The sequence below is a fragment of the Plecotus auritus genome, assembly GCF_963455305.1.
Source record: "Plecotus auritus genome assembly, chromosome: X".
In the NCBI taxonomy this organism is placed as follows: domain Eukaryota; kingdom Metazoa; phylum Chordata; class Mammalia; order Chiroptera; family Vespertilionidae; genus Plecotus; species Plecotus auritus.
The window spans coordinates 97916673-97988761 of NC_137784.1; the positions used below are offsets into that span (position 1 = coordinate 97916673).

General features: G+C 43.6%; 1 protein-coding gene across 2 annotated transcripts; it reads left to right on the plus strand.

The window, feature by feature from the left end:
• The first annotated feature begins 5843 nt into the window (after positions 1-5843).
• Positions 5844-42707, plus strand: LONRF3 (LON peptidase N-terminal domain and ring finger 3). Of its 2 annotated transcripts, XM_080652566.1 has the most exons (13): positions 5844-5883; positions 6096-6166; positions 6759-7551; positions 10471-10589; positions 11364-11486; positions 19064-19325; positions 20122-20212; positions 30273-30387; positions 32819-32940; positions 35056-35214; positions 35890-36052; positions 37154-37303; positions 40346-42701. In XM_080652566.1, exons 3-13 carry the CDS (start codon positions 6768-6770, stop codon positions 40499-40501), a joined length of 2244 nt encoding a protein of 747 aa, XP_080508692.1. In that variant the 5' UTR covers positions 5844-5883; positions 6096-6166; positions 6759-6767; the 3' UTR covers positions 40502-42701. The 2 variants fall into 2 exon arrangements, with proteins under 2 accessions (XP_080508692.1, XP_080508691.1); XM_080652565.1 differs by lacking the exons at positions 5844-5883; positions 6096-6166 and having other exon boundaries at positions 6565-7551; positions 40346-42707.
• Positions 42708-72089: the final 29382 nt, after the last annotated feature.

Sequence of the window (72089 nt, forward strand, 5' to 3'; positions counted from 1 at the left end):
CATAAGATGGGAAACCATAAAAACATTAGAGGAATCCACAGGCAGCAAAATCTCAGACATATGCCAAAGCAATGTCTTCACTGATACAGCTACTAGGGCAATGGAAAGTAAGGAGAAAATAAACAAATGGGTCTACATCAAAATAAAAAGCTTCTGCACTGCAAAAGAAACCATCAACAAAACAACAAGAAACCCCACTGTATGGGAGAGCATTATTTGCCAATGTTATCTCTAATAAGGGTTTAATCTCCAACATTTACAGGGAACTCATACAAGTTAACAAAATGAAGATAAACAATCAAAAATGGGCAAAGGACCTAAATAGACACTTTTCAAAAGAGGACATACAGAAGGCCAAGAGACATATGAAAACATGCTCAAAGTCACTAATCATCTGAGAGATGCAAATAAAAACAAAAATGAGGTACCATCTCACACCTGTCAGAATGGCTATTATCAACAAATCAACAAATGACAAGTGCTGGCAAGGATGTGGAGAAAAAGGAACCCTCGTGCACTGCTGGTGGGAATGCAGACTGGTGAAGCCACTGTGGAAAACAGTATGGCATTTCCTCAAAAAACTAAAAGTGGAACTTCCATTTGACCCAGTGATCCCACTTCTAGGAATATTTCCCATGAAATCAGAAACACCAATCAGAAAGGATATATGCACCCTTATGTTCATATCAGCACAATTCACCATAGCTAAGATTTAGATTTTAGAAACAGCCTAAGTGCCCATCAGCAGATGAGTGGATTAGATAACTGTGGTACATCTACACAATGGAATACTACGCTGATTTAGCCAATCATGAAAGACTATAAGCCTGAGCTCCAATGTGTTTCTCTCACATTGATGATGTTTCTCTCTGTCTTTCCCTCTTTTTACACTGTAAAAAAAGGAGTTCTTACCATTTGCAACAGCATGAATGGAAATGGAGAGCATTATGCTAAGTGAAATAAGCCAGTCAGAGAAAGATAAATATCACATGATCTCACTCATTTATGGAATATAATGAACAAGATAAACTGGTGAACAAAAACAGATCCAGAGACAGAGATGCATTGATCAGACTGTCAAACCTCAGAGGGAAGGTAGGGGAGTGTGGGGGTAAGGGGGAGAGATCAACCAAAGGACTTGTATGCATGCATATAAGCCTAACCAATGAACACAGACAACAGGGGGGTGAGGGCATGAGTGGGGGGGTGGGGGGTAATGGGGCGATAAAGACACATATGTAATACCTTAATCAATAAAGAGAGAAAAAAATAAAATAAAAAGAAATAAGGCGAGCCCCCCAAATCAGGGGTCTTGGTAGAACACAAAACATACTTGGGAGCCAGGCAGCAAGGCAAATATCTTTACTCTTGCAGGAGGGTGCACAGTACGTGGTCTGCACTGAGCGGGCAGTCTGCTCGGCTTTTTAATCCTGATGCACGTGACCTGTCCCTTACTTTTTTAAAAAATATATACATATTTTAAAATATATTTTTATTGATTTCAGAGAGGAAGAGAGAGAAACATCAATGATGAGAGAGAATCATGAATTGGCTGCTTCCTGCATGCCCTCCACTGGGTGGGGATCCAGTGCACAACCTGGTCATGTGTCCTGACCGAGAATCAGACTGGGACCCTTCAGTCCCCAGGCCGACGCTCTATCCACTGAGCCAAACCGGCCAGGGCTGTCCCTTACTCTTGATTGGAGCTCAGGCTTATAGTCTTTCATGATTGGCTAAATCAAAGTAAGGGGTTGACCTTCGCCATTTCAAGATGGGGGCCCCCAGGGCAGCTGCAAGTCATACAGGCCTAAATGGTGGCTGCCAATTCACGTGAGCCAATATGGTGGCTGCCAAATTACGCAGTCCAAAATGGAGGCTGTCTAAACTGTTCTTTGACAGAAAAGATTACTTGTTTATTCTCAGAGAACGATGACATACCCGTCTCTTATTAGCCCCACAAATGCCAGCTCTATCATTCCATAATATATGTTTAATGAATATTTGTTGACTTGCAAATATTGTGATTAGGAAATCTGGAATAATTTCTTATTCATTATGGGATGTGTTCTGTGTCCTTTGGAAGCTTTCTTATCACATGGAAAGAACTTTAAAGAAAGAGACAGGAACCTTAGCTTTCAATCCTGGCTGTGTCACAAACTCCCCTTGTGACCTGCAGCAAATCACTTGCCTTCTCTCTCTCTCACTTTTTAACATTTAATCACATTTATTTATTTATTTATGTTTGTTTTTGTTACTCCTCACCTGAGGATATTTTTCCATTGATTTTTAGGGAGAGTGGAAGAGAGAGGGAAAGACAGAGAGAAACAACATCAATGTGAGAGAAACACATCGATTGGTTACTTCCTGCACATGCCCTGACCAGGGCTTGGGCCAGGGAGGAGCCTGCGACTGAAGTACATGCCCTTGACCGGAATCAAATCTGGGACCCTTTGGTCCGCAGGCTGCTGCTCTATCCACTGAGCCAAACCAGCTAGGGCAACTTGCCTTCTCTTGCTGTCAGTTCCCTCATTTGTGAAACCAGGGTTGATCTGTAAAGTTTCTTTTAGCTCTGGGTTTGGGCTACTCTAGATAGCAAGGGGCAGCCTTTTTTATGTCATGGCTATTAATGTCCACAGTGAATTTTTCCCCCTGTAAGGACTGCCTAATTGATGGCTCACCCCCAGTATATAAAATTAGAAACACAAGGGAAAATAAGTGCTTTGGCCAAGATCCATGCCTAGCATGTGTGCATGTGTAGGGGTGGGGGTTTTTGCTCACTCCTCACTCCAGGCCCCTGGATTTGACTAGATTTTTCCATCCCAGAGCTGTTTAGCAGCAATTCCCAAGCATAGGACTGTCAACCCTTTAATTATATGCATGCCCACTGTCTCCTCCGTGAGTGACACAGGACAAAGGTATGACATTCCAGCTGGTTTACTCTTGTCCCTCTGCACACTCCCATCCACTGCCATGTTCATTACAGTCAGTTCAAGTACTGTCTTCTGAGAAGGAGATGAAAGACATAAGACACTAGTCCTTGCCCTCATGGAACTTCTAGTCTACCTGGTAAGTGGGGACGTAAATGTGTGGGGAAAGAATGTGCTACCATATGTAAGGGAGAACCTGGGAGTCAAGTGCTGCTTTGATACATCTCCAATACCTAGAACAGTACCTGACGCACAGAAGATGCTCTACATACATAAAAATAGGTGCTAATTGCCATGGTTTTCAAACCTTTTAGTTTAAAGAAGGGAAAGCCTTTCTTCAATGAAACAGGTGGATATAAGGTTGCCCTGGTAAGAGGAGCTAGGTTCGAACGCTGCTTGCTCGGGTCTCCTCTGGGCACCAGAGATGTTCCTCAGAGCCTAGTCACTTACTGCAGTCAATTAGAAAGGAGTTGAAGATCAACTTGCTGTTTTTCCTGGTTAACCCTAGGAAAATAAATGGAGGTTTGAAGAACCAGGCCCTCCAAAAGAAATATTTGCCATCTGACAAAGCGTTGTCAATCTCTCCTCTCCCCTCCTTCTAGGGAGTTCCAATTTGTAAGGGCAGAGGGGAGAAAGTTTTGACTAGGAAACTTCTAAGTTAGTCTACAAGTGTATATCAATGTAATGTTTACTTTAAATAAAGAAGGAAAGAAAACCACAGTGGTAATGTTTTCCAGTATTCAATAGAAAGTCATTTCATGTTGTCTTCCAAGCAGTCCTGATTTGAAAATACAATGTAAAACTCTCATGAAATCTGTTTAGTTAGTAGATGGTGCTGCCTTTTGCACAGCTCACCCTGCATCACACTGGTATCTACTAACATTCCTGACTAAGTCCATGCAGCTGCTAGAGGGGGCTACCTGATGAGAGAATCTCTATGCATGCTTACAGGACTGAGACCCACTTCCCAACTTGGCCCCCTTGCCTTTCTACCCCTCACCAGCAAGGGAGGGAAAACAACCCAGGGATGCATACTTGTCAAGGTGATCCAGGGAGGAAGGTACATCCCAGATATGCATCTGGAAAACAATTTTGGGTAACCAACATCTCTTTTTAAAAATCTGTTAAATGGATAAAGCTCTTGAATTAAGAGGTTTTCATCATTATCCATCTCATGGCCCTTTCATAAAAATCTCTTTACCTGTATCAAAGACTATCCCTCCATACAGGTGCTAGAAGGGGCAGGCATTAGAACGAGTGTGTTCCTCCCAAATTCATACTTTTAAAGCTAACCCCCAGTGTGATAATATATGGAGATGGGACTTTTGGGAGGTGATTAGGTTATGAGGGCTCCCTCACAAATGACATTTGTGTCCTTATAAAAGAGACCCCAGAGAGATCACTTGCCCCTTTCTGTCATGTGAGGTTATAAAAAAAAGAGCCACCTATGAACCAGGAAACAGGTTAAAACCAGACACCGAATCTGCAAGAGCCATGATCTTGGACTCCCCAGCCTCCAGAAATAAATTTCTGTTTTTTACAATCCATCCAGTCTATGGTATTTTGTTATAGCAGCTTGAAAGGACTAACACACCTCATCAACAGCAGGGGAAACTAAAGGGTAAAAGGAGCTCACTTTAGACAGCAAGTCACCAGGAGCCCTAGCTTCTCCCCTACTGCCTGGTATACCCATCTCTTCCACCTCTTGGCCAGTTCTAAGACTTCCTTACCTTCAAAATTTAGCTCAGGCCTGACAGCCATCTATCTATCCACCACTTCCCTTCCAACACGACTGCAGACTTCACCCCCTGTCCAAGCCCTGACTCACAACATGTAGCCTAGTCTTTTGCACTTAAGTGGTTGAGCTTGAATCATTAAATCTGGTCTTAAGACAGGAGCAACTCAAGGTTAGGGCTGAAGGGAACCTTGGAAATTAGGAGAAACTGAGGCTTTCCTAGGGTTCCAAGGTTATGAAAAAAATATGGCTGCCACCCAAGTTTTCCTATGTGTGCCTATGCCTTCCTGGTTACATTTTGAGTTCTTCTATTTATTTTCTTGGTCTCTTTTCCCTTTGCTGCACAGTACCTGCTCTCTGTGACCATGGTGTTGACTCAGGAGGGATTAACGACCTAAACAACAAAGAGCCCAGATAGAGGCTGTGGTCCCCAGCTCTGAACCATGACTTGATCCCAACTAAGACCTTCCCTGATATTGGTTCGGAAGCCCAAATGATGGCTCTCAGAAATTAGGTCACTTGCTCAAGGTCACTTGGCTAAGAAGTGGCCACAGCAGGAGCCAACTGTAGGTCCTTGGGCCCCAGGGGCAGCGCTATGCCCTGGGCGCTGCTCCAGGCACTGTCCAGAGCCCGCAGATCTGGAGGCCGACTGAGCCAGAGGCAAGCCCAGATCCCGCCCCCTCCTCTGCTCAGCGTGACGTTGGTGGAAGTGCGTTATTCCTTTAGGTCTCTAAGCATTGCTCGCATATTTGTGCCTGTGGCTCCCATCTGAAGTGTGAGGGTTGGAAGGAGACAGTGTGGGCGGTTCACACTGGCCTTCTGTACGTAATCCGGGCACGCTTGAGGGTTCCTAGCCACTGTAAGCCAAATCCCCGCAGCTTGTGTGCAACCCTACCGCCTCGCGCACAAGCCCCCACTGTGACACGAGGATGTCTGAACTCAGCGCTCTGGAGTGGTGAAACTGGAGACAGCTTGGCCGGCCGCTGGAGTAAGCCAGGATTAGAAGACTTTCTCCGGAGTAGTGCTCTCGGGTCCTTCTCTGCCCGCCGTGCTCTCACGCCCCCTAGAGTACCCACTGACCCCCGCAGGCGGAGTCCTCGTGGCCGCTCCCATCCAGCGGGTGGCCCCCAGCCGGCCAAGTCCTTCTCCAGATTCCAGCGTTGGGGGAGGAAGAGGTGAAGAGCCTGGGCACGCGGGTCGCCAACCTCCCAGCGAGAGCTGGTGAGCAGATCTTCACGCGTCCCCCACAGCTCGGCTCGAGCCACAGAACTTTTACATCACCCGCGTTCCGTGACGCTTCTAGAACTAGATACCAAACGCCCTCGGATAACTGTATTCACTGCTTTTGTAGGACTCTCCGGAGAAGGGGGGAAGGGGACCGAACAGGGGTGAGGATCTTCCCGGAGACCTTCCTAATCCGCTTCTCTTTTCAGACAGCAGTGGTCAACCCTAGAAGGACGAGACTTGGGCATCCCAAAAGACCTAGCGGACTGTGCTCCTTGAGGTACCGGCCTTCCCTGGGGGTTAGGGAAGGTGGGGAGAGGGACGCGGGGAGGGGGGGTTGTTGAGCAGGGTGGGGAGAGGGCCGCTAACGAATGGATCTGTTTGCTGCCAGGTTTGGAGGTGGGATAGGGTAGTTTGGAGTGAAGAGCCCTAGAGCAAACACTGTGTTTGTTTTTGTTTTCCTCCCCCCCTCGTCCGAAAAGGAACCACATTGCCAGGGGGAAATAAGACTTAGTGTAAACACAAACAACCTCAAAAAGAAGCCAAGAAAAACTAAGCCAAAAAAACCCAAGCGCAACACTCTTACAAAACTGTCTGGTTTTGTAACAATTTCCCTGCCGCCGGCCAATGAGCAGCGTGGCGGCGCGTCACGTGGTGACGTTTTATATAACGCTTTGCTGAGACAAGACAGTTATTAGGCGGCGCGAGGCGGCCGGCATGGAGCTCTTGGAGGCGCGGCAGGGACCGGTGTGCGGCAGCGCGACAGCAGTGGCAGTCCCAATTCCCTCCAGCCACCGCTCCCTGTTCTGGGTCCCTAGCCCCTAGACGCCTCTTCCTGAGTTTGTCCTTCCTTTTTAATGGATTTATTTCAGGCTGAACAGATGCCGAGCTTGCCCGCTGAGCTCGCGGGCAACAACTTGGAGCTGGCGGAGCCGGCAGCATCAGTGACCCGTGTTGATTCGGGCCATCCGGAGGCGGCTACAGAAGGTCTCTCACCTCTACCGACGCGGGAGCCAGAGCAGCTTCCTCCGGCCTCGACGACCGAGTGCAAAGTCCTGCTCACACAGGCAGACGCCCTGGCGTCCGGGGGGCGCCTCCGGGAAGCCCTCCAGGTATACCGACAGCTGTCGGAGCGGCAGCAGCTGGTGGCTGAGCAACTGCAGCAGCTGGTGCGCTGCCTGGCTGAGAACATCCCAACAGGAGAGGAGCTGGCGCCAGTGCCCGCGGTCGGGGGCAGTGCTGCGAGCTGTGTGGTGGGAGCGGAAGAGGCAGGGGTGGCAACCGTCACCGAGGCCACCGAGTTGTGGGATGGCTTCAAGTGCCGGAAGTGTCATGGGTTTCTGTGGGACCCCGTGTCCTTGTCGTGCGGCCACACCTTTTGTAAAGTGTGCCTGGAACGCGGGCGTGCAGCCGACAGGCGCTGTGCTTTGTGCGGGGTCAAGCTCTCCGCGTTGATGGTGGCCACCGGGCGGGCGCGCGGAGCCCGGCGGGCTGGGCAGCAGGCGCCACCGCCGCTGCGGGTCAATGTGGTGCTCAGCGGTCTCCTTGGCAAGTTGTTCCCTGCTCGAGCTCGGGCATCGCAACTCCGGCACGAAGGCAACCGGCTGTACCGCGAGCGCCAGGTGGAGGCGGCACTACTCAAGTACAACGAAGCGGTCAAACTAGGTGAGCCCACCGCGATCTCCTGGCAATGAAGGCACAGGAAGGTGGGGGATGGTCCAGGGCCCAGGAGTGCTCAGGGGACCATGGGATGGACCGGGACTGGAGTGGGGGAGGGGTTTCTGGAGTTCACGCTTGGACTTTTCCTCTGCCCCTACCAATTTCTCTTTCTTTGTGTCTCTGCCTCTCTGTCTCTGTTGCTCTTTGTCTTTTTCTGTGTCTCCTGTTAGCTTGTGTTTCTGCATCTCCGTTTCTGTTTGTGGCACACTGGCTCTGTCTCTCCTTTTGTTTGTCTTTCGCACCTTTGTCACTCCGTTTGTTGCTCAGTGTCACTGACTCTGTTTCTCTTTCTCTCCTTCTCCCTCTGTCTCTGCTCGCCTGGGCTCCCGCTTACACCTGCCTGCACCTTCCCTGCCGGGAGGGAAACTTCGCACCCTTCCCACAGGCTCCGCTGGGTTTCCGCCAGCCCAAGGTGTTCTCTAGGCACCTGCGTCTGCTGTCCCACCAGCCCGGGCCGCCCTTGCGGCCGGGAGGTGTCCCTTCCGGGGCCGCAGCTCTGGGTGGACTGGGTCCGGCGTGGAATTAGGTCAGGAGAGCACTGCTTGCATAAGGGCCGCGAGCAGCCTTGGCTGGGCGGCCCCTCCTTCGCGCGGGCGGGCGGGCGGGATTGTGTAACGGCTGAGGTAACCAAAGTGGGCCACGCTTGCCTCGCAAACCATCCCGCGAGCATGGGGGGGGGGGGGGGGGGGAGAGGGAAGAGCGCTCGTGCCCCGCTGTCCTGTGACTCATTGTCACCGCTTCCTATCACAGGATCCCTGTCTGAAATAGATGTCCCCCTCCCCTTCCAGCCTGCTGCCTGCGTCCTGGCCTGGAAACTGCTCAGGGATCCCAGAGCTGTGGGCTAGCTGAGAAGGGGACATGCCTCTGTCCCGCTTTCTCGTGCTCCCTGGAGACGGATGGGTGGGTTTTGTGGGTTCAAGGACAAGGTGGGCAGCCCCATGCTTGTGGCCCTACTAGGGCTCCAGAGTTCCCGCAGGGAGAGGCTTCCCCAACCCTTTCCTCCCCACATCTGAACCCAGGAAGTGGCCTCTGAGCCACTGGCTGCTGTTGCCCAGTTGGGGCAGGCTGCCAGGAGCTCTGCTGGTGGGACATGGTGTCTGGTGAAGCATGTGGGGAGAAAGGAGGCAGCAGGGCTAGGCAGACAGGACTCTGGGACTCGATGGGTGGAGGAGGGACTGGGCTGGGCTGGAGTCTCCATATGTGGAGCCTAAACCAGAACTGGCAACAGGTACTGGGAGTAGAGGAGGAACTAGGGTGGACTGGGCAAGACTGGCACCTGAGGGAGATGGGGACTCCCTACACACACACACACACACACACACACACACACACACACACACACACACCCTGTGCTCACACAAACACACTGAGCTGCCACTGGGCTGGCATGTGCTGCAGAAAATAAGAGACAGAGAAGACTTTAAACTGGTTGCTGGTGTCTTAAGAGCAAGTAATGGGCACCCACACAAACCCTCAGCACACCCCTGAAGGAAAAACCAACAAAACCTGTTCCTGCAACAGAAGTTGGAGTCTGGTCCCTGGGGAAGAGCAGGGCAATATGCAGGAGACAGGTGGAGGCCACTTAAGCCCAGATCTCCAAGGGAGGTTCCATTCCTTCTAGCCATGCCTGGAGGGCCAGTTTTTTCTGGGGTTTTTCCTTGCACGGTCAGAGCAATCAGGGTGAAAATGTCAAGACCACTTCACCCTTCTAGGAGGAAAGGGGCCTCTCCAACAAAGAGTATCTTTGTACTGAAAGATGGCCACGCTCTCTTCCTCATTGTTCTAAATACTGTACCGCCCTTCAGAAAAAAAGAAACCTGCCCCTCCAGATGCAAAGTTTGGACAGTTAACAAGTCTGACTAGCTATCTGTGTAACTTTCAGAAGATTCCTTCCCTCTCTGGGCTTGATTTTCCTCATCTGAATAATGGGTTGAACCAGATGATTTCTAAAGGCCTGCCCAGCCCTTACATCTAGTGATTCAGAGTGTTGGTGAGAGCCAATCTCAATTTATTCTCAGAAGCCTTGTCCAGGTTCATTCACATTTGGCCATCTACACTGAGTGGCCAGATTATTATGATCTCTGAACGCATAATCTGGCCACTCAGTGTATATCCTATATAATAAAAGGCTAATATGCAAATTGTCCCCTCAACCAGGAGTTCAACCAGCAGGCAGGCTGGCCAACTGTCCATGTCCCTGCCCCCTGGCCAGGCTGGCCGGACCTCACCAATGCACAAATTCATGCACCGGGCCTCTAATATATAGTGGCCAGATTATTATGCATTCAGAAATCATAATAATCTGGCCACTCAGTGTATAATGAGAGGAAAGAGCCTTGCAAATACATTTTCATTTTCTTAGAGAAACTTCATATGTGCTGGGTTTCTAGACATGTTGCTGTTGCTACCAGAAGACTAACTTGAGCTTGTCTTCCTGGTGGCCACGATGGGGGTCACATCTGGCCAGCTCCTGCTCCCCACTTCCTGGCCTGTTTCCTTGTCGGTGATACCTCACTCAGAAGCCAGGCTGTCAGTTGCTAGCCCCATATAGCCCCATGCCAGAGTTTTCTCCATGTCAAAGTCACTGAAGCACCCCTGACACCACAGGCCCTCTAAGGATCTGCTTAATAGAGGGGCAAAAATCCCTTCTTTACAGCTGGGGCATCTCAGACCCATAGTGGCTGCAGGGGAATGTGGTTGGCAGGACAACATTAGGGCTAGAAATTGAGAATGACCCTTTGAGTCTCCAGGGGAAAAGTCCTAGAAAACTTGCCATCTGCTCAAGATCCATCCTCATATAGGATTTACATGTTTCTGCTGGGGGCCATTAATGAGGGTTTGTTTGTTTTTTTCTCATTTTGGCAGCACCAAATGACCATTTACTTTATAGCAACCGGTCACAAATTTATTTCACCTTGGAATCGCATGAGGATGCACTGCATGATGCAGAAATAGCATGTAAGCTCCGCCCAATGGGCTTTAAGGTGAGTGTGGGATGGGAAACATGGGAAGGGGTTATGCTATAAAAGGAAATGGCCAGAAGGGCTGCCGCCCTTGGGTATAGGGGCATTAGAGTTCAAGCAGGCCTGGGAGAAGGCTTTGCAAAGGAGTGGGTCCCTTTTTTTTATATATATATATTTTATTGATTTTTTACAGAGAGGAAGGGAGAGGGATAGAGAGCTAGAAACATTGATGAGAGAGAAACATCGATCAGCTGCCTCCTGCACACCCCCCAGTGGGGATATGCCCACAACCAAGGTACATGCCCTTGACCGGAATCGAACCTGGGACCCTTTAGTCCACAGGCTGACGCTCTATCCACTGAGCCAAACCAGTCAGGGCAGGAGTGGGTCCCTTGACAAAGGGTTACTTAGGGGTCTTTAAGGGAACTGGATTCTTCCCCAATTTGATTCTCCATTGATGACCTGCATAGCAGCCTGGGCTCTGTGACTCCAGAACATAGACTTGAGAGCCTGACTGCCTGAGTTTGTCCCAGCTTCTACTTTTATCATCTGTGTGACCTTGGGCAAATTACTTGGCCTCCCTGTGCCTTATATTCTCATCTATAAAATGGAGATATTCAATGTCGTAGTTGCCTGCACGATAGGGCTGTGCATAAGATAATCCTTGGAAATGCTTCAGGCAGTAGTGAATACCCATGAAGTTAGTGTTACGGAGAATAGTGTCAGGAGGGTGAATAAGAGTGGGTGTCAGGAAGGTGAATAAGAGTGGGATTGAATGCTAACGTTTTCTTTCAGGCACACTTCAGAAAGGCGCAAGCCTTGGCCACCCTAGGCAAGGTGGAGGAAGCACTAAGAGAGTTTCTATACTGCGTTTCACTGGATGGAAAGAACAGGAGAGCAAGATCTGAAGCCCAAAAGGTGAGTTGAGATGACATCAGGTCCAGATGCCCAAGGGGTTCCCACCTCACTGTCTTCTCTAGGGAGGCGAGTGAGGGAACTGTCTTCCAGGGCATTTGGGGTCTTGAGTGCGTGGCTCCCTGGGTTAAGGGGATAAGAGGGAGACACAAGTTCTAATTGATTGCCCCCAAGTCACCGTTCTGTTGGGGTGTACAATCAGATTGATCAGTTGCTACATTTCTGTAGGAGCCTATGAGGAATGTTCTTGCTTCTTTCACTCAGGGTCTGGGTTGTCAATGGGGAAACAAACACAAGACAAAGATAAATGCAAACAAGTTAACATGGGGATGGAGGCTCACTGAGGAGATTCTGGCTGTTGACAAGAGGTCAGGGGTGTGGGGCTGCCTGCAGCTGTAGAACTTTACTTTGACCGAGTCACAGCTTCACCAGCCACATGGGGAAGCCAGCTCCTCATAAAGGATGCTGGCCCCCGTCTCACTTGCCATATGTACAACTCCAACCTTCACCTCCTTTGCTAGAAATAAAACACATTCAATGTCTCACAAATGTAAGTCAGAGACCATTACAATATAATCCAAACAAGCATTCCAATTCTTGAGTCCCAGGAGAATGTGGTTATTTTTAAAAGCTTCATGGAGTACTGAGAGTATTAGCAAAGGCTTAAGCATTCTCATTCCCTGGACTTTGTTGCTTACTCTTCTGCAATGTGCTCTATGTGTGTCTGGCTAATTGGCCTGAAGTTGGACATTCAGTGGTGGCCTCTGCTCTCGCCTTGTGCCCAGCCCGCAGTTCACCACCACAACCCAAGTACTTGTGTTCCATTGTGGTTTGTCAGAGCAGTGATGAAGAAAGTGAGCAAGAGACAGGACTGGTTGCTGAAGGCTCCAGAAATGAATGGATAGAAAAATCAGTGAACTAGGGCAGTGGTCAGCAAACTGTGGCTTGCGAGCCACATGCGGCTCGCGAGCCGAGGTTTGCCACTCTGTTGACTAATGAATTTGCCGACCATTGACCTAGACTCTTGATTCCAATAATTACAGGCTGTTGTTGTTCCTTGTGATTAAGCCCCTATCCCAGTGGTCAGCAAACTCGTTAGTCAACAGAGCGGCAAACCGCGGCTCGCGAGCCGCATGTGGCTCGCAAGCCGCAGTTTGCCGACCACTGACTAGGGGAAGTGGAGCTCTGGAGGTTCTGCCTCTGACAGATTTCTTTTCTGGGGAGTTGCTTTGCCATGGTTTGGGAAGTGGACAAGGTGTTCTTGAGAGAAGCACTGGTGGATCCTCCAATCTTAAGTGTAGTCCATAGTGTGGATAATAATAACAACAACAATAATAGCAGCTAACATTTATTGAGCACATCCTATGCACACCAGGCACTGAACTAGGGCTCTCTGTGGAAGATATAATTTAATCCCCACAACATCTCTATGGGGGTAGGTGCTGTTATTTATCCCCATGTTACAGATGAGATGGATGAGGATGCTGAGGCTTGGTGACTTTCTTTATATATATATATATATTGATTGATTTCAGAGAGTAAAGGAGAGGGAGAGAGAGATAGAAACATCAATGATAAGAGAGAATCATTGATCAGCTGCCTCTTGCACGCCCCCTACTGGGGATCGAGCTGGCAACCCAGGCATGTGGCCTTGACTGGAATTGAACTCGGGACCCTTCAGTCCACAGGCAGACACTCTATCCACTGAGCCAAACCAGCTAGGGCAGGCTTGGTGACTTTTGTGAGGTTGCACAGTTAGTGATTTGTGGAAGATCATTTGAAGCCAACTCTACCTGTTTCCAGAGTCTGCCTTCTAGCCACTTCCTGCTGTCCTGAGGGGACATGCTCAGAGTCTCAGCACTCATTGCTGGGGCTGGGTGGAGAGTAGCAATGGGACCAACCATTTCTGCAGTGGATGTACAAAGCTGGTTAGAAGAACTTTGACTGCCCTAACCGGTTTGGCTCAGTGGATAGAGCGTCAGCCTGCGGACTCAAGGGTCCCAGGTTCGATTCCAGTCAAGGGCATGTACCTTGGTTGCGGGCACATACCCAGTAGGGAGTGTGCAGGAGGCAGCTGATCGATGTTTCTCTCTCATCGATGTTTCTAACTCTCTATCCCTCTCCCTTCTTCTCTGTAAAAAATCAACAAAATAGATTTTTTAAAAAAAAGAAGAACTTTGACTTTGGGGACAGATTGTGCGAAGGCCAACAGAGGCAGGTGTCAGGTCCTAGGATGAGTGGTTTCTTAAAGAGTTTTTTTAAAAGTAGTGATTGATCTGAGAGAGAGAGAGAGAGAGAGAGAGAGAGAGAGAGAGAGGGAGTCATTGATTTGTTTTTCTACTTCTTTATGCATTGGTTGGTTAATTCTTGTATGTTCCCTGACCAGGGATGAAACCTGCAACTTTGGCATATCGGAACAACATTCTAACCAACTGATCTACCAGACCAGGGCCATGAGTGATTTCTTTACTCCCATTTGCACATTTCACAGGTGGCCTGAGAGGGTCTGGTATCATCAGTTAGGTTGACCTCTTTTTCCAGCTGCTTTTAGAGGGTCTGCCTAACTTAATAGGACAAGAAGTTGTGTTAAGATCTGGAGACTCAAAGAGGCATAAGACACAGTCTTGGTCTCAAGGTCCTTACAACCATGCATGTGTTACCCAACGCAATACAAATGACAGACAATAGGAGCCTATGCCCGTAATGAGTGTTCTGGAGTTCTGAAGCTGGGGCAAGAATGTAGGGGCAAATTTCCACTGAGTGTGACAAGAACATGGCAGCCACTTAAGAACACTGAGGGCCTGCAGCAGTGCTTATTTACCGGATTGTTCCATTTTCAGATGTGACAAAGATGGTCCAGGTTCATTTGGCATTAGTTACCTTATACACTCACAGACCTCAGATTCTCCCCCGCCACACTTCTTGACCCATTTGAGCCTTTTGAAGGCTGACACTGAATTGGGTTTGACTTTCATTTATGTGGAATGATTATTCCCACTGAAAGTTGGCCTCACCGTTTGTTTTCTAAAGTCATTGGGAAGGCCTAGAACAAGATCTTAGGTAGTAAAGGGAAGAAGTGAAGAGCTGCTGTTGTTTCTGCCTTGTTTCCTTCCATTTCTCCTTTCTGCCTCCGCACCCTCGCACCACACTCTGCACTTTTACCCTCATATTTTAGTGCTGTATGGCGGCTATTGAAGAACATCATGCTGTTTTGGGGAGAATGTGATGGAGATTGCTTCAGAAATGGGTTGGTCCTGCTGGGTCACTCAGGAGGGCTTCTGAGAGCCAGCTTTGGCTTCTGTGGAGGAGAGGGCTCTGAAAACTGGCATTTATGACCCTAGGCACTGTGAATGCCTTTCCACCTCATTCTTTTCCCAACTTAGATCTGGGAAGTGGGTTCCCCAGAAATAGAAGGAAAACAGGGATGTCTGAGGATGTTGGGCCTGAACCCAAGGCCTCTCCCTGGGCCCTGGGATGGATAAGTGTGCTAATTCAATTCCATCTAGTGTGACGAGTATCTGTTGGGCATCTGTCCTGTGCTCTCCAGAAGCTGGTCGTCTGGTTAGAGAGAAAGACTTAGGTCTACGGTACAATTTGAGGCTAACACAAGACTGTGTCGTGTAAGGTGCTATATTATGGTACAGTGGAGAACATGAAAGGATAAGTGACATCAGGGAGACTGGAGTAGTAGGGGAACGCAGCCCTGGAGCTGAGCCTTGAAGGCCAAGCAGAGTTGGTCATATGAAGAAACATCATGAAGGAACTTGGGGCGAGGGGTGGGGGAGGAACAGCAAGGGAGCGAATCAAACTGGAGAGTTTGGTCAGAGTTCCTGTTAGGCTCTCTTGATTAATTAATACCCTGACTGAGCAAGGGGGTGGAGCATCCTTTAGTCGGTCTCCAAACATTGTAGGGGGCTCTGGGTGGAAACACTTGAATGTGTTTTGGAAGCCAGGTGACCTGTCCTGTGTTACATGTTATATACAATATATACACATGTGTATTCACAATCCCTGCTGGCACATTGAGGCAAGAATGTGGGCAGCCAATGATACAGCCTGCACTAGAACACCCATTGTTGAGTCCAATCCCTTCTGGATCTTCTCACTCAATGGGCTTATGCAGTTGCAAAGGAACCAGCCATACACTGGAACCAGTCTGCCCCAATACTAGTACTTGAAGTTCCTTGACTTCCTCTGGAAAGTGAAGGTCGGAATGGGGGAGGAGAGGCTGGGAAAAGAGGGAGGAAGGTTGGCTTCTGCTTTTTCTAACACTTCAGTACAGAAGGGATAAAGGCCCAGGAATGATGGCTGGGGAAAGAGGGAGCAAAATGGGCAGGCAGAGGAAAGAAATATCAGAACCTAAAAGACAATTGTAGACTTCTGTTATGGACATGGCTCTAGGTCCCCCAGCTGATGTTGTTGTCTCCTGCCTTCACCTTTTTGACTCTTTCCTCCTACCCAGGTTTTTTAATCCTACTGCAGATATTTCTATGGAAAGATAGCACTGCAGTGATAGCCCTTTAAGTTTGACTAGGGTGACAGAGGCATCTGGGATGCCTTTTCAGAATGCAGATTCCTGGACCACACTTCAGATCTGGAGAGCCAGGCATGGGAACTTGGAACCTGGATTTTTAATAAGCTCCTGGGTGATTTGGTGAAGTGAGGCCCCCTTCCCTGGTCTGCCCTGGTCTGTCTGATCCAAGGCTTCATCCCTAGAGTTTTGCCCTGCAACCATTGCCCTCTACCCTTTTCTTCCCCTCTCCCTTCACCTGAGTACCTGTAGAAACTTAAGTAGTGAAGTCTTCTGTTTTATGTCACAGCTTCTCCTTAGTTTCTTTTCACCATCAGTCCCGGGGGAGTCTCAGGAACATTCTCCCGATATCCTGAAGCTGTTGGCACCTCAGCTTAGATTAAAGGAACAAGTAGAGTCAATGGCTACTGAAGGCGACAGCCATAATCTACCAAAGTTGTCACAGGTAAAACTCAATTCACCAAGCTCGTTTGTGACGCTTCGTTTGGCTGTTTTGTGGGCAAACCTGGGGAGTGAGCCCTACCTCTCTTACTTCGGTTCCTGAGAAATAAGAAATCGACTAATTATGTTCTTTGCTGGAAGGTTATTTCTTCTTTTTTAAAAAATATTTTTATTGATTTCAGAGAGGAAGGGAGAGGGAGAGAAACAGAGAAATATCAATGATGAGAGAGAATTACTTATCAGCTGCCTCCTGCACGCCCCGCACTGGGGATTGAGCCTGAAACCTGGGCATGTGCCCTGACCCAGAATGGAACTGTGGCCTCCTGGTTCACAGGTTGATGCTCAACCACTGAGCCACACTGGTTGGGCAGAAGGTTATTTCTTAATGATAAAAACTGGATTTCAGGCATGGTCACAGGGTTTATGATTTGTTACATTCATTTTTCAGTTCTTGGTTAAAACAAGATGAGAGAGATTTGATAGAACTAGAAAGGAATTGGTCAACTTCCACTGGAGCCATTCAATGAGGTGGCTTTATCAGCCTAGGGGTGGAGCCTGGGTTGATAAAGATCCTCCTTTCCTGCTTTTTTTTTGTTCAAGCTGCTGGCCTTTGAGCACCAGCTGAGTTCCTTGTGTAAAGACAACTCCATTTGATCCCCAAGTGGAGGGTAATTTCCTGCACCATGTCTTACACATAAGTAGACTTCCGGTACATATTGGAGGCTAAGAAGAGGGAAGCGATTTGGGAAGGGTTAAGGTCCTTGGAGGAAAGTATATGTGCCTTTCTTTGAAAACAAGGGAATAGAACCACGGAGATATGGGTTCCAGACCCTGGCTTTCCCATTTGAGGGCAAGTGGGCAGCAGCTGGGGTTCAGAAATCCAGCCCTGAAGGCAGAGTTTAGTGATGACTGCCTCAGCCCCTTGGGGCTGCAGTCCCCACTGCATTTGTGCCCTGTGTTCTTACCTGCATGTAAGCCCTGGGATCTCCGTGGCTTCTTAGATTCTCTGGCAGGTGGAAATCTTACATTTCCCCGCTTCTCTCCCTGCTCAGGAGAAGGAATAAAATGCAAGTGTGTCGAAGTAAAGAAAAGGGGGGAGGTGGAGGCAGAACTGAAAGAGCATCTCCTGAAATCAGAGAACCCCTAGTGCATTTCAATAATTGTTTGAGGTCATGATTACATGATTGAGAACACTAACACTGAACTTAAGTGCCTGGAGTGGCTTCTAATTGCTCCTCATTCCAAAACGAAGAAAAAAGAGCACCCCTGGCTTTCCAGTGAGAGCCAACTGTGGAACAGGGATGGGGTTTCCACCCAGACTTTGCTTTGCAAATCAGTGTACTCCTGTGTAGCCAATGCCTGGGGCTCATGGAAAGTTAAGGACACAGAATTAAATAACTCTAAACTCCCCAGGTTGGATACTGAGAAAGCCCACATCCTTTTTCTCTTCATGTCATTGTTTTCTCCCAGCTCTATGGCTCTCATTTTTCATCTGTCTACCAATGTTTTTGCTAGGGATTGGAGGGGAAACAAGAACATGGGCATTTTGACCTGTAGACTATGGGTTTACAATAGAGAGGGATTCTCAAGGTATTGTTGGACTTATCTCTAGGTCCATTTTTGAGTATTCCTCTCCTGGACAAACATTCTTTTCTTTCTTTTTTTTAAGCAAAGGCGTGGGAACTTATTGCATGTGTATCCAAACTCCCGCCTGGGGAGGGTTCCCAAAATGGGTAACCCTGGACAAACATTCTTTAAAAGACTAGAGACACTATTGATCATTTTACCAAATGATTTTGCCTCTTTTTCAACATTCCCCCCAAAGTCTAGTGAAGGGAATAGTTGGACCCTAGTTCAGTGGTCGACAAACCATGGCTCGCGAGCCGTGGTTTGCCACTCTGTTGACTAATGAGTTTGCCAACCACTGTCATATACTACCCTTTACCTCTTTGCACACAATATGCCACAATTGCCTAATCCTCACAGCTTCCAACTACACGGTAACATTTAGTCTAGTCCAGTGGTCGGCAAACTCATTAGTCAACAGAGCAGCAAACTGTGGATCGCGAGTTGCATGTGGCTCACGAGCCGCGATTTGCCGACCACTGCCCTAGTTCATTTGAGCAGCATAACCTATAGCTGGAGCATGAGGTAACTGCAAGTCTGTGACACACTTGTGCCAGAGCCTTCCCAAAAGTCCTTGTGGAGCTTGGCTGTAGAGTGAGAGGAAGCACTGAGTGACAGGATCTACCCTCTCTACATGCCTTGGTTTCCCTAATGTAGTAACTGGGGAATGATCTGGTTAGGAGAGGGGACTGGTGCTACATCTTACATTTCTCCCCTTCACCACTGCCCAAGGAATCTCTCCCCTACATGCCTTTCTGTCCTTGCCTAGGGAAGTCCCCCAACTCTGCCCAAGCTGGGCATGCCTTTGTCACTGATGCTGTGTGGACAGAAGTGGGAAATATGCCTCGTGACTGCCCCTTCTCCATTAAGCCATGTGTCCACTCAGGACTGTGAAGTTCCCTCTCTGTCTCCTGTGGTGGGAATATCAGAGGACAGTATTGATCCCTCGTAGATTCTGACTTTTGGCTCTTTATTCCGCCAGGAAAATGAGGAACTCCCCCATTGTTCTAGACAGGAGGAAGGAGCAGCCAATGGGGACTGCAACATCCAGATGAATCCTGCGGAAGTAAAGGGGCATGGACAGCAAGGAACCACGAAAGACCAGGAAGAAGAGGAGGAGAAGGGGTACCCTGCTTCTCCAGAAGCTGCCTCCAGCCAGACTGGCAAAAGCCAGGAAAAGAAAAGGAAACATTTTCAAGTTGAACCCAAAGACCCAGACGTTCCTACTAAAGTCTATAAGCCAGGTACTGACTCTACCCAGGGCTAAAAGGCCTTGGGGGAGATGCTGGGCTCCCCAGTATAAGAAGGTTACTTACTGTCCATATGAGGGTTCTTTAGGCTCTGGGTGTGTGGCCCAGCTCTGGAACTTGGCTGTGGCACCTCAGGATTGCTGTGAAGTTTCTGTGAGAGCATGCATAGTTTCCAGCGTACTGCCAGTGCTCAAGAATAATTGTAATGGAAAGCCACGCCATAAGGTCAAGCACAGTCTCAAGTAATGATATCAAATGCCCTTGATGGTGTCACTTCCTGCCAGGCCAACCTCTCCCTACCCCCATCCCTATTCCAGGAACAGAAGACCAGAGCTGTGTGATCAGGCCACACTCTGCTCATTCCCAGATGTGTTTCTGTAGGCAGGCATCTGAGAAGCAGCAGCTTCAGCCCAATAGCTTTCCAAGAGAGGTGGGCAGTGCCAAGAGTCACTATCAGCTTTGAAGGCCTGGCTCAGTCCGTGGAGTTGCAGCTGCTGCTCCTGCTGCATAAGGTGCCTGTTGAATTTGAATGAAGTCCACCGGGCTTCTGGATATTCCCTGACTTGCACTTCTCTTTCTGTGGGGCTTCTGGACATCTCGAGAGTCTACTTCAGGGTATCCCATTCTCAGTGGGTCAGGTGGCCAATAAATCAACCCCCCAGAAGAGGTGAGAGTGGCAGACTGAAAAAGTAGTTGTGTTTTTTTTTTGTGTGTGTGTGTTTTTGCCTCACAAGTTCTGTCTGTGAAACAAGGTTGGTCCAGCTCTGACTTACTGTTTTCTAAATCACAGAACCTACTACTGATTTGGGGGACCTGCCTGCTGTCAGTATTCCACTCCCATCTTTTGATGCAACCGACCTTGAATGTGCCCTATGTATGAGGTATGTGATGTGTGTTGTCACTTACTGCCTGAGGGGTCTTCCTTTCCTCTCTGGTGTGTGGATCTTTCTTCTAGTGACCTACTGCTTCATTGATTAGCACATAAAAACATGGTTCTAGTGAAATGGAAATTACCTTGACACAGCCTGTCACACAGGCTAGCTGGTGTCTCCTGTTTACAGATTGCATTCCTTATATTCCTGACTTGGAAATACTTGGACAGTGGGAAGCAAACTATCTACTCAGAGGTCACAAACTGTGGCCCACAGGCTGAATGTCTTGTGTTTGGTCCTCACGGGATTTTTGTTATTTAAATTTGAATGTCTTGAGACAGGACACACACTTTCCAGTTAGTCATGGTCCCTCCCCTGCTCACTGTCTTATATTAGCCTGCATCTCACATTTGCATCACTTTCCTGGCCTTTGTAGGTATCTAGGTTTGAGACTCTGTGACTAATGTCAACTACTGGATCAAGATCTCAAAACTCAAGGGCTAATGTCAGTGCCATAGGTCTAGTCTATGGAAGCAAAGTAGAGGACCTGCCTAGCGTTTGTTTTGTGCCATGAAGAGGATTAGTAGTGGGTCTGTACTACTTGGCCAAGCATCTTTCCTTCACCCAGTGCCTTATTGTCCCTACTTGCTCAAATCTCTGGAGAGGCAGATCATCCACATGCTTCCTCCCAAACCCCACACAAAAAGGGAAGCTGCTAAAATCATAGTCTATGTGGAAAAAAAGACTTTATTTATTTATTTATTTATTTATCCTCACCCCAGGATATTTTTCCATTGATTTTTAGAGAGAGTGGAAGAGAGAGGGAAAGACAGAGAAATATTGTTGTGAGAGAGACATATCGATTGGTTGCCTCCTTCATGAGCCCTGACCAGGGCCTGGGCTGGGGAGGAGCCTGCAACTGAGGTATGTGTCCTTGACCAGAATTGAACCTGGGACCCTTCAGTCTGCAGGCTGATGCTCTATCCATTGAGCAAAACCAGCTGGGGGGAAAATTACTTTTATTCATTTCATTTCACAGCTGTGACTTTGTAGCTAAGAGGAGAAACTCCAAAGTCAGATGGTCTGGATTTGAACCCTTGCTCTGCCACTTGCTGGTTGTTTGACCTGGAGCAAGTGACTTTCTTTGACACTGTTTTCTCATCAGTAAAATAAAGAACAGTAGTCTTTACCCTATGGGGTAGTTACGATTGAGAAAATCTACTTAAAAAAACTTAGAATAGTGCCTGACATATAAGTACCTAATGTTAATTATTTTTTCTCCTAGACCATGAGGAGGGGAGGTTCTTTTTTTTTTTTTTAAGTCCTATCAGTTTAATAACAATAAAAACCCCAAAAATGGAAAACAGGGGGTAGGGAAGAGGACCCTAAGCGAGGGGCATATGGAACCCTGCTCATGGCAGCAGGCCAGGCTGCTGGGTCCCGTGGTATTGCTGTTGCTACAAGGTCAGGGGGCAGCGATTGTCCTGTGGGAGCCACCATTCACCTGGGTTGAGGACCCTTACTTCTTCTGGGGTGTGCTCAGCTTCTGCATGCCTCCAGTCTTGTCCAGCAGGCCAGAGATGAAGGCCTCAGTGGGTTTGTAACAGTCAACCAGCAGCTCCTTGACCCTGGCAGCCTGGGTGTAATCATTCTTCATGTCCTTCGTCCACATAAATCTCCAGTCCCAGGATACCTTCCTGGCAGTCCTAGCGGCGAGTGACCTGTTCCAGGATCCAGTCCTCTAGGTTGAGGCGCTTCCATAACTCCTTGCGGTTGTACTTGATCGTGACCTTCCCTCGACGCCTCACTGGGCCATCATCCTCTGGCTGCTACGGGCCCTCACCTGCAGTACCAGGGGTGCTCTGAAAGTAGATGCAAGGACCCTGGGCCACCACCTCCCAGACTGGGAGCTGGGGTGTCCTGGTCTGCACCCTCCGTGGGGCCACTGTTTGCCCTGGTGGCTGCCTCGGCCACTGTGCATGTCAGGCTTCCCCCCCCCGCCCCCCCACCACCTCTGGGTCGCCTGCTGGGTGGCTGAGGGCCCTTGGCTTGGGTTGGGGGAAGGTGTCTGGAGTCAGCTGCACCATGTGGAGCCCCAGGGCCTAGTTTATCTATGTATCCATTTTAGTAGATCTATGAATTCCCTAGCATTGTATGTAGAAATGTGTGTGTGTGTGTGTGTGTGTGTGTGTGTGTGTTTCCAGGACAAGGTCCACAGCTTTCAGTAGATTCTCAAATGTGTCTTTCTTTCAAAAGATCATTAAAAGGAGGCTAAGATATTTGCACAAAAGTTGTTTAGATGGCTGAGCCAAGAAAAGATATGTCAAGAAAAATCTTTTGGTCCATCACACGGTGGGATCCAGCCAGCAGAGGATTCTCAAAGGTTGTCTTGCCCTTTACAAGCACATATGCTTTCCATGTCAATCCCATGCATTTGTATCAGAATGACTTTTCTTGTCATCTGAATAAAAATGACTAAGGCAGCCATTACCTTTCTTTCTCTCTCTCTTTTTTTTTTTATAATATATTTTATTGATACTTTACAGAGAGGAAGGGAGAGGGATAGAGAGCTAGAAACATCAATGAGAGAGAAACATCAATCAGCTGCCTCCTGCACACCTCCCACTGGGGATGTGCCCGCAACCAAGGTACATGCCCTTGACCGGAATCGAACCCGGGACCCTTCAGTCCGCAGGCCAACGCTCTATCCACTGAGCCAAACCGGTTTCGGCAACCTTTCTTTCTCTTAAAACATGTACCTTTCTTTCTCTGAAAAAAAAATAAAGAGTTGGCAGATTTGCTCATAAGCTCAGGCAGACCTGATAACGAACAGTTCAATAGATGGAACATGAAACACTTGAGGAAAGCCTTCCATACACTGTCAAGAGTTTGTTTGCTTTTACCACCTCCCTCTCCTCCTCAACAAGGTGGCAGGTGGGCCATGCCAGAGCCAAAGGGATAGAGAAACTCTGCTTTCCAGTAGAGAAATGGGCCTCCACAGGTAATAGCACGGCAGCTCTAAGCCTGTGATGTGAGCTGTGGACTTTGACATGTCTAACTTTGAGAGATTTGATTCAGTTTGCTCAGAAAGCCCAGCTCCTTGGTGTACTTATCACTCCTCACATCCAGGGGATGCAAAATCAAACACACAGACTCACCCTGTTTGTGTTTTCCCTGAGGTTGAAGTTCTTTTGTTCCCTTTCCTCTGCTTTCTCCCTTTCATCTTGTTTGTCCCTGATCTCGACAGGGGGCTTCAGAGAAGGGTTAGAAATCTGGTCCAAGAAATAAACACCAAGAGGATAAGACCCCCTTTAGTTTGCTTGCTCTGACTTTAAAAGCTATTATTTCCCTTATCCTGCCCATCTGTTCTAAGTAAGACTTCAAAACAAAAAGCCATCTTTGCCTGGAGTAGCTATTGTATAGGCCGGGAAGTTATAGGGAGACTCGCTGCTTTATGGCAAAAGAAAAGCTGCCAAGTCTAGAGAGCACTTCTGATTTCAAGGCTCGTAAAACTGTAGCCCTGGGTCAGAAGCATGTAGTTCCTCTTCCAACAAGGTTTGTCTCAAAGTCAGAAATCAGATGTTGATAAGGGCTATTTCATATACAAGCTTTAGCTTGAGTTATTGTAGGGTTTTAAAAAATATATATTTTTATTGATTTCAGGGAGGAAGGGAGAAAGAGAGATAGATAGAAATATCAATGATGAGAGAGAATCATGGATTGGCTGTCTCCTGCACTGGGAAATCCCACTGGGGATTTAGCGTGAAACCCAGGCTTATGCCATGATGGGAATCAAACCATGACCTCCTGGTTCATAGGTCAACGCTCAACCACTGAGCAACACAGACTGGGTAAGTTATTGTAGTCTTGAGAAAGTTCCTGGTTTCACTTCTCCTTAGTGTTTTTCTTCTTTTTATTGTTAGGATTATTATTAGGTTCTATTATGACCCTCATGTGTCTTTGGGGTACAGTTATTTTTAAACAATCTGACAGGTCATAAACTAGACATTTGTATATCCTATATGAGTTTCTAGTCTAGAATGAACTCCAGTCCTGCATTGGCAGAAGACAAATTCGAGTGCAAATTTATCTATTCCGATTCTCGGGAGAAAATGAGGAGCAGTTTGTAAATTTCATGGGAAGGGGTGGAAAGAGTGAATGGAACAATAATTGGCAGTTGCATTCATGAGGAACTTTTCAGGCTCCAAGTCTCCCTTGCTGGATTGGGGGAGCTCTGCTGATGGAGGTTTCTTCCTAATTCCAACATCTTAGAACTCTGCCCCTCAATTTTTAGTAACTGAAAATCCTTCCTTGAGATTTGCCTGATATGGATATTCTAGCCTTTGGGGCCACCTCTGGCTGCTGTGCAGAAGCACCTTTGGGGTGACAAGATATTTTGAGATGTGGAGTAAGAATGTTTGATGTTTGATGTTTGAACCAGTTACCTAATGGCCTAGTGACCTCTTTATCAATTGAAACATAAAGCTTTATATTTAACCTAGATTTAACTACTCAACTACCTGGGTGTTAGGGAGCCAGTTTATTCTATTCTGTTCTATTCTATTCTATTCTATTCTATTCTATTCTATTCTATTCTATTCTAATTTTTCTCTCCCTTTCTCTATCTCACCCCTCCTTCTCAGGTTCCCCCTTGCTCTCAATTTGATAGCAGCAAAAGAACACAATACAAGGATGTAACCGGTTGGAAAAGATAGCTATTTTCAGATAAGCCAAACATTTTATCCAGGCTGAAATCTAACTGAAAACATTTATTATTACTATTGCTTAATCTCTCATATGACAATGTAAAATGCTTTCTTGTGAAAAAATCTGGCCCTACTCTGGTTTATAAATGTCTCCCTGAAGTGTTTTCTGAAATCATTATCAAAAGTGGTAAATAGCCCTGGCCTGTGTGGCTCAGATAATTGGCTCATCATCCTGTATACCGAAAGGTCTCGGGTTAGATTTCTGGTCAGGGCACATACCTAGATTGCAGGTTCAATCCCTGGTCCGGGATTGTTCAGGAGGCAACTGATCAATGTTTCACTCTCACACTAATGTTTTTCTCTCTCTCCCTCTTTCCCCCCCCCCCCCCCGTTCTCTCTCTAAAATCAATAAAAGCATGTCCTGGGGTAAGGACTTTTTAAAAAGTGATAAATAAAGGGGAAAGGAATCCAAGTATATCTCTATATCTAGCTCTATCTACCTAGCTAGCTAGCTAGCTAGCATCTACAGTTCTCTTTTTCTCTCTTTCTCTCTCCCACCCCTCCCATGAGGGGAGAGGAGAGGAAGAGAGACAGAGATGGAGAGAGAAGTGTGTGTGTGAATGTGTGCTTCTACAAGTACACGGATGATTTCTGTTCTAGGTATAGAGGTAAACACAGTCGTGGCCATGTCATATAGTGGAAAAAGAAGACGGGCTTGGAAATCAGATGTGACTTCACACCCAAGCCCCAGCTAGCTGTTTGATCATAGATAAGTTGTTTAACCTGTCTGGTTCTTAATTTCTTCAGTAGTAAAATGAAGCTAATCATATTTACCACCTATATTAACATATAAACTTAATTTATGTGGAAAACAGTATTATACACACTAGAATAGTAAGAGAAATATATTCCATCTGTTCCTAATCACGTTACTCAGTTAGCTTTTGTAGAAGAGTCAACCTGAATATTGAAGTGAGTTGAGTTTTGAAAGGTGATATATTCTAATCATTTGAACCTTGAATTATTTCAAATCAATAATTATGCATCATCTGTGGCAGTATTTTTGTTTGTGACCACTCAGATTAGAGGTGTTTTAATCATATCTCTTACAAAGAGTTGCTGTATTCTTTTGTGTCTGTTTTACTCATCTGCTCATTAGATGTCAGTATTAATTGCAATTATTTTTTAAAATATATTTTATTGTTGATAGTATTACAGGTATCTCCCATTGCCCCCCTTATTGCAATTAATTGACCAGCTATATCATTGTTATTTTATGTGGATCACATTGTTAAATGAACTCAAGGCCCACTTTTGAAGTTATTTGTAAAAATAGTTCTGCAGAAGCAGATTCATCCATCATCTTCATCATTAGCATTATTGAATAACTAGAGGCCTGGTGCATGAAAATTCATGCACTGGAGGTGGGGGTCCCTCAGCCAGGCCTGCCCCTCTCACAGTCCGGGAGCCCTCAGGGGTGGGAGGCGATCCAGCCATCAGGGGAAGGCGATGCCCCCATCACACCTCTGCTGCTGCCACTGCTGGCAGTGCAAGCCTGGGCTGGCCCTGGTTACCTGAGCCTTGGGTGGCCCTGGGCAGCTGTGCAGCTGCCATCCGAGGCTTGCCTGTGCTTCGGGCTGGCCTTGGGGAGCTGAGGGGATTGGGGGACCCTGGAGGCAGGTGCGCAGAGTGGCCAGACCCACTTTGGGGCAGGTGCGGCCGTGTGCCTGTCACCCAGGCAGGGCTGAGGGGACTGGGCACCACCATCTTGTGGCTGTGGGAGCCGCCATCTTTGAGGGTGTTGCAGTCAATTAGCATATTCCCTCCTTATTGGCTGTGGGTGACACCATCTTTGTGAGGGCGTGGAGGTCAATTAGCATATTCCCTCTTTATTAGATAGGATATACAAAAAGCATTTGGCTTCATGAGACTCACATTACTGAGGAAATGAGAATTCTGGTTTAGCTGTTCTAGTAGTTAGAATTCAGCATGGTTCCCCAATCAGCCTGCAAATCATACTTTTGAAAAACATTTTAATTGTGAAATGTACACAGTGGAAAAGTACATAAAAATATAAATGTATTCTCTTTTTTTATTGTTTAAAGTATTACACATAGTAGTACATATATCTCCTTTTTCCCCCCCATTGACTTTCCCCCAGCCTCCCCGACCCACTGTCGCATGCCCTCATCCCACCCCCCCAGTGTCTTGTGTCCATTGGTTGTGCTTATATGCATGCATACAAGTCCTTCAGTTGATCTCTTTCCCCCCCTCCCCAACTCTCCCCAGCCTTCCTGCTGTAATTTGACAGTCTGTTCTGTGCTTTACTGCCTCTATCTTTTTGTTCATCAGGTTATAATCTTTATTTTCCATAAATGAGTGAGATCATGTGGTATTTTTCTTTCATTGCCTGGCTTATTTCACTTAACATAATGCTCTCCAGGTTAAATGTATTCTCTTAATAAAATATTGTAAAGATGATACTCATGCAACCCCTCTCAGTTCAGGAAATAAAACAGTGTCAGAACCACAGATGCCACTTCCAAATCACAACTTCATCCTCCTGAAACCACTATCTTAACGTTTATTTCTTCTTTTTAAAAAGAAAATAGTTTTACCACTATGTATACATCTCTAAACAGTGTAATTTAGTTTTGCCTGTTTTTCAAAAAACCTTTATATAAATGGAATTATTCAAAATATATTCTTTTGTTCTGGCTTCTTTACCTCAGTATTAAGAATTATCCATGTTACTGCAGGTAGGTAGAGCTTGTTCATTTTCATTGGTGTACATATAGTGTCCCATTGTATGAATCTCTCACAATTTCTTTAAAAAATTTTAAAGGAAAAAAAGAAAAGAAAAGAAAAATCCCTAGTCAGTTTGGCTCAGTGGAAAGAGTGTTGGCCTGCAGATTGAAGGGTCCTGGGTTTGATTCTGGTTAAGGGCACGTACCTCGGTTGCAGGCTCCGCCCCTGCCTGGGACCTGTTTGGGGTGCATGCAGGAGGCAACCAATTGATGTTTTTCTCTCACACTGATGTTTCTCTGTCTTTCCCTCTCTCTTCCACTTGCTCTAAAAATCAATGGGAAAATATCCTCAGGTGAGTATTTTTTTAAAAATCAAATCTGTGCCCCTCCCCTTGACCTGCTGAATGATAAACTTTACCCTGTGAGGCTTCGGCATGTCTATATTTTTAAAGCTCCACAGGTGACATTGACAATGAGGTCTTGAGACTAATACAGAAGATACAACTCAGCAGAGATTAGTAGGAGTGTGTAATGCAGTGATTCTCAACCCTAGTTGCACATTAAAACCACCTGAGGAGCTTTAAAAAGTCACTCTTGATGCTTGGCCCTTACCCGGCCCTGAACCAACTGATCTGAATCTCTGCAGGTGTGGTGCCAGGCATCTGTAGTTTTTTAAAGTCCCCCAGGTAATGGGTGGTGTGGGGAGGAGCAGGAGGGAGAGTTTAGAAAGGGGCATGAGGAGATATTTGGGGGTAATGGGTATATTCACAATTTGATTGTGGAAATGTTTTCATAGGTGCGTACAGATGTTACAACTTATCAGACTGTACACTTTAAGTGTGTGCAATTTATTGCATGTCAATTATACCTCAATAAAGCTGTTTAAAGAAAAAACTCCCCAGGTGATCCTCATGCACAGCAACGATTGAGAATCACTGTTATAATAGAAAGAGCACACAACTGGAAGTAGAAGTTGGAGAGCCTTTCATCTGCCAACAGTTGACTCTGTACATGTAGATAAGCGACTGAATCCCTCCTAGATCTGTTTCATTCTGGTTTGTGGGTTTAATTTTTTTTCCTCACGTACTTGAAAAATAGTGGTTATATTATATTGAAACCCAAGGTTAGAGATTTTGTTAATTAGAAAGATGTGTCATTATTAAATGCACAATGAAATGTTACTTGAGTGCTTCTGCATAATTGTTAGAAAAGAAGATATTATATAGATAAAATTTGCCTTAACTTTATTTTTTCTTTACATAGGGCTTAACTTTTTAGTGCGTTTGATCTTTTTTAGTGCTGAATTTGTTTATGCTAGTGATAGATTTTTTAAATTGCAGTAATTGGTATCTAACTTAAGAGAAACATGTTCTGTTCTACTTGAATAATCAGTAATTGTTTTAGGGTTGGTAGGTTGTTGATATTTTCTGACCAGGTAGCTGATGCACTTCCCAGCCATGGCCACACGAGGGGGCTGTGCAGCTGGCCGCCTCTTTCTACTGACATACTTGTAAGGTCAAAATAGTTTCTGTTCTTTTTGTCCTCTTGGTGAGTGGGAGCCCCACTTATGAACCATCATTTTCAGCTGCCCCAACCCAGTGGTTCTGCTGCAGGTGAGCCTTTCTTTAAGCAAAGTAAATTCATGAATCTCTCAATGTACAAAATAGCTTATAAAAAGACCACCAGCCCTGGCCGGTGGGCTTAGTTGGTTGAGCATCATCCCGTGCACCCAGAGGTCGCTGCGTTTGATTCTGGTCAGGGCACATGCCCAGGTTTCCGGCTTGATTGATCCCCAGTAGGGGGCGTGCTGAAGGCAACAGATCGGTGGTTCTCCATCACCAATGTTTCTCTCTGCCTCTCCCTTCCTTTCTCTAAAATAAAAAATATATATTTGAAATTTCCTTTTAAAAAAGAGCCCCCAAAACAATTAAAATAGGACTTAATTAAAGTGTATGTGCATGCATATGTATATATGTACATATGCATGTATCTATCAGTAAGCACATTAACAATAATACTCTACCACCCCTAGAAAAATGATTCCATCCATATAAAAAGGCAGTTATATGTTTGTTACAGGTGCAATTTCAAGATTCTTCAGGGAATAGACATTGCTTAGGTGAAAAATAGAATCAAGGTTAGCAAAGAAGCCAAGTCGTTTTTCCATTGTAATGTGATATGAAGTACTTAAATGGGTTAACGTATTAATGTGTGTTTATCTCTGTGTGTGTTTACATACACTCAGATGAATAGGTTGGCTAAATGTCTTAGAATAGAATCCATGCAGACACTTTGGGTATTTATCTCTAGACAGTGAAAAAAATATGGATGCCCCAGAAGAGATTGGCTAGAACTAATGTTACAAAATGATCTAACTATGTCCTAAACTTTAGTAAATGCATTATTTTACAATCCAGCTCAGGAATAAAAAGTAAATGCCTTTTTGAAGTTCAAAAACAGCATGGATTGAAAAAAAACCACACACCTCACCCCAACATACAGAATTTTCCAAATAATACTATAAAAGCTTAACATTCAGTAGCCCTGTCCTTTTTTTTTTTTTTTTTTTTTTTGGTCTGATTGCAGTTTTCTTCCATTTTGATTTCTAAATTTCAGATTATTCTATGAGCCAGTCACAACACCGTGTGGACACACATTTTGTTTAAAATGTCTTGAGAGATGTCTAGACCACAATGCGAAATGCCCACTGTGCAAAGATGGTCTTTCACAGGTAAAACATTATTTCTTTTTGGTCAGATTGGCTTATTTGGAATTGGGTATTTAAGAGAGTGTCCTATTGGATCCCAAGCCACTGCACTGTGCTGGGGCAAAATACTCCCTTAGACCATCTATCTCTTTCTCCTGTCTTATAGCTACTCCTCCCCTCTCCACTATGTCCTTCAGAAAAACGAGGCAACGTCTAGCTTTTTATGAACTGTTGGTAATGAAATAAGTTCATGTTGGAAACAAAAGTATTAAATTGATGATAAACATGGATCCTGTCTAATCCCATCATAGCACCCAATTCACTGTAATGTTGTGTGAATCTTATGTTCTCTCTGGGCTTGAACTTAGATGAGCCCTGATGTCCCTTTATTATCAACATTTATACTGTGTGTGCTTTTAAAATTCTTTATTGTTGAAAATTTTACATATGTCTCCTTTTTCTCCCCATTGACCTCTCCACGCCTGCTCTTGCCCCTCATATACTGTGGTTTGAAGAGATCACTCCTAAGGCTGCAGAAACCTCAGGGACCTTCAATATGGTCCTTGTTCTGCCCCTCAGAAGCCACTCTATTTATTAGCAGATCCTTGGCTACTTGAAAAACTCTGAAGTTTCTAGGTCCTCTAAAATGAATCACACAAATTGCCACCTTGTTTTTCAAGTTGGCCTGATGGGATTTTCTTTAGCAAAAGAACATCCAGGAGTCCATCTTGTTTTCCCTCCCTCAGGAACTTCTATGCCACATTTTACAATCAGCATTAATGTTGCTTGACCCCTGTCATCCCTGAGGAGAGGGTGGAGACACAAGACTACCTCTAGGTGAACATAGGTCCAGAGAAGTCACATGTTGAGCTTTCCCAACACCCCAACTTTTAAATGAAGGGAATAGAGTGAAATAATCATGTGGGACAACACTGAGGGTGTGATTGGGTTGGGGGAAGGGTTAGCATCATCCTTGCCTAGGTAAAGGGGTGAGATTTGCTGGCCTGATTGTATGTGAGAAGCCCATGGTCCTTATACTTAAATAATATGTTTGTGTTACGGTAACACTGCAACACGCAGATAAACAGAAAAAAGAAAAGTCTACCATTATGCTCTTCACCTGGAGAAAACTATTGTTAACGGTTTAGTATATGCCTTTCCTGGTTTTTGTTTGAGCATCAACAGTCACCTCCTTCTTGGTTTGGCTACCTCCTGAGTCATTGCTTTTCCCCAAGACCAGGACTGGGCAAAGCAGGTGGTTCTCCTTCAGTCACACAGTGGCAGTGGCTGATAAGGCATCCTGGAGGCAGATGCTGTGGGGTCCCAGACTTAGGGGCTAGAAGATATTATCATCTATCACTTTGTTTTCACACAGGGTCACACTTACACCATTCCTAGAGACATAAATATCTTATTCAAATCATATTCAGTGCAGAATAGACAAACATAGCCCATACTGGGAAAGGAGAAATTGTCTGAAGGTAGCAATTTTATACTCAGGAACTCCCACTGCTGGGCATGTGTGAGTAGCTTCCATAGTGAGCAATTCTCAGCAGATGTTTTATTGCCAGGTCCAAACAGTTTAATGCCCTGTACTTACAGATGCCTGGATTTGCATGTGATAGGGGTGTTTGGGAGGAGAGTAATAGTGACAATTGAGCCTGAGTTCAGTTCTGAAATCATGGTTTATAACATAACTTCAGTGATAACCAGATGTATATTTTTTAAAAATCACCAGTATTTAGTTGTGTTTTTTTAAGATAGAGAAAAAAAATATTTAGGCTTGAAATATCCAGAAGCCAAGCATTGGGATGGGGTGGGGGTAGGGCAGGGCAGGAAAGGATCAATGATTAAAAATTACTTTTTAGTTCCCTGAACCTTTTGACCATAGACATTCAGCATGTCTCAGATGGAGACTGTTTCTGTGAGCTTGTAAACACAATAATCAGAAAATGGAAAGGGAAGGATTTCTCCCCTCTTTTGACAAGAACATGATCAGTGTTTTGAGAAAGCAGTGAGATTTTTAAAACATAAATGCAGGTCTTTTTCCCTTATTAGAATATTTTTTCTAATTATAAGAATAATCAATTTCACTGAATTTATTAGGATGATATTGGTTAATAAAATTATATAGGTTTCAGGTGTACAATTCTATATCATCTGTATAATTGTATTGTGGGTTCACCACCCAAAGTCAAGTCTCCTTCCATCACCATTTATCCCCCCCTTTACCCTTTTCTACTTCCCCCACCCTTGCTTCCCCTCTGGTAATCACCATACTATTGACTGTTCTAATACCCAGAGAATACATACATTATGATAGTATGAGCTGCTAATGTATGGGCCCAAATTACTCCAATATGTGGGTAATTTGACTGTTCTACTGATTGCATAAGAAGTGCTTTGTGTTTTTCTGATGACTGCATAATATCTAATTGCCTCCTTCCTCATATAGTGCTTGGCATCAAGAAAGTACAGCAAAAACGTCATAATGGAAGAGCTAATAGCCAAATTTCTTCCAGAAGAACTCAGTGAACGAAAGAGGCTTTATGAAGAGGAAATGGAAGAACTTTCTAAGTATGTATATGCATGTTTCTATTTTCAGTTTTACTCATATCAGCTCATAGAGCTGAATGCACATTTCATCCTAACTCCTCATTCAGTGATAACATGTCAGTAGCTTGAAGTTGGCCATGGTGAGAGTATTTGCACCATGGAAATTGGCAAATGCTATAAGTCAGGGATTCCCCCACCCCCAGAAAGTCAGTTGTTCAACATTTACCAGTACACTGGTGAAGAAGCATAAGCCAAACCACTGCCAGGTCAGATCTTGGCACTAGTAACTGGGTGCCACTGGCAGGTGTCAGTTGAAGTAGTTTAAGTGTCCAGAAGACTGTTTTCAAATACATAAGGAGGTGCTATGAGGTTAAGAACTTTGGTGTCAGCCAGACCTGGGCTTATGACCCAGTTTTGCCACAAAGTGAATGTACTTCATGACTCTAGGCAAGTCACTTCACCTCTCTGGGCCTTAGTTTCCTCATCTGTAGTTTGGGGATGATAGTAGTTCTTACCTCATGGACTTGTTATGAAGATCAATTGAATTAGTGGCTAGTAAGTACTTAATAAATGGTAATAGTAAGAGTGCTGTGTCCTCTGCCATGTACAGGTGATGAGAGGTGAAAGGTAGGGATAAGGATGCAAGTAGGGCTCCAGGTTCTCTGCCTGGCTGGAAGAACAGCTCACTTAGCGGACAAAGCAGGAGGCAGTCACTAATTTCTGGCTCTCATACTGCTGCCCTCCTGTCTCAACCCCAATGGAATCCTCACAGCATTCTGGGGATGAGGTTCCGGGTGGCAAAAACTGTTCTGATTTTATGCCTTCCCCGTAGAGAACCATTTCTATACTGCCACCAGCTTGTCTGAATGTCCCTCTCACTTTGAACAACATGTTTTCCTGGGAAGCTAGAAATTAAATCCTTTTTTTTCCTCATTGACTTATATTACATCTACTCAGGGCATCTTTATCTTTATTTCTGATTCTTAAGTTTGTCTTGAATCTCTCTGAGCCCTCCTCTCAAATATTATTTAATGTCTTATTAACAAAAATTGGAATATACTATAGAGAAATAAATTACATTTCTATTTAAAGGCATCCTAAATTTAATCCTTTTGAGATTTGGGCAAATGGTCTTATATCTATTGATAGGTTCAGCTGTTCCTATATTGGATTTATTAGACAAATAAGAGAACAGGGTCTGGGAGGAACTGGCCCAGTTGGTGGTACCCCCTCAGGCTTTGTGTCTGAACCTTCATGGTACTTGTTAAGGGCAAACTCCTGGGTCCTGATTCCATAGCTGGTGCACAAGGGTCTCTGGGGGCGTTCCAGCCTGCTGGTCTTGATATAAGGGACCTCAGTGATCCTGCTGCACAGGTGTATTTGAGCATCACTAGGCTAAATTACTCCCATCTCCCATTGCTCCCTCCTCCTCCCAGCTGGACCTGCCATGCAGACTTCTAGGGGCTTTGCAAATTTGAGGTGCTCATGGTGACTCTCTAGAGAATGTCCCACCATTGCTCTGGAGATCTGGGCCCACTTATACCACCAGTACCCTTCCCCATACTGCCAGCAAGACACCTGGAGAGATTGTTGAGTGGATAGCTTGAAAGAAGAAAAAAATATGAAGTATAACTGTCACCTACCATGTTAATGTACTAGATAGAGAACTTTAGCCAAATTAGATTGTGTAGAATGTTCATTTTTACCTCAGCCCTTAGGCTAACCCCATCATGGGACTCAGTCCACAGCATCAGTTGCATTTCAGTATTTTTTTATCAGCCATAAAAACTTGATGTTTCTGCCTGACCAGCATGTCTCAGTGGTTGAGCTCTGACCTATGAACCAGGAGGACACAGTTCAATTCCCGGTCAGGGCACATGTCTGGGTTGTGGGCTCGATCCCCAGTGGGGGTTGTGTAGGAGGCAGCTGATCATTGGTTGTCTCTCATCATTGATGTTTCTATCTTTCTCTCCCTCTTTCTTCCTCTTTGAAATCAATAAAAATATATATTTTAAAACAACAACAACAAACACTTGATGTTCCTTCCTGTGGAGGAACCACGTGGTGACATGTGACCAGCCTTTCTGTGTTGTGCTCCATTGCATTGAGAATCGTGTCATTTACTCTTCCTTACAGCTTAAATAAGAATGTGCCTATTTTCGTGTGTACTATGGCCTATCCCACCGTTCCTTGTCCCCTACACATATTTGAGCCTTGCTACCGTCTGATGATTCGTAGATGCATTGAGACAGGCACAAGACAGTTCGGCATGTGCCTTGGAGATCCTGTCAAGGGGTAAGTGAGGAGCTATGTGAGTCAAGGAAGGTGGGTGGAGAAAGCTTTTGGTTTTCCTTACGGCTTTCCCAGGAGGTTGGGAGGTACAGCTCAGGAGACTTAGCCAGGTCATGACCATAGGCATTTGTAAAGATCAGGGTCCCTCTAGCTTCTAGTTTAGTATGTGAGAGGCTGCCTATTTAGTATGTGAGAGGATAACTCCTTTGTTAAATGGGTGGCATATACTATAAAACTTATTTTGAGGGTGGGCTCTGGAGTCAAATTGCCTGAGTTCATGTTTTGGCTTCAGCCTTGGAACAAGTTTGACTTTGGGCAAGTTACTTAACCTTTTTTGTGACTCAGTTTACTTATCTGTAAAATGGGTACAATAAGAATGCCTACATCATTGGGTTTGTTGGAATGATTTGTGAGTTAATAATGCACACAAAGCACTGAGCATAGTATCATAGCACATAGAATGTACTCAATAAATATCAGCAGTTATATTAATACATTAAGTTTTTTTTTTTTTTTTTCGTACAGGCACTGCCTGTTGTATAGCTGTGGCTATAGATCCTGGGACAGGTGAATAGGCAGAAGTCCCTTGAGGCACAGCATGGTGTAGAAATGGCTTGGTGAGGCCAGGGAAACAACTCATGAAGATTTCAGTTTCTTGACTTTATTTCCAATAAACAGGTTTGCAGAATATGGATGCATCCTAGAGATCAGAAATGTTCAGTTCTTTGCCGATGGCCGCTCAGTGATTGACAGTGTAGGCAAGAGACGCTTCAGGGTCCTTCGTCAGGGCCAGCGGGATGGCTACAACACAGCCGATATTGAATATATTGAAGACCAAAAGGTAAGGGTGACTAGTGCCAAGAATCCCAAAGCCAGGTTATTCTTGTGGCTTGGCAGATGGAGATGGTTGCAAAAAGATCCCTTAGCATCTTTGGGGGCTTTGGGATTTCTCATCAAATTGGTGCCACAACATTGAATGCTGCCGGATTGTCATTGGGTTGTAGAGTGGCAGTGAGAGCACTTCCCCCTGTCCTGGCTCTCCCTGCTTAGTTGCTGAGTTATATTTGTGGATAAGAAATGCCAAGCCAGACCAACCCTTGGGCCCATTCAGCTAAGAGTTAGGTCTCTGCCAGGGGTACCAAAGGATAGATCTTGAGCAGGGTCTACACATGTGTATTACTTTATTGATTTATTTATATTTTAAAATGCTTTCTTTTGAAATAATTATAGAGATTCACACAGGCATTTGTATTTCAAAATGGGCAACCTGGCTAAGAGCTCTTCCCAATAATACATCATCTGCTAAGGTAGCAAGATGACATGTCCAGTTAATTCTTTGTTTTCTGGACTAATGGGCAGAAGAGGAGATGAACCTGTCTTCATTTATACTTACAGTCAGTACGTAGGACACTATTAATAAGTATTTGATGAATGAAAAAAAATATATTCAACTTGGAAGATAAAGTTATAAAGTGAGACACAGGCACATTCGTTTCTCTCTTACCAGTAAGCAATGAGAAAGCAGATGTAAAAAATGAAAAGGAGAGAGGCATAAGCCAGCATAACCTAGTTTAAGATCAAGCCCCCACTCAGGCCATTTTGCATTTCTGGTTTTCTATATGTGTTGCTGTTTCAGCCAGTTTGCCCAGCCAAATCTTTCTCCTTTCTCCACCCTCAGCAGTATTTACACAGTCCATCATCTGGCTGAGGAGCCTTTCACATTCCACACAAGAGAAAGCTGGGTGGGTGAGCCTTCCCATAGGGCAGTGGTCGGCAAACTGCGGCTCGTGAGCCGCGGTTTGCCACTCTGTTGACTAATGAGTTTGCCGACCACTGCCATAGGTGGACAGGATGGATGCTCAAAAAGAGTCAGGTACCAATAGTGGCTCTAGGAGTGATGGAGAAGGTACAGAATGTTTCACTTCCACTTTGATACTTTCAGGTTCTAGGAGAGGATTGTGCTGAACTCATGGGATTACATAACTGTGTCTATGAACAAGCATCATCATGGTTTCATTCGCTCAAAAATTCTCTTAGGAATCGGATAATCAATCACTTTGGTCCAATGCCAGACAAAGATGCCGATCCTCAGGTATATAAAGTGTCTCTTTGTAATTAGTTGCCCCTAGCAGATGAGAGAGCCTAGGGTTTGTGATTAGATGGCTGTGTGGTCACCTAGCAAATCAAATGCAGGGATCAAGATGGATCTAATCTGGTATTGTGTGGCTGGGCATTAGGCATCAGGGGTAAGACCAAAAGGACCCCAGGTCAGAATTCCAGGAACTAAAGTATAGCAGTAAGAACGTGGATCCAAGACAGGTTTTGACAGATAAGTCAGGTGAGAGATGGGAACACAGACACCATTAACAGGAGAACCTCGAGTGGGAGTCCAGATTCACACCATAGTAATGGGTTCAGGTGACAAGATTCACATAAAGGCCAGGCTTAAGAGAAAGGTGTCCTGAAAGCTGAGATCAAAGGCTGCCACTTCCAGGGAGCTTCATAACTGTCTTTCCCCCCCCCCCAACCCCCACATTGTTTCAGGAGCTAGGAAATAGGGCCAGCTACCTTAACAGATTCCAACTGCAAGTCCACAGAAACTTTTCACTCCTGGGTCTTTCCATGACTAGTCCTGTGGATCTAGACCCTTGTCATTGTCCTCATCAGGGGTGAGCAGGACCTGAGAAAATGGACACAGTAGTTAAATTTACCATTGGCTGAGTTATACTAGAAAGCAGTTCATTGGGTTCTACTGAGTCAGTCTATTTCCTAGGGGGACAGGTCCCTTTGAGAGATCAAGATGCAGGCCAGAAGTTCTCCAGGAAAGTGGAGATGGTTAAAATTCACCAAGCTTTGCTTGCCTGGTATAAATCAGAGGACACTCTCTTTCTAGGACAAGACTGGAACTATCCTAGCCAAATATTTCCCCGCAATCACCTTTCCCACATTCTGAGCTGGCTCTCCTATATCATCACCTCCTCCAGAACTTTCTGGATTCTTTGCTTACACACATTCCTGACTCTCTCAGAATAATAAAATAGAATATGTGTATTCTGACATCCCTGCCAAAAGACTAGTCCTGCTTACCTCTCTAGCTGTGTGAGCTTGGGTAAGTCCCTTCCCCTTTCTCCACTTTTCTCCCATCTTTGAACTGAAGCAGATAGATGAAGAGATCTCTAAATTCTCTTCTTTCTCTTGCATTCTGAGGCTTTAAAAAACCAGCCTGTTCCTACTACTGGGCTGAAATGTCTTGCTCTCTCCAGACCACAAAGGTGGCTCCCTTTCCCCATGAAAAAGCATCATGAATGTTGAAGGGAGAAAGGCCAATTAGTGCTTCCCAATAAATAACCCAGCTCCTGGCTCTGGGACACTGTGACTCAGGACTACAGCAGAGCTCTGAGCAAGCTCATGATAGAACTTAATGTTCCCTTTCACCTTCTGGAAAGCATTCTCCCTGGGTCAGGCAGAAGATAGCGATCAGCAATGACAACAGCATCTTCTACCAGAAAAAAAACAGATGCTACAGGGTGATTCATAAGGGCTCAGTAACAGAAAGCTGAAACTTGGGGTTTCATTTCCTTTTTTATTGGGACTGTTATCGTGTTGCTTTGGCAGCAGCAGCACTAGCAAACAAACAAACAAAAAGCCAAAATTACATCTAGTTTGATCCAGTCAGTGCGGCAGCTCCAGTGGTACCATTAATAAAAATGTTCTAAGCTTCGGGAGAAGGCTTCTTAGAAACAGACACAGATATTAACATCAGCTTAAATATCTTCGTTAATTATCCTGGGAAAGAAAGTTCAGAATATGTCCATCTAATATTCAAAACTGATAATAGGAAGGAGAGTATATTATAGACTGCAGTGAGGGACAAAAATGAATCCAAATGAAGCTGGAGACACAAAGAAGCCAAGAGGGCAGTGAGGTTTGAGGCATAACTAAGTGAACCAATTTGGAGGCAGATAATCCTACATGTAGGTAATTTGACCAGAATGTGGTTCGCTACAGTCCTAAAACCAGCCTTCAGAAAATTGGGGGCAGAAAGCTCATTTTGGGCTTAGTAGGAGATAAGTCACCAATGTCTAAAAAGCATGCCTGGGCAGCTGCTGACAAACAGAATTTTGGTGAAGGGTTTGTGTGGGATGGGAAAGGTCTTTAGTGAAAGGATACATTTCACTAAATGTATCCTGGGCACAGGATACATTTCTTATGGGAATGCGTTTTATTTTTATTATTATTTGTATTATCTTTGTTGTTGAAAGTATTACAGATGTCCCCTTTTTGGAATTTTTGTGAAGTGGGATTGTTGGGCTTTGGGACTGTGCATCATAAGCTTGGTTTCAGGAGAGAAGCTAACTGTAACTGTGGCCCTATATAGTGACATAGCATATGTGGACTATAGTGCCTTTGGCCAGAAGCAGGGAAATGAAGTGAGTTAGGAGATATGCAAAGCCTAAGGGGTCATGGAAATTGAAGGCCCACAAGCTGCATGCATCTGTCTGAAGGATCTTAAATAGAATCTTAGAAGTGGAAGAGACTGAGTAGTGGATATTCCAGCTTGTCAAATTACACTGGCTAGGAAGTATAGTGAATCTGTTAGGATACTGATTTGCTTCCTTTAACAACTACCAAAAATAACTAGCTTAAACAAGATAGCAGGCATATATGTCCGGGAGGCCTAGGGCAGCTCTGTTCTATGAGATCATTCCATCCTTACAGGTTTCATCTTCACAAAGCTCTACCATCCTTTGACTGTTGCCCTCGTCCTCCTGATCACCATGTCCATGTTCTAGCTAGGGGAAAAGGAGAAAAGTGGAAGGTGGAGGGCATGTGCCCCCTTCCCAGGGCATGCATGACCCAGAAGTCACACATATCACTTCCCTTTACAACTAATTTGCCAGAACTTTGTCTGATGGCCTCACCTAGCTGCAAGGGAGGCTGAAAAATGTTGTCTTTTTCTGGGTGGCTATGTACCCAGCTAAGATAAGGGGAAATAGATACAGGGGCAATTATCAGTCTGTGCTACACACAGAAGCAGTTTCACCTGGGATATTTACCTTGCTACTTTGAAAACCTGCACACTGATGTCAATTCCACAGGAATAAGATGAAATCATTTTGTTTCTCTGTTGCAGATTAACCCAAATGGTCCAGCCTGGTGCTGGTGGATATTAGCAGTTCTGCCGCTGGAAAGCCGTGCTCAGCTTCCGTTCCTAGCAATGAGGTCCTTGAAGGATAGACTGAATGGCATTCGGCGCATCCTCGCCTTTATAGCACGAAACCAAAATTAGTGAGAGTGGATTGATGAAGAGGAATTTTCACCCTCTCTACTGCCTAGGGGAGTCATCTTATAAATATATCTAATTGCAATAACATCTTAACTGAAGGAAGTATCAAATAGAGGTATTACCCTGCTGTTGATTACAGAGAGAAATTCAGTTGAAAGACCAAAGAATGTGACTTATTAGAAACTTTCTGTGTTAAGATACTTCTTGACACGCTGCACAACTATACCCACAGCAGAGGTGTTCAAGAGCCCAGAAAAAAATTGCTTTTGACATAAAATTTTCTGAAAGTTTAAAGTGGTTTTGCTTTAATTCTCTTTCTTTCATCAGTGAATGACTGTGTGATTGAAATGTGAAGCAAAGATACTAGTAATGTTGCTGCATTATTTCACTGACTTGAGGTCCTATTCCAAATAGTTCAGGTTTTATAAAGCATTGTAAAAAATAATATTTATACTCCTTTCTGTTTTAATAATTTATTTTTTGCACTACTGTATCCTTTTTTCTACATGTATGTTTGTAACTATTTAAGTGTACATTACTGAATTCACTTGCTTTATTTATTGATATAGTTAACCATGTAACTAGAAGGAAGTAACAATACTAGAAATGTGCCATTTTTGCTTTAACCATTTTTTACTAGGTTTGATCTCAGTTCTTGAACCATTTTTGTATCTATCCAATTGGATGCTTAAAGGAACAGTATAAAATACTTAAGGGATTTGCCATAGATTGTAGAATAAGCCAGGATAAAGTAAAATCATTCATTTTCTATGTGTTATACAGAGCAAGGCTGAAGGAATTATTTTTCTAGAATGAAGCAATGAATCAGAAGAGTGTCCTTTATTGCAGACATTTATCTGGGAGATCTAATTCTGTGTTTCTAATCTCTCCCCAGTTCAGTAAGGAATGGGCTTTTTAGGCAAGATAATAATTAACCCTTCTAAGGGAATGGTTTTCAGTTTGGCATGTCATAGTGAGTCCCAACTAGCCTCCATACCCTGCCTCTTTTCAGGGTTCTGAGGGCCACAGCCTGGCCAGCATGTGTGGAAATACTTGATGAATGACTGTCCATTATGAAAAGTGCAAAGAATCTGGTAGAAAAGGTAAAATGCTTAAAAAAACAACCCAAACTATCATTTTGTTTTTTTAATCTTTTTAAAGGAACCAAAAAGCTAATTCATGATTTTATCTAGCAATTGCTTTTCTCCTAGTTGCATTGGGCCAAAGATTTCAATATAGGGAAGAATGGTGGGTAAGGAGGTAAGAGTGAGCCCTGGTTTAGCTTGCTTTAGAGTTAGTGTGGTTCCTTTAGTGCCAGGCAAACCTGAAAAAATGGCACATGTATGGGAGTGTTATAATGACAAGTGAAAAGATTAGGGCAGGGAAGAAGTGAATCATGCCATCCTCCTCCACCCTATGATTCAGAACTGCAGCAGTGTGTTGTTTACTTAGGCCTGTCCATTCTGTTAAGGTGAGAGGTTAATGCCTCAAGTAATCACTCTGACTTCTTGCATCACCACCTGTGGCCAGAAACAGAAAAGGCAGAATGGGATAATCTGCACTTTCTTAATGGATGCTATGTTGTCAGAGCATCATGTTACCAGGTTTAATGTTTGGAGCCAGACTGGGCTGATGAAGAATGGAAGGACAGGCATGGATACTGCCCAAGCAAAAGCTGCAAGACTTCAGGAGCATTATATTACAGACTACCCTCCAACTTGGTGCACACCACGTGGTTATAACAATTTCCTATTATCTAGTATAAATGTAACCCCCCCCCCCCAAAAAAAGGGTCATAAGCATCTCCACTTGCTATATGTGTTACTTTTGTGATTTAACTTTTTTTTTTCCTGAGCCCCCGTTTTCTCATCTCGCAAATAGTAATGATAAATACCACATATAGGGTTGTTATGAACATCAAATGAGGTAATATATGTAAACCAATTAGCAGGGTGCCTAGCATATAGGAGACACTCAACAAATAATAGATATGATTAGATTATTCATTGTTATGGAATTTCTTCAGGGCCCTATATTTGCATAAAATGCTACCGTTATTCACAATACCCATTTCTAGCCCCTTTAAACTCAGTTGCACCACTAAATATTGGACCATAATCTGATGCTTTACAGATAATTCCTTTTGGAGTCAAGTCTGTTTTGGAAAGTGAGAAGACTAGAAAACAAATAAAGCTCAGGAATAAAGGAGAATTCTGAGTCGGCAAGTTTTTCTTATTTCAATAGAGCTAAAATGTAGTATTGTTTGGAGGTCTAAAATTTCTAATTAAATGGAAGCCTTAAGTTTTAGCTCCATTAGAATAACCAACTCATCACTCCTTGCTCTCCAAAATGTATTGAAAATCTTGCCCATGCCAGGGTGAGTGAATTTTACAATCTATGACTTTTGTGTTTAGGTCATGGTATTTCTTTATGCTGCCCCAACAAAAATGTATTGCGAACCTACTACATACCAGGTACTGAGCCAGGTAATTTCACATACATGAGCCTGTTAAATTATTTTATTTCTCACATCTACCCTGTGAGATCACATCATCTCCATATTGGATGAGAAAGCTGAGGCTCTGCAATGTTAAATACTTTGCCTAAGTAACATACACTGAGTGGCCAGATTATTATGATCTCTGAATGCATAGTAATCTGGCCACTCAGTGTATATCCTATATAATAAAAGGCTAATATGTAAATTGTTACCTCAACCAGATGTTCGACCAACAGGCAGGCTGGCCAACCACCCATGTCCCCTCCCCCTGGCCAGGCTGGCTGGACCCCACCCATGCACAAATTCATGCACTGGGCCTCTAATATATATATACTGAGTGGCCAGATTATTATGTGTTCAGAGATCATAATAATCTGGCCACTCAGTGTAGTCAGCCAGTAAGTAGCCAAGCATGTTATTGAACCCATTACTTGCAGATTTTTAACATTTTAAATAGTTTGTGTTATACATAATTTTATTAAATAGACATGACAATCAACTCAAAAGCACCCCAGAAACTCACAGTGGGAAGTTGCAGGTTAAGTAAAATTAAATTACCCAACATAGCTTTACTTAATCTAGGTAGAAAGGGAAATTTGGATTTTTTAAATAAAATTCCACACCATAGAATGCTTCATGTTAAGTGAGTACTTAACTCCAGCAAATGTAGATCTTGGCAAGGAAAAATTTTACTTTGCTCTCAGTAGCTTAGATACACATTTGGGTGGTTTTACAGCAAGCTTTTGTTTTAGTAGTGGTGGGAAGCAGGATGCAAGGCTCAACCTTGGCTTTCTTTGGGAGGTACTTGAGCAGGGTAATTAGTTAGACGTGACCATTTTCACCTCTTATGAGTTGATTTTGCAGCAAAGCTTAGGAATGAAGATTATACAGAGACATAAAGGTAAATTTAGGCCAGAAGGACAAGACTTCTCCTTGGTAGACAGTGCCATTTATTTGGTTAGGTTTTCCTGTCTATTGGACCCAGTCTTTTTCTAGTAGATTAGTGTGTGTGTGTGTGTGTGTGTACACTAGGTACCAGGCAGATATGCCTTTCTGCTTTGTACTGTATTACTGCTGCTAGCTAACAAACAGCAAAACGTAGAAAATGGAATCTGATAAAATTAATTTTCGGTAGACAACTCAGAAAAAAAGTGATCTCCCCTGGCTTAGGGGGGCAGGGAACTGAGTATTTCAAAAATTTGCCTTTCCTGAAGGCTGACTGCTTGTAGATCTGTGGGGCTAGTCAAATCACTGCACATGTGGCACTTCCAGCTCTGCCTGTGGAGCTTGCATGGGTTCAGATAATCCCCTGTGACTGGCTATTGGAGCAATGGAGATCCTGAGGCTGGCTCACAGCACCCAGAGGTCTCTTAACTATCAACAGGTTGCACACTGTTGATGGGCTGGAATCCACTGGGGACTGTGATTCCCTAAGCCGACTCTATTTTCAAGACAGAGTTTTATTCAGGGACTTATTCCTTGAGTTCCCAACATGCTGACTTTGCATCCATTCTCATTTACCAAGGCAGGATCATAGCAGAGGTATGGGTCATCTAAACATGCAAATGGAAAGCAGCTGAAATAATGGACAAGGACAGATTTTTCAGCCAGTTCTCCAGCTTGTGGATTTTTTCCCCCTGAATTAAAAAATACATATAATAGTAATATGGTTAGAATATTCAATTTTTTTATAGGCAGAATTTTTTTATTGAGGTTTTAATTTATGATCAAAGACAGGTCGGAAAAGCAGCTGGCTGCATGGGCTGCAATTTGTGGCCCTCCCTGAATGCAATAGGAAGAAGGAAAAAGCTGTGTAAAATGTATGTGTTCAATTCCTCCTAGAAAGATAGCTCGCGCCATTCAACTATTTTATAATCTGGGTTATGCACATCCAGAGGTGAAATGAAGACATTTTCACTAACAACTGGGTATTTGCAAATGCACTAAGTTTATCTTGAGAGAGAAGTGCCTGTAATCTCTGTTCCTGGTGTCATTTTGAAGATTTGCTTCATGATTTTGTAGCCTTTTAAAAATTTGTCACAGCAAATATGATAAACAAGTTTACAAAGCAACACTGTAGCTTATACATCATTTAAAAGGTTAACAGGCATCTATTGTCAGTGCAACAACAATAAACAAAATAAAAGGAGAGGAAATAGGTCAACGTGGAATCATATGATTATCTTAGATAAACTAGTTCCATCATTTTATGCAATTCTCAGTAATGCCAGGAGTAAAATATCAAGCAACCCATTGAAACAGTGGTAAAAATGTCTGTTTTTCCAGTTGTTTCTTGAGCAGCCATTTTACTCTCATACTATAATGAATTGAAAGGAGAATTAAGATAATGCTTTTTTTCTGCCATATTGCTATTCAACTACCTCTATATGCTTGATTTCTCTTTAAGATTTTCTTCAAATCTGTACAAAGAAAAGTTTCAGCTCATCTATGTTGTAATAACAATGTAATATAGACAGTCTCTGTAAAAGCTGTTTATTCATTAAAAAATGTTTTCTATTGTCTCACTTTGTATCTAACCTAGCTCCACCTATATGTTAGGGTAAAAGTTACCCAAAATACTTTCATTTTGTTGGAAGCCGAATACAAAGGAAAGCTGTTGAAACATCTATTTTGTTCATGTTCCTGTTGGTTGTAATACTTTTGACCAGAAGCTCTTTCAAGGAAATAGTCCTGCACTCAGATAGCAAGCTCTTTGTGACAGTGAGGAAGGTGTGAACTGATTAATGTGTTCTGAAAACCTGGCTATAGATTAATTGGATTTAAAAATGTACCAGAAAGTCTTTTTGTTAAAAAAAATTATGTTGAAGCATTTTGAAAATAATCTACCCCCAGTTTATTTGTAAATCCATTCATATATTGGGTTTGCTTAAAGCAGAGCACACTACCTACTCTGTTTTCTTTAGCATTATAAAAATGTTCATGAAAGCTAATTACACATTTTTATTTCAGTTAAACAGTTTCTCAACAATAGGCTAAAGCTAAGACCCAAAGTGTGAACCTTTTGACAGGAAAATTGGTAACATTGACTGGGACAGTGAACAATATTGACCAAACTGATTCTAGTAAGAGAGTTTAGCAACAACTCATCTTATTTCCAGGACCCATTTTATCCCATGCCACTGACAACTTTATACAGGTTCTATTTTACCACTGAAGAAACAAATGACATGGGAGTCAGACAATTAAAAAAATGAAATGATAGAAAATTCCACTTGGGCTGGACCTTATTCTTTGTAAAAGGATATTTTGGGTAATTGAGAAAAATCCAAACTCCTCCCCAACTAGGTCCCAGAGGGAATGCTTGGCTCTGTTGGATGTTGCCTTTCTGTGCCCAGTCTGCCACATTCCGGCTCTCATGGGATAGTATACACTCTGGTCAAAGGAGCAATACTCCCTCCAAGGCAGTCCTTCTGCCCAGAATGCTGGCATAACTCTCTCTGGAGAACTGTGTTGGATCATCTAAAAAGGTCTTGTTTGCAGTTGTCCCCTAAGCCTTGAGCAAAGCCAAAGACAACACTGTTTCCTCTTCTTTGGATCCACTCTGGCAAATTTCAGTTGTCTAGGGCCAAAGATGCCTCTCTGGAAGGAACTTCCAGTCTCAAAATGAGATAGGAGCAAGAGAAGGGAAGGGAAAATGCCCTAGGCTCACAGACTTCCAGATACTTAAACTTTCCCTTCTGCTCTTACGTTTGATTTCTTCACTCCCAGGAGGGGCTGAGGTGGGATGGAAAGGGGCTGGTGGCAATACTCCCCAATATTGGCTTCTTCCTGGTCAAGGCAGAAAGTACAGGAGCACTGACTAGATCTCTAAGCCCACTTCCCCCTCCCTTTCCAGTTTTACTGGTTTTACCATTTCAACCAATGTTCGTGCTGACTGGCCATACATGTTTACTGTCCTCTTACACACATGGATTAGCAAATGTTGCATTAGAAAGCCCTGAAAACCTCTTTCCTCCACTTACTCAAGTGATCCCTTCCAAACCTGCCTTCAGAACACTGCCTATCTTCCAGTACGTCGATAGCAACAATTTTTGGATGCTACAAGTGTAACAAAATTAAGTCCCGAAATAACCCACTTACCCTAAATCCAGTTTTGCTCTAAAAATCTTGCTTCTCTTGGATTTTAGAGGCGCATTATGGGAATATTCAACACAGTCATGGGAACAGGGGATATCGCTGCCCCTTTGGTCCATCAGGATGCTATGGCTATTTCTAGCATGCAACTGCATTCTCAGGACCACGTGCTCCTCCTACAAGCCCAAATGAGCACTTTCATCAGAGAACCAGTAGTTAGGTTGGGGGAACATTATATCCACAAATGAAGTTACAACTTTCCATTTTAGACAGTATACAGAAATGAGTTCCAGTTGGAGGGAGAGAAGGAGACAGAGAATGATTGTGGGAATGGATAATCATGATAACCAAAGTGGTACCCTTTTCACCTTCTGGGCAGACCTTCATACATCCTCTTCCCCTACTGACTGGGTTTGATCTTCCATCCCAACTGGGAATGTCACTTATGCTCACACCAAAACTACAGTCATGTCTTCAGGAAATATGTCATGTTCTTACACTCCTATGCAGCCAAAGGCCCAGCTAATATTTGTTGAGTGTTCACTCTGTGCCAGGCTCTTTGCTATGAGTAGATCTCAATTCCCATGTTGTAGGTGAGTAAATTGCAGCACAGGGTGGTTGTGATTTGTATGAGCATGTGGATTAAAACATAGGAAGTCTGATTGCAGAGACTGCACTCTTTTTTTCCTTTTTATTGGATTTATTGGACCCTGGTTAACAAAATTATGCAGGTTTCAAGTGCACAATTCCACAATACATCTCTGTATATTGTGTTCACCACCCCAAGTCAAGTCTCCTTCCATCACCATTTATCCCCCCTATAACCTCCCCCACCTCCCCCATCTCCCTTCCAGCCCACCTTGCCCGCCCGGGGAATCACCACACCGTTGTCCCTGTCCATCAGTTTTTTTCTCTTTTGCTCAATCCCTCCACTTCCCCATCCATCCCTCATCTCCACCCTGACAGCTGTCAGCTTGCCCACCAGTCACCCCACAGATCGGCCCTGATTGCCAGCCAGGCCTAGGGACCCTACCCATGCATGAATTTCATGCACTGGGCATCTAGTATAGTCAATAATATTGTAATACTAGTAACTATATATGGTGTCAGATGGGTACTAGATTTATCACAGTGATCACTTCATAAGTTATATAAATGTTTAATCACTAGGTTGTACACCTAAAACTAATATAATATTGCATATCAACTGTAATCAAAAAATAAAAAGTTACTTAAGAAAAGAAATGGGGAAGGCAGAGGTGGAGTGGAGAAAGAAAATTGCTGACAGGACTGGAATAGAGGCTTGTGATTTATAAGAGCTGAAGGCTTTGGGACAATGGATCCAGATCAATCTTCTCACCCTGATCAACCAAACATAAACCAGGGCCCTGTTGTGCTGGGAGCTGGCTCACACTGGCTCATGAAAGCCAATTGTTAAGATTTCAGAAATTGTACAAGCTGGATGTTAAACACAGCCATTATTTAAAAACTAGAGGCCCGTTGCACGAAGATTCGTGCAATAGGCCTTCCTTCACCTGGCTGCCCCACTGGTTTTCCTCTGGCACCCGGGACCCAGGCCTTTGCACTGGCCACCGCCTTCCGCCTTCACTCCGGCCGGAGTCTTCACAGGCTTCGCTGACTCTGGCCAGAGTCTGCAGGCTTCGCTCCATATGGAGCGCCGCTCCTGTAGCTCCCTCCGCCCCTCCACCCCCCCCTCAAAGCAGGCGTACTGCCCTTCCTGGCCACTCTGCGCCTGGAGTGGCTAGGGGACAGGGCCGCCGCCATCTTTGTCTTGCTAATTTGCATATTCCCTCCTGATTGGCTGGTGGGCGTCATGGAGGTCCAGTCAATTTACATATTTCTCTTTTATTAGTGTAGATAAATGATGTAAACTTACAATTAAATAAATTACATTAAAGACAAAGTAATAAATACTCAAAACTTATCACTTCTTAATTATTGTACTACTTTTTACTCTTACCTATAGTCTTGAAGTTCTTTAGGTCTACTGCATCTGTGTGGTGGGAAATGTTATATAATGCTATGCTACTGAGCATCTCTTTCCAAGTGCACACCACACTAGAAATCAGGGCTTCCCTCCCAGAAAACTGGTTGCTATGTTTTTACCAGCGTTGACTCTGAGTTTTTGTTCTTTCTCAGTCTCTAAACTGACCTCTAATGCCAAGAGTCATTTCCAGGAAAAAGCAATCCTGAAAATGAATTCATATGTACATGTGAAGTGCTAGCAGTCCAGATTTGAGGTTTTGGCACTTAGATAAGTTTTGTTTCAACAGAGATCTTCTGGAGACATCATGATATGATTTAAAAAGGTTTTTTAGTCCAGCCTTTGCAGAGGCTATTGAAATGTACATAATAGACAACTATCTTCTCTGGTTTTGTCATCATTCCACACACACACTCTTCAAACCACAAGACTGAAACTATTCCTCCTGTCTAGGATTTCAGTGGAATTAAGCAATTGAACCTTCATGATTCATTCCACTAAAATCATGACAAAATGGCCTGGCCAGTGTAGCTCAGTGGTTGAATGACCTATGAACCAGGAGGTCACAGTTTGATTCCTGGTCAGGGCACATGCCCAGGTTGTGGGCTCAATCCCCAGTGTGGGGGCGTTGTGAGAGGCAGCCAATAAATGATTCTCTCTCATCGTTGATATTTTTATCTCTCTTCCCTCTCCCTTCCTCTCTGAAATCAATAAAAATATGTTTTAAAAATAAATAAATAAAATCATGACAAAATGGATTTACAGGTCTCCAGCCCAGGAGCTCTCAAATAGAGAGGTCTCCTTTTACCACCACTACACAAAGGTAAATACTACTACTACTACATACAGGAAGCAGCCAATCAGTGATGTTTCTCTCTCATCAGTTTTTCTATCCCTCTCTCTTTCTCCCTTCCTCTCTCTCTAAAAATCAATAAAAACATGTTTTTTTTTTAAAAAGTCGAGTTCTCGGTGAGATCCTGGGGCAGGGAGTGGGGGTGGACTGGAGGGAGTCAATGTGGGGGGGGGAGAAAGGAGGAATCTATGTAATACTTTCAACAATAATTATTTTTTAAAGTGTAGTTCTGACTATCCTTTTATCCTCCATTGGTTTCCACTATTCAAAACTGCTGCTTTGTGAGGAGTAGACATATCTCTTCCAGTTCCTCTCTTCCCTTAGCTGTAGGGCTAAAGAATAGAGCATTCTGTCTATTTTGGCTAAAGAAAAAGAGGCCATAAGATTGAGCCCAGAGATGTATATGTGGGGGCCCATAAACAAAACAACTTCATTTTACTCTTTTCAAACAGAATTTTAGTTGGGTCTCTTCTACTAACAGCCATTTATTAGGGAAAAGTTAATGGCTATTAATTTTCAAAACAGGATTATGAAAATTTTCAGAATGAGAGCTAGATAGATGAACTCTTGGAATAACACTTTTCATTGACCTAAAACTACAGGGCAAAAAGAAAATAAGGTATTTCTGATAGTGAAAACATGACATTGGTATTTAACCTTTTTAGATTAACAGTATAATCTTAAAAGGCTAATGGAACCACATTCTAAATCATTTTCTCCAGAGCTTATCGTGAGGAATATGATTGTCAAATGTTTCTAGATATCTTCACCCATCTGGTCCTTGGGACGTGAGTTGATACTTGTACCAGAACTAGCTACCATTAGATGAGCCAATTTGAAGTACAATATTTTATCTACAAGAATATCAGAGCAGGTGGTTTAAGAACTCCAGATGTTTTAATTTGGGTAAGTGCAGCCACAAAGAATGCTGGGGCTTCAATAGAGGACTGGTAGAGAAGCGGAAGTAGGTGGTATTAGATAACATTTTTTTGGGGGGGGATTAGCCTGGTTTGACCTTAGAAGGGTAGAGGGAATGGAGTAGTAAAACATCCCAAGTCACCAGTACCCAAGGCAGGGTGGCAAACTTGGGGAAATAAACATTTGTCCCTGTTGTGGGCTAAATTGTGTCCCGTGCAAAATTCATGTGTTGAAGCACTAACCACTTCCACCCAGTACATCAGAATGTGACTGTATTAGAAGATACTATAGAGAGTGCCTGGGAAGGCACATGAGCATTTCTTTAATTATTGTCAGCTGAGTCCAGTGATTTTGGCAAAGCCACATCCTGGAAACATACCATGCCAGAAGTAGCTATGTTGTCAGCTTGACCCTTAGCTCAGGTGCCAGGGGTTGGGTTTCATTATTTAAGTTCAGCCAGGTGCAAGGAATGGATGCAATTATCTGGGCTCAGTCAGGAGTGACACCTACATAGGAGCCACAAGAATGAAGAATTACACTTTGATCTTTAACCATGATTTCACATAATTTCCTTTGTCTTAAACTCTAGTAACACTTCCTGGAATCATACTGTCAGACATCCCTCGAGGGGTCCCAGATTGGAGAGGGTGCAGGCTGGGCTGAGGGACACCCCCCCCCACGTGCAGGAATTTCGTGCACCGGGCCTCTAGTACTGTATAAAATAAACGCACTGCACCGCCTCTGGGTCATTGTCTCTCCATCAGAGGGCCAGCTGTCCCACTTGGTCCCAGCTTTCCCTACTGTCTCTGTGTCTTTCTCTTTCATTTTCTCAATCCCCCACCGCCCCTACTCAGGACTCGTGTCTGCTCTCTAGCCGTGCTGGTCACAGTAAAGAGAGAAATACTTATAGATACGGCCTTTAAGGAAGTGATAAGTTTAAATGAGGTCATGAAAGTGAACACCAATCCCATATGACTGGTGTCCTTATAAGAAGGGAAAGAGCCACATGAGGAAATGAGAAAGTGACCCTCTGCAAGGCAAGGAGAGAGACATCAAGAGAAACCAGATCTGCCACACCTTGATCTTGGACTTCTAGCCTCCAGAACTGTGAGAAAATTAATTTCTGCTGTTTAAGCCACCAATCTGTGTTATTTTGTTATTGCAGCTCTAGCAAATGAATACAGTTCTTTTTTGTGTCCTAGACTCTAAATGCCTTTCCAATATTTGTGGAAGTGCCCATTGATGAGTGTTGGTGAGAGGGAGAGGCTGTCTAGCAGCAGCAATGGCTGCATCAAGATAGAGTTCTTAGTTCAATATAGAGAGTGTTAGGAGGTAGGTTGCCATGTCTACTGCCCACTGGTGGCAACTATAGTAGTATCCTGAGTAAGCTAGTAATGCAATGTTATGGTCATTGTTCTGGCTTGCATAGACCTGAGCTAGGCTCCCTAGCTCTTCTAGAGCCTCTGTGAGCTACCAAAAGCCTTCACATACATATATTTTCTCCCTAAATTAGCTAGAGGAGGTTTCTGTGTCTTATAATTAAGACCACCAACTGCTATGATTCAGGTCTACATCGATATCGTGAGAGTAACTCAAATGCAAATGTTACTAGGTGTCAGAAGCATTCAAAATTAGATTGTGAAGGCCTCAGGGTTCTCAGTAGTCAGGCAATTTTGAGCAGTGCTCTAGCCATCAGAGATGCTGGCAAGAGGAACACCTGATCTGAGGTGGGTTTTTTCTTTTTCTTTCTCCTCCTCCTCCTTATTTATTTATTTATTTATTTATTTAGTCGGTCTTCCATTTTTTTCCTCATCATTGGCCAATGCTTTGGCTAAGCCACTGGGCTCCACAGACATTGTTCAGCCTTAAGTGGGGCCTTTGGAAGGAAGTTACCTCTGTAAGCCCTACTCTCTAAGAGTTTGGGCTCTCTTAGGAATTAAAGCTGCCTTAAAATGCATCCCCCTCCACCCTATCCCAGGCCTTAATGACAATACCATATTATTTATGTATAAACTTTGATTCTCTATTACTTGGAAACCAAGGCTCATCCTGGGACACAGTGGCAGCTCTATATCTATAAGGAAGAATATATATATATATATATATATATATATATATATATATATATATATACACACACACACACACACACACTGAGTGGCCAGATTATTATGATCTCTGAACGCATAATAATCTGGCCACTCAGTATATATATATTAGAGGCCCGGTGCATGAATTTGTGCATGGGTGGGTTCCGGCCAGCCTGGCCAGGGGGAGGGGACATAGACAGTTGGCCGGCCTGCCTGCTGATCAAACTCCTGGTCGATGGGACAATTTGAATATTAGCTTTTTATTATATAGGATATACACTGAGTGGCCAGATTATTATGTGTTCAGAGATCATAATAATCTGGCCACTCAATGTATATATTAAGGGCAGCAAATAGTTACTAGTGGGAGGTGGGGATATGGGCCAAAAATAAGGGCCACTGTGTGTGGCCAGGAAGCTATCTTGAAGCTGAGTTAACATAGCAAGCACACTATTTCTATTTAGACGGTATGTGGTAGAAGAGCAGAAATAGCAAACATCTCTAAATATGCCTTTTTTCACTTTTTACTTAATATTTAAAAATATAGGTTGTCCTTATCAAAGAAGGCTTTTATTATTTTTATTTGAGGGTAACTTTGAGAGGCAGTTCCCCCAAACTGTTCCTTGGTGCCACCACTCCTGGGCAGGAGGCATCTAGGGTCACAATCTTTTATCAGAAGGCAGTCGTTCAGCTCCAAGTTCAATTTTTGTTCTTAGGGACTTATGCTGTTCCTCAGCCACCTGCTTGGGGCCTGGCTTCTGGTTGCCCACACATTTAACTCTGCTCACTGTTCTCCCAAGCACAGGATTCAGGGCTTTTGTGGCTTTACCCCTTGGGCCTAGAGCAGTGGTCGGCAAACTCATTAGTCACCAGAGCCAAATATCAACAGTACAACGATTGAAATTTCCTTTGAGAGACAAATTTTTTAAACTTAAACTTCTTCTAACGCCATTTCTTCAAAATAGACTCGCCCAGGCCGTGGTATTTTGTGGAAGAGCCACACTCAAGGGGCCAAAAAGCCGCATGTGGCTCGTGAGCCGCAGTTTGCCAAACAGGGGCCTAGAGCATAGCTCTTAGTTGATCATTTTTTAAAAAATATTTTATTTATTTTTTACAGAAAGGAAGGGAGAGGGATGTAGAGTTAGAAATATCTATGAGAGAGAAACATCGATCAGCTGCCTCCTGCACACTCCCCACTGGGTATGTGCCCACAACCAAGGTACATGCCCTTGATCGGAATCAAACCTGGGACCCTTAAGTCTGCAGGCTGACGCTCTATCCACTGAGCCAAACCAGTTAGGGCTTAGTTGATCATTTTTTAATGTGACCTCAGGCTTGCCAGACTTCTGATACCATCAACTCTTCCTTTGCCATTTCTTATCAACTCTCCAGTTTCCCCTACTCCATTCCAGCCTGTGGAGTCTAGGCATGATAATGAAGCTAGTCCTTTAACAACAGCATACACAACTAAGGGGTAATTCCCTTCTTTTTGGAAACCCAATAGGATTATTTAATTGAAAAGGTCAAAATACCATACAAAACAAAAACAAAAAAACCCAGGAGACAAATGGAATTTGTCTGACGTAGAAGGCTTTCAAGTATTACTCAGCATGAAAGAGCACATTATACTTAAATTATACCCAATCCCTCATTGAATAGTTATTTAACTTTGTTTTAACTTTTTTACTAGGGTAAATAAAATAAAGGTCAGTAAAGTATAGGTTTCTATAGCAACCTGGCAGCCACACCTCTTGTAACCTATGAAATCATTAAAAATCCAAGGTGTAACTAGGTCAGAGAAGAGCCTTATGGGAATTGGCTGACCAATGGTTATATAACTGGAATAAGTGAAGGTTACAGCCCACTCATCCGGAGGAGACAAGTAGGTATTTACAAATGTCTGAATCTGCCTCATACTTCCCTTTGTTAGGAGGGCCTTCAATTGGTGGTGGGAAGAGGGGGTTGAGAGTATATATGTTGTGTATATGTCTTCAGGATAAGGGGGGGTGCTCTAAAGACTGGAAGGACAAAACCCGAGAAAGAAAACCCAAGGCTCAAGTCTGAAAATCCTAGTGCTACTCAGACTGGGTGATCCCTGCTGGTCTGCTACCCTGCCAAGAGTGGGCAGGCCTCTTTTTTGGGGGGGAGGATGGGGCAGATGTGTACAAGTCAGCTATATTTGAGACTAAAGCAATGTGTGGGCAAGAAAACAGGGAGACCAGGATGGGCACACTGGCAAGTACAGAAAAAGACCCAATAAACAAAAACCCTATGCCTGGAAACCTTAGGATTTACCTAGGTTATAAAGGTCTAAACTACCCCATAGATATACACTGAGTGGGCAGATTATTATGATCTCTGAACACATAATAATCTGGCCACTCAGTGTATACCTTATATCAGTGGTCGGCTAACTCATTAGTCAACAGAGCCAAATATCAACAGTACAATGATTGAAATTTCTTTTGAGAGCCAAATTTTTTAAACTTAAACTTCTTCTAACGTCACTTCTTCAAAATAGACTCACCCAGGCCATGGTATTTTGTGGAAGAGCCACACTCAAGGGGCCAAAGAGCCACATGTGGCTCGCAAGCCGCAGCTTGCCAACCACGGCCCTATATAATAAAAGGCTAATATGCAAATTGTCCCCTCGACCAGGAGTTCGACCAGCAGGCAGGCCGGCCAACCGCTCATGTCCCCTCCCCCTGGCCAGGCTGGCCGGACCCCACCAATGCACAAATTCATGCACCGGGCCTCTAATATATATATACTGAGTGGCCAGATTATTATGCGTTCAGAGATCACAATAATCTGGCCACTCAGTGTATAGGTTGCAGTTCCCATTCTCCCTTATCCCACAACTTATAACAACAACCACAAATTTTTATCTATGCCTCCAAGTGTCAGTTAGAAATTTGATGATTAGTACAGAGACTGCTGGAAATTAATACCCACCATTAGTTTCCTTTATCTCAGCACCAACTCTGCAAACCAGATGTAAATAGATTAATCAACATACTTTCATTTAATGTGGGAAATTGCAGAGCATTATATAAGGCAGCTATTTTATTTTGCATCTGCTGATGAGAACGGGGCTTGACATAGAGAAATTTATTTCCAGTCTGGGTAATACAATGAAGGAAAGAGAGAGACAGATGCATTCTATTTTCTCAGCATCCTGTGGGAGGAAAGCCTATCACCTGGTCAAAATCGGCCCCATCAGAGGGGCCAGAGTCCTCATTCTCAGCAACCACACAAATGCTGGGATGCTGTCCAATTCCTTGACCCTGGAAATTGATTCTTTGTCAATCTCTCTTGTATCTCAGAACCCATTTCTGTCCTCCCCATCCGCCCAATAACACGCTCAGGCACCTATTTATTGTCTTTGATCACATTTACCTGAGAGAAGGCAGGAGTGGAAGACTGAAGAATGCTTAACTTTGAGGGAGTGGTGGTGAGAGAGGTCAGTTTAGGATAACAACCAGAGCTATAGCACTCATACGCTGGCTCTAATACAAATCCAGGGTCATTTCCAACTTGCTGAGTGACCTTCAGTCTTCTATGAGTCACAGCTGCAGCTGAGTCATAGACAGAAAGAGGGAGACTTGTGTTTTCTGCTTATAGGCCTTCTTCCTTATCCCCCTCCCCATATTCTTCCTAGATACTTAAAGAAGGGGCTGTGACTTCTATTATCATTATGATGAATGTCATGTCTTTGGAGTCACATAAATCTGTCATTTACCTCCTGTAGATTACTTCCTCTGTCTGAGGCTTAATTTCCTTATCTACAATGTGGGGAGAAAATAATACTTCATAGGACTAGTATGAAGTATAAATGTGATAAATTATGTAAAGAATTTTTTAAAACTTCTGTTTCTTTTGACTTTTTTTAAAAAAATATTTTTATTGATATCAGAGAGGAAGGGAGGAGAGAGAGATAGAAACATCAGTAATGAGAGAGAATAATTGATTGGCTGCCTCCTGCACGCCCTCTACTGGGGATGGAACCTGCAACCCGGGCATGTGCCCCTGACCAGAATCGAACCTGGGACCCTTCAGTTGGCAGACCAATGCTTTATCCACTGAGCCAAACTGGCTAGGGCTGTAAAGAATTTTTCATTGTCCTCGTTACATACTAAATATTCAATGAGTATGAATCACTATTAAGTCACTCCCCCACATTACTTTGGAAATATTTTTGGAAATTCATCTATTATGAGATTGGTTAGTGAGAATCATTTCTTTAGAACCTCATCACCCTCAAGGAGTAAGCAATGATCCAATCTAATTTCTCCAGCAAACGGCACATATCTCACGAAGCTATGCATGGAAAAGCACATGGGCTTCTCTGTGAGCCTCCTTTGTACACCATAAGGTGTGGATTATGTATTAACTACCTTTTGCTTGTTAGACTTCTGCTAGGGGCATAGGTATCCCGGGTTTCTCCATGTTTATGCTAATGAATGGTTTGTCCAATCCATAGAGAAAAATGATGCTGTTCCTAAGTGTAGGTAGAATCTGTCCTTTGGCTACCTGTGTGCCCCCTGGGTTCCCTGCACATTTCATATTCATCGTAGGTCCCGCATGGGTACCCTGACATCATACTCAACCAATGGAACTGACCAGCTCTCAAATCAAAGGCTATTTTGCTAGTTTCTTTCTCAAGAAACAACATATTAATCAATCAACATGTTTCCTACCAAAGTTATTTATTTCTTATTTTTTATTTCCTCTAGAGAAAGGTAAGTCTGAAAGAGAGCTTTTATGAAGTGCTGCTAAGTCTTTTCCACAACAGGTTCAGAGAGTCAATTTCATGACTACGTGCTTTTAATACCCTCCAAAATCAAGAAGGACCACCTTGCCACATAGCCTCTCAATCCCAGAATGTAGTCATAAAAAAAATGGACAGGCTGCCCAGCCGGTGTGGCTCAGTGGTTGTGTAAACCTATGAACCAAGAAGTCACGGTTTGATTCCTGGTCAAGGCACATGCCCAGGTTTTGGGCTTGATCCCCAGTGGGGGGCGTGCAGGAGCAGATGATCAATGATTCTCTCTCATCATTGATGTTTCTATCTCTCCTTCTCACTTCCTCTCTCAGAAATAAATAAAAAATATATTTTAAAAAAAAAAAGAAGAGAAAAGGAAAGAAACAGGGTTCAAGGCTCCAGAGGCAGATTTTCTTTTTTTTTTCCCCCAGGAACAAAACTTTGGTAATGGTTCATACACACAAAACAGGCAAGATCAGTGCCAATGTTTTAATTGTTCCAGATGTAGTCATTAAAGAACTATTGTGTGAGCACTTCTGAAGCATCCCCATGTGTTCCGAATGCAAAAAGTAGAAGCACATAAATGTTGAACATAAGGCGTAGGCTCAACAGCCTCATTCTTCATACTAATGATGCACTCATGGGCTGTGCCAGTCTTCTCCAGCTCGTTATTGCAGGGCTCCTGCTGTAATCTACTCTTCACAACAGACTACAGCCATGGGTAGAAAAATGCTACAGTACCGATGAGGGGTCTGTACAAGTTTTCCTCTGATAACTGCATGGATACTTTTTAAATCCAGTTACTTACACATCCTTTAGTCCAGTAATTTACACTATATCTTTGGGATAGTAGTAGGCAGATTGTGGACTTTTCTGTAATAGAGGAGTTATAAAATTGTTGTGGAATGATATTTAAAATTGAACAGACCCTTAAAAACCATCTAGTCCAATGCCCTCATTTTTTAAAAAGTGAATAAACTAAGGTCCAGAGAGATTTTTCACTTACCCAAGGCCACTATGTGTATTTTGTGGCAGAATTAGAACTAGAATCTAGGACTCTTGACATCCAGTTCAGTGATTTTTCCCAGGACAGTATGCTACTTTCTATTGTAACGACATTTGTTTTATCTTAAATAATAAAAGCAAATACTTATTGACCACTTCCTATGTGCCAGGAATTGTGCTAAGCATTTAAGTATATTATTGTATTTAATCCACCAAACAATGTAAGAGACTTACTAGTATATTTTCCCAACTTTATAGACAAAGAGATAGAGGCTTACAGAGGTCAAGTAACTGAGTCAAGGTTGCACATGACACCATACAACTCCTTTAATATTTAATTTACTGCCAACCGGCGTGGCTCAGTGGTTGAGTGTTGACCCATGAACCAAGAATTTGCTGGTTCAATTCCTGGTCAGGGCACATGCCCGGGTTGTGGGGTCAATCCCCAATAGAGGGCGTGCAAGAGGCAGCCAATTGATGATTCTCTCTCATCATTGATGTTTCTCTCTCTCCCTCTCCCTTCCTCTCTAAAATCAATAAAAATATATTTAAAAATTTTTTAATTTACTAAGCTAACCAACCCAATCCAAATAGAAGAGTTCTCATACTACAGGGGATATGTACATTGACCATAATCCATAAGGTAGAATGTCAGGATTATATGTACATTTGTTTATTTTTATCCTGAGAAGATAATTTTCTGCATAAATAATTAAAAATTTATTTCTGGGATGTTCTTCCCTTTTCTGAATGCTCTCACTAGCATTCACTACAATGTTTAGGAATGGTAATATGATGAACCTTTGAAAATGTGCACAGGTTGGAATTAAAAAGGGGAAGGTGGTTTCCAGGGGCTGGGGCTGGGGCTCAGGAAAATGAGAAGTTACTAATCAGTGGGCATAAGGTTTTGGTTAAACAAGATGAATAAGCTCTAGAGATCTGCTATACAACATTGCACCTACACTTAACCATAATGTATTGTACACTTAAAAATCTGTTAATGCCCTAGCTGGTTTGGCTCAGTGGATAGAGCATTGGCCTTCAGACTGAAGGGTCCTGGGTTTGATTCTGGTCCAGGGCACATCCCCAGGTTGCAGGCTTGATCCTCAGTAGGGGGCGGGCAGGAGACAGCTGATCAATGATTCTCTCTCATCATTGATATTTCTATCTCCCTCTCCCTTATTCTCTGAAATTAAAAAAAATACATTAAAAAATTGTTAAGCCCAGCTGGTGTGGTTTAGTGGTTGAGTGTCATCCTATTAACCAGGAAGTCATGGTCTGATTCCCAGTCAGGGCACATGCTCAGATTGTGGGCTCTATTTTCAGTGGAGGGCATGCAAGAGGCAGCCAATCAATAATTCTCTCGTATTGTTGCTGTTTCTCTCTTCTCTCTCTCTCTCTCTCTCTCTCTCTCTCTCTCTCTCTCTCTCTCTCCCTCCCTCTCTCTATCTGAAATCAATTAAAAATATATTAAAAATAAAATAAATAAAAACCACATTGTAAAAAAACATACTTTATGACATACTCTATATCTTTTCAAATTAGTGTTGTCATTTTCCTATTATAAATACCCAAAAGTGGAATTGCTGGGTCATATTGTAGATCTATTTTTAATTTTTTGAGGAGCATCCATGGTGGATGCTCCAGTTTACAAACTGTTTTCCATGGTGGCTGCACCAATTTACAAACACACCAATTTACAATGCACAAAAGTTCCTTTTTCTCCTCATCCTCGCCAACACTTGTTTGTTGATTTATTGATGAAAGCCATTCTGACAGGTGCAGGGTGGTATCTCATTATAGTTTTGATTTGCATTTTTATGATGATTAGTAATGTTGAGCTTTTTTTTCATGTCAGTTGCTCATCTATGTCTTTGTAATAGCCAAGATATGGAAACAATCTAGGTATTCAGTGGTAGGTGAATTGATAACAAAATCATATATATAACACAGCAATAAAAAAGAATGAAATTTTACCATTTGAGACAACATGGATGGGTGGATCTAGGGGTATTATGCTTAGTGATAAGAAATAAAGACAAATTCCATATGGTTTCACTTACATGTGGAGTCAAAAAAACAACAACCCACAAAGGGCATACAAAACAAAACAAAAATAGACTCATAGAAACAGAGACCACAGAAATAATTGCTAGAGGGTAGGGAGATAAGGGGATGGGTGAAAAAGTTGAAGGGGAATATAATCAATAATATTGTGATAGGTTTGCATGGTGACAGGTGATTACTAGAATTAGTGGGGAGATTACATTGTAAGGCATAAAAATGTCAAATCACTATATTGTACATTGAAAGTAATATAATATTGTATATCAACTATAGTTAAATTTAAAAATCATACTGGAGGAGACAAAATGGTGGTGGAATAGGCGGACGTGTCCTGAGCCTTGTCCAGGAGCAAATAGAGTGAGCGGCTGAAATGAGTGGAATTCAGCCTGAAATGGCGAAGGAGATGCAGCTGGTGAGACAGTTTGCAGCCTGGAAGGGCAGAGGTCCCCTGGATAAAAGTGAAATCAAGGATCTAGGCAAGAGAGTCTGCAGGACCTCTGTGCCCAGAGGGTCAGGGAGAAACTACAGGGCGCCAAGCTGCGTCCCTGAGGACAGGCAAAGCATCTGACTGTGAAAAAAAAAAAAAGGGACCATGGGACTGCGGGAGGCAGGGGATTTTGGACCTTGGAGTATGGATTTTGGATCTGAGCTCAGAGGCAGCCCTGAAGGGCTGGCCTGACCGCTCAATGCCAGCAAGAGAGGAGCTTGCAAGGATGCAGTCCCTCCTCGCTCTGGGGCCTGTGCCTTTCTCCACTGAACCTAGTTCGTAGGACCTTTCAGATACAGACACTTACCCATGGCTGAGGTGCGGGAGAAGGTGTGGACTTGTGGAATCTGGGGAGAGTGGGCGGCATACCAGGAGAGATGGTAGCAAGTCTGGTGCTGAGTCATACCTGAGCCCCAGTTGCCATTTTCTCCTGAGAGATAGCCCCTCCCTCCAGTCTCCAGGCAACCAATACAGCCACACCCAGATCCCACCCTGAATAATACAAAGGAATCTGAATACCCCCTGAGGTCATAGGAACTGGCCTAAAGAGAAATCTTTAGCTCCAGCAACCAGAAACTGAGAAACAGTACAGTACAGACGACTGGGGTCATAAGCCAGCCAAAGGAAAGACACTTCACTTTTTTCACTTTTATTTTTATTTTTTTATTATCCTTTTTTCTCTTTTTTTCTTCTTTTCTTCTTTGTTTTCCTGTTTTTGTTTGTTGCTTTAGTTTCTATTTCTTTTCGCATTATTTTTCCATTACTATTTTTTATTTGCTATTTTTATTTTTTTATACCATTTTTAAATCAATTTTTTTGTAAATTTATTATTTTTTTCTCATTCTCTTTCTTCTCATCCACTTATTCCCTTTCTACTTCCTCAATACTAAAGTGATGTCCTCCCCATATTAATCCAATTCTTAATCTTATTTTCAGTATATAAGCTCAGCCGCTACAGATTCTGCCCCAACCCTCTTTGCTGGGTGTGTGGTGTTTGTATTTTTTTTTTGTTTTGTTTTATCTATTGGTTCTGTGGTGTTTTACCCCCATATATATATATTCTCCTTTTTCTTCCTTTGTCTTTTATCTCTTATCTTTTTGTCTCTCTTTGATAGCATTTGTGCTCTCTTTTCTCTGCCCTAACTCTCTTTTCTCAGGTGGTCACTTATATTGGGGTTATTGGTGTTGTGAGTATATTTGTGCTTAGTTCCCTCTGTGTTGTGTCTTGTTGAGGTGAATTTTATGCTGTCTGGCAAAGGGGCTTGAGAGTAAGCCACATAAACAGACACCTGGAGAGGAAACTCCATCCACGAATGGGTCAATAACACCCCAGACCCAACTATAGAGGCAGGAAGAATGCGTTAGTGAGGGAAAGAGCATGAGTGAGTGAGGGAGTAAAAGAGGAGTGTGTGGTCAGGTGGGGTGTGTGTGTGTGTGTGTGTGTGTGTGTGTGTCTGTGTGAATGAGGCACAGTTAGATCCCACAGGACCTTCAAGGGCAGGCTAATCAGGCTCACCTAACTAGGCAGCTTCTGCTACCATTGCAAACAGTACCAGGAGGCCAGCTTGTCCTCAGAGGCCTAGCCTTTTTTAAGGGGAGAGCTGCTGTAACTGGGTTCCCAGCTTCAACTCCACCCAGAGTACCCTCAGATAACACCTGGGACTCTACAGCCACCCCTTCCAGGGACCTGCTACCTAGGCTGTGATCCCATGGTCAACGAGGCTCCAGCCACCCTGGGCGCAGGCTCCTGTGAGTTCTGAAGCACGCTCCCCTCTGACCAGCCGAATGCTTTAGCCCAGGGCACTGCAACCACGTGAACAGCAGACATGGAAGCATCCCGCTCCTGTCCAAGGAGCAGAAGCCCTGTTAGCAACCCGCTCTAGGCCTAAGAGCATCAGCTTCACGTGGCCTGCCCCTGTCCAAGGAGCAGCAGCTGTGTGAATGGCCAGCTCCCACAGGAGCAGCGATCACATGAGCAGCTTGCCCCATCCGAGGAGCAGCAGCCGCTTGAGCAGCCCACCCACGACTGAGGAGCAGCAGCCCCATGCAGTCGGCCCCCATCTGAGGAGCAGCAGCTGTGCGTAGCCTGCACCCTGCACCTGTCCGAAGAGCAGCAGCAGTGCCGCATGAACAGCCAGCACCCTTCCAAGGAGCAGCAGCTGTGCAAACATCCCGCCCCCGTCCGAGGAGCAGCAGCTGCGTGAGTAGACCGCCCCTTTCCGAGGAACAGCAGCTGCACAAACTGCCTGCCCCCATCTGAGGAGCAGCAGCTGTGTGAGCAGCCCACCCCCTTCTGAGGAGCAGCAGCCACACAAGCAGCCTCCACCCATCTGAGGAGCAGCAGCCACATAAGCAGACGGCCCGCATCCAAGGAGCAACAGCCCTGTGCAGTCTTCACTGGTCCAAGGAGCAGCACCCACAAGCAGCCTGCACCTGTCCGATGAGAAGGAGCCGGGTGAGCAGCCCGTCCCTGTCCGAGAAGCATCAACAGCACGAGCAGCTCACTCGCACGCAAGGAACAACAGCCACACGAGCAGACCACCCCCCATCTGAGGAGAAGCAGCTGCACGAGCAACACACACCCATACAAGGAGCAGCAGCCCTGCAAGCAACCTGCCCCTGTCCAAGGAGTGGCGGCATCATGAGCAGCCTGTCCCATCTGAGGAACAGCAGCAGCACGCAGCCAGCCCCCATCTAAAGAACAGCAGCCACGCGAGCAGTCAGCCCCTGTTTGAGGAGCAGCAGCCACATGACCAGCCGGCCCTTGTCCAAGGAGCAGCGGACACGAGCAACCCATCCCCATCTGAGGAGCAGCAACTTCATAATCAGCCCACCCCCATCCAAGGAACAGCAGCTATACGAGCAACCTCCCCTACCAGCCAGAAGAGACACCACTGCTGTGAACAGCACCTACCAGAGGAACCGCTGCCAACTGAGAAGCAGCTGCTACCATGACCGCCCAAGGAGCAACCACAGCCAGAGAAGCCACTGCCACCCAAGGAGCAGCCCCTGCACGGCTCGACATCTAGATCAGTCAGTGAGACCAAAAATGGGTAGACAAAGATACTCCCAAAGGAAAGAAAAGGAGGAATCGCCAGAAAAGAAGCTAAGTGAAACAAAGGCATGCAATATGTCAGAAAAAGAATTCAGAATAAGGGTCATAGCGTTCATAAACCAGATGGAAGAAAAAAACAACACCTTATGTAAGAATCAAAAAGAAATGGATGAAAAAAAATCAACAACTTATGTAAGAATCAAGAAGAAATGAAGAGTGATATAGCTGCAATGAAAAACACCATGTAAAGTTTCAACAGTAGACTAGGGAAAGCGGAGGACCGAATTAGCGAATTAAAAGACAGGGAAGCAAAACACAGCCAAACTGAATTGCAACTGGAGAAAAATATTAAAAGACAGGAGGAGAGCCTAAGGGAGCTATGGGACAACATGAAACGAAGCAACATATGAATAATAGGGGTGCCAGAACAACAGGAAGAGGAACAAGGGTTAGAAGACCTATTTGAAGAAATAATGTCAGAAAACTTCCCTGATGTGGTGAAGAAAAAAGTCACACAAGCACAGAGAGTCCCAAACAGGATGAACCCGAAAAGACCCACACTAAAACACATCATAATTACGATGGCAAATATTCAGGACAAAGAGAGAATCTTAAAGGCTGCAAGAGAGAGACAGAAAGTTACATACAAGGGAACTCCCATTAGATTATCAAATGATTTCTCAACAGAAACACATCAGGCCAGAAAAGAATGGAAGGAAATTTACCAATGATGCAAACCAAGGGACAGAATCCAAGAATACTCTATCCAGCGAGGCTACCATTCAAAATTGAAGGGGAGGGGGAGAAACCAAGATGGTGGCATAGGTAAACACCTAAACTGCTGCCTCGCACAACAATTTCAAAACTACAACTAAAAGACAAAACGGACATCATCCAGAACCACAGAAAGGATGGCTGAGTGGAGATTCTACAACTAGAAGGAAAGAGAAAAGCACACTGAGACTCAGAGGAGCTGAAGGAGGTAGAGGTACTGAGACACGCGCACGGAGAGGACTGGCAACTGAGTGCGCGGCTGGCTTTCTCAAGCGGGAGGGAGACAAAAGCTCCCGACTACGCTGAACTCCAGTTTCAGGCAAGACTCTGGGGACCCAGACTCATACGGGGTGAAACTGGACTGTCAGGAAAGAGAAAAGCACAATGAGACACCGAGGAACTAAAGAAGGCAGAGGTACTGGGGAGCGCGCGCATGGAGAGGGTGGGCAACTGAGTAAGTGGCTGGCTTTCTCAAGCGGGAGGGAGACAAAAGCTCCCAACTGCACTGAACTCCAGTTTCAGGCAAGACTCTGGGGACCCAGACTCATTCGGGGAGAAACTGGACTGTCTGGCAGCGGGCAGAACTCCAGGGCGGCTTTTTCTCGGAGGTGCTTGCAGCGATTACCACAGGACACTGAGACACAGGGGCCTATAAGGGAAACCAATGCTGTCTACTCTGCCCTGAGACTCCGTCCTATCCAAGCTGAGCACAGAGGCTTTTGCAAGTCTTGTCTCATAAGGGTGTCTCCAGCACAGAAGTTCTCCAAGCATAGACACAGCTGATCCTCACAGCCAATTGGCCTGCAGGTCAATTCCTCCCAAGAATACCAACAACAATCAAGGCTTAACTACAACAAGACTGTGCACACAGTCCACAAAGTGGTGCACCAAGAGTGTCCACCTCAGGTAACTGGGGAGGCTGAGCCACTGGGCCCTATAGGACACCTAGCACACAAAGCCACTCTATCAACTCAGGGAAGCAACAAAAATGCGGAGACAAAGAAACAGGTCACAAATGAAAGAAATGGAGAAAGCAAATGACTGGATATTGAGTTCAAAACCACAGTTGTAAGGTTTTTCAATAATTTTCTAGAAAAGGCCAATAAATTTAGCGAGACCCTCAAGGATTTGAAAAAGGACCAACTAGAAATTAAGCATACACTGACTGAAATAAAAAATATTATACAGAGATCTAACAGCAGACTAGAGGATTGCAAGAATCAAGTCAAAGATTTGAAATACAAAGAAGCAAAAAACACTCAACCAGAAAAGCAAAAAGAAAAAAGAATCCAAAAATATGAAGATAGTGTAAGGTGCCTCTGGGACAACTTCAAGAGTACCAACATCAGAATTATGGGGGTGCCAGGAGAAGAGAGAGAGCAAGATACTGAAAACCTATTTGAAGAAATAATGATGGAAAACTTCCCCCACCTGGTGAAAGAAATAAACTTACAAATTCAGGAAGCACAGAGAACCCCAAACTAAAGGAATCCAAAGAGGACCACACCAAGACACATCATAATTAAAATGCCAAGAGCAAAAGACAAAGAGAGGATATTAAAAGCAGCAAGAGAAAAAAAGTTAGTTACCTACAAGGGAGCACCCATACGGTTGTCAGCTGATTTCTCAACAGAAACTATGCAGGCCCGACAGGAGTGGCAAGAAATATTCAAAGTGATGAATAGCAAGAACCTACAACCAAGATTACTCTACCCAGCAAAGCTATCATTCAGAATTGAAGGTCAGATAAAGAGCTTCACAGATAAGAAAAAGCTAAAGGAGTTCATCACCACCAAACCAGTATTATATGAAATGCCGAAATGTATTCTTTAAGAAGAGGAAGAAGAAGAAAAAGGTAAAAATAAAAATTATGAACAACAAATACATACCTATCAACAAGTGAATCTAAAAATCAAGTGAATAAAAAAAATCTGATGAACAGAATAAACTGGTGAATATAATAGAATCAGGGGCATAGAAAGGAAGTGGACTGACAATTCTCAGGGGGGAAAGGGGTGTGGGGTGCAGGAAGAGACTGGATAAAAATCGTACACCTATGGATGAGGACAGTGCGGGGGGGTAAGGGCAGAGGGTGGGGTGGGAACCAGGTGGAGTGGAGCTAAGAGGGGAAAAAAGAGGAACAATTGTAATAATCTGAACAATAAAGATTTATTAAATTAAAAAAAGTTGAGGGGGAAATAATGAGTTTCACATATAACAAAACACTAAGGGAGTTTATCACTACCAAGCCAGCAATGCAAGAAATGCTAAAGGGACTGGTGTAAAAAGAAGAAATGAAAAGGTAAGAAGGAACACAGACACAAAAAATAAAAATGGCTACAAATAAGTACCTTTCAATAATAACTTTAAACGTAAACGGACTAAATGCTCCAATCAAAAGACATTGAGTGGCTGAATGGATAAAAAAACACGACCCATATATATGCTGTATATAAGAGAACCACCTCAGAAAAAGGGACTCATACGGACTGAAAGTGAAGGGATGGAAAAACATCTTTCAGGCAAATGGAAATGAAAAATAAGCTGGGGTAGCAGTACTTATATCTGACAAAATAGACCTCAAAGTAAAGGCCATAACAAGAGATAAGAAAGGCCACTTCATAATAATAAAGGGATCGATACAACAAGAGGATATAACCCTGGATAAACATATATGCACCCAATGCAGGAGCACCCAAATACATAAAAATAAATTCCTGGAAGATATCAAGGGAGAGATCGACAACAATACAATCATAGTAGGGGACTTTAATACCCCACTGACATCACTGGATAAATCCTCTAGCCCAGTGGTCGCCAAACTCATTAGTCAACAGAGCCAAATATCAACAGTACAACGATTGAAATTTCTTTTGAGAGCCAAATTTTTTAAACTTAAACTTCTTCTAACGCCACTTCTTCAAAATAGACTCACCCGGGCTGTGGTATTTTGTGGAAGAGCCACACTCAAGGGGCCAAAGAGCTGCATGTGGCTCATGAGCCACAGTTTGCCGACCACAGCTCTAGACAAAAAAATCAGCAAAGAAACAGCAATTCCAAATCACTCGCTACATCAGATGGACCTAATTGACATCTTCAGAGCACTTCACCCCAAAGCCACGGCATATACGTTCTTCTCAAGTGCACATGGGACATTTTTAAAAATAGACCACATATTGGGTCACAAGCAAAGTCTCCCCAAATTCAAAAAGATTGAAATCATATCAAGCATTTTTTCAGACCAATATGGCATAATATTAGAAATAAACTACAATAAAAACATTCCAAAAGATTCAAACACTTGGAAGCTGAATAGCATGCTATTAAACAATGATTGGGGTATCACTGAGATCAAAGAAGAAATTAAAAACATCCTGGAGACTAATGAGAATAAAAACACAACAATGCAAATACTGTGGGACACAATGAAAGCAGTCCTGAGAGGGAAGTTTATAGCTCTCAGGCTTGCCTCAAAAAAAAACAAGAAAAAATGGTAATAAATCATCTAACTCAACAACTCAAAGTATTAGAAAGAGAGCAACAAGAAAAGCCCACAGTGAGCAGAAGGAAGGAAATAATAAAGATTAGAGTGGAGATAAACGACATTGAGACCAAAGAAACAATACAAAAGATCAATGAAACAAAGAGCTGGTTCTTTGAAAGGATAAACAAGATTGATGAACCTCTAGCCAGGCTCACCAAGAAGCAAAGAGAGAGGACCCAAATAAACAAAATCAGAAATGAAATAGGCGAAATAACAGCAGACCCCACAGAAATACAAAGGATTGTTTAAAAATACTGTGAACAACTCTATTCTAACAAACTAGACAACCTGGAGGAAAATGGACACATTCCTAGAAAAATACAACCTTCCAAAACTCACTCAGGAAGATTCTAAAAATCTCAATAGGCTGATAACTATGGAAGCAATTGAAGCAGTCATCAAAAAGCTTCCAGCAAACAAAAGCCCAGGGCCAGACGGCTTCACAGGGGAGTTTTACCAATCATTCAAGGAAGAACTAAAACCCATCCTCCTCAGACTATTCCAAAATATTCAAGAGCAAGGAACACTTCCAAGCTCCTTCTATGAAGCCAGCATCAACCTAATACCAAAACCAGATAAAGAAAACACAATGAAAGAAAATTATAGGCCAATATCCCTCATGAGCATAGATGCCAAAATCTTCAACAAAATTCTAGCAAATAGGATCCAGCAGTACATCAGAAAGATCATACACCATGACCAAGTAGGATTTATCCCGGGGATGCAAGGATGGTACAATATTAGCAAATCAATAAACATGATACATCACATAAGCAAATTGAGAGATAAAAATCACATAGTCATATCAATTGATGCAGAAAAAGCATTTGACAAAATCCAACACCTTTCTTGACAAAAACTCTCAGCAACGTGGGAATAAAAGGATCATACCTCAACATAATAAAAACCATATATGACAAACCCACAGCTAACATCATACTCAATGGGCAAAAACTAAAACCATTTCCCCTAAGAACAGGAACAAGACAGGGATGCCAACTCTCACCACTCCTGTTCGACATAGTGCTGGAAGTACTAGCCATTGCAATCAGAGAAGAAGAAGAAATAAAAGGCATCCAAATTGGAAAAGAAGAAGTAAAACTGTCCTTATTTGCAGATGACATGATACTGTACATAGAAAATCCTAAAGACTCCATCAAAAAATTATTATACTTAATAAATGAATTCGGCAATGTTGCAGGATACAAAATTAACGCCAAGAAATCTATGGCATTTCTATACACCATTAGTGAACTTACAGAAAGAGAGACTAAAAAAGCAATCCCATTTACCATCGCACCAAAAAAATTAAGATACCTAGGAATAAACTTAACTAATGAGGTAAAAGACCTAGATGTGGAAAACTACAGGACACTGAAAAAAGAGATAGAGGAAGACATAAACAGATGGAGGAACATACCATGTTCATGGATTGGTAGAATCAACATCATCAAATGTCCATCCTACCCAAAGCAATCTATAAATTCAATGCATTTCCCATTAAAATACCAATGGCATATTTCACAGACCTAGAACGAACTCTCCAAAAATTCATCTGGAATAAAAAAAAGACCCCGAATAGCTACAGCAATCCTGAGAAAGAAGAACAAAGTAGGTGGGATCTCAATACCAGATATCAAGCTGTATTACAAAGCCACTGTTCTCAAAACTACCTGGTACTGGCACAAGAACAGATATATAGATGAATGGAATAGAATAGAGAACCCAGACGTCGACCCAAATCATTATGCTCAATTCGTATTTGACAAAGGAGGCATGAACATACAATGGAGTCAAAACAGTCTCTTCAATAAATGGTGTTGGGAAAATTGGACAGATACATGCAAAAAAATGAAACTAGACCACCAACTTACACCATACACAAAAATAAACTCAAAATGGATCAAGACTTAAACATAAGATGGGAAACCATAAAAATACTAGAGGAATCCACAGGCAGCAAAATATCTGACATATGCCGAAGCAATTTCTTCACTGATACTGCTCCTAGGGCAATGGAAACTGAAGAGAAAATAAACAAATGGGACTACATCAAAATAAAAAGCTTTTGCACAGCAAAGGAAACCATCAATAAAACAACAAGAAAGCCCACTGCATGGGAGAACATATTTACCAATGATAGCTATGATAAGGGTTTAATCTCCAACATTTACAGGGAACTCATACAACTTAACAAAAAGAAAATAAACAACCCAATCAAAAAATGGGCAACTGACCTAAATAGATACTTTTCGAAAGAAGACAGAAGGAAGGCCAAGAGACATATGAAAACCTGCTCAAAGTCACTAATCATCAGATAGATGCAAATCAAAACAATGCAGTACCATCTTACACCTGTCAGAATGGCTATCATCAACAAATCAACAAACGACAAGTGCAGGTGAGGATGCAGAGAAAAAGGAACCCTCGTGCACTGCTGGTGGGAATGCAGACTGGTGCAGCCCCTGTGGAGAACAGTATGGAGTTTCCTCAAAAAACTAAAAATGGAACTCCTATTTGACCCAGCGATCCCACTCCTAGGACTATTTCCCAAGAAACTGGAAACACGAATCAGAAAGGATATATGCACCCCTATGTTCATAGCAGCACAATTCACCATAGCTAAGATTTGGAAACAGCCTAAGTGCCCATCAGCAGATGAGTGGATTAGAAAACTATGGGACATCTACACAATGGAATACTACGCTGCGCTAAAAAAGGAGTTCCTACCATTTGCAACAACATGGATGGAGATGGAGAGCATTATGCTAAGTGAATTAAGCCAGGCAGAGAAAGATAAATATCACATGATCTCACTCATTTATGGAATATAATGAACATAAACTGATGAACAAAAACAGATCCAGAGACAGAGAAACATCAATCAGAACGTCAAACCTCAGGGAGGGTAGGGAACGGTGGGGGTAAGGGGGAGAGATCAACCAAAGGACTTATATGCATCCATATAAGCCTAATCAATGGATACAGACAACAGAGGGGTGGGGCATGAATGGGGGGTGTGGGGTAATGGGAGAATAAGGACACATATGTAATACCTTAATGAATAAAGAAATTTAATATATATATATATATATATATATATATATATATATATATATATATATCACACTGAATGGAATCCTATGTGTAATATGTTAAAAAAAATGAAACCACAGAGAAATGCTTGGGAACAAAGTATATGAAATGTTATATATAAAAATAAATATATAACCACACACCCATCAGAGTGGCTAAAGTAAAATATAGTGACAACAAAGAATGCTGGTTAGGATGAATATCAGTCACTTGTAACAGGTGGGGGTTTTAAGATATCAGTGATAAAGAAATTCTCCCTGGTAGCCCTTCAAACCAGAAGTTGCCAACCTTTACATGCCTTTGATTCTATGATTTTTCCAAATATGGGAAAATTTAT

Bases quoted from the DNA above. Each gene is read 5' to 3' on its own strand.
- LONRF3 (XM_080652565.1), top strand. From the start codon at position 6,744: ATGGATTTATTTCAGGCTGAACAGATGCCGAGCTTGCCCGCTGAGCTC. The intron at 7,552-10,470 runs GTGAGCCCACCG...TCATTTTGGCAG, and splicing joins CAACGAAGCGGTCAAACTAG to CACCAAATGACCATTTACTT. The intron at 36,053-37,153 runs GTAAGGGTGACT...TGATACTTTCAG, and splicing joins AATATATTGAAGACCAAAAG to GTTCTAGGAGAGGATTGTGC.